This window comes from Vicia villosa, linkage group LG5 (assembly GCF_029867415.1).
Source record: "Vicia villosa cultivar HV-30 ecotype Madison, WI linkage group LG5, Vvil1.0, whole genome shotgun sequence".
NCBI lineage: Eukaryota > Viridiplantae > Streptophyta > Magnoliopsida > Fabales > Fabaceae > Vicia > Vicia villosa.
Window position 1 is genome coordinate 34,547,555 of NC_081184.1, and position 72,089 is coordinate 34,619,643.

A 72,089-nucleotide genomic window follows, 5' to 3' on the forward strand; every position below is an offset into this window, starting at 1 on the left:
TAACAACAAAGATGTTCCACTATATACAACCTTCAGTATAGGAATCATTTTAGTTGTGATTTGTGTTCTGAGTTACAAGGAATAATGGCAAGAATCCAGACTTGGTGTCCTTGAAAACTCGAGCTAGGAGTGGATTTCTAGACACGAACAACAGATATCTCCCAGGATTTACTGTTAACATTCCATTGCAATTTATGACATAGGTTTGATTTTTATCATATTATGGCTAAAAAGGGGGAGAGATACTGGTGCTGATTTTTCTACTGGAAGCAAATATGACCAATTCCTTGGTGTCTAGAAAGTTGAAGTTGCTGCTGACTGTTAAAAGAATAGTTTTAGCCAAAATAAGCCAAAGGGGGAGATTTTTGAGGCTTTGTCTGTTCTGTATTATTGTCTAATGTTTGGCTAAAACATATAATAGCAGCAAAATGTGTAATTGTGAATCTTGCAAATATATAAAGAACAAAACAGGTACAAGCAAGATGTTACATGGAATGTCATGACATCAACTCATGACATCGCGCCTGCAGAACTAGAAGAAAGATTCAGTTTGTACTCAACAGATACAGAATATTCTTTGAATATTTTGTAATCCTATGTGGCGCAAATTTAAAGGTCTAAAGAATATTTGAAGAATCAGATCACGAGATTTAAGATTCAGGAAGAATCAGATCAGAAGAGTGAAGATTCAGCAGTTTCTAATTTAGGAGATAAATTAGGAAACTCATGATTAGAAGACCTTATTTGTAGCAGAATATTTGTGCATATTTGTAACAGCAAGGAGTGCTGCGATTTGTAAGCCCAAGTCCAATTGGGATCAGGTTATAAATAGGAAAATTTGTAACCTAGTTTTGATATAGAAAACCTTGTTTATAAACAATATAGTCATTAGGGTTTCTATAGGTAGACCACCCAGGTTGTGGGATGGCTGCCTTGTCCTTCTCGAAACTTGTAGGTAAGAGAAGTGATTGTTCTCACTCGAAACCTGTAGGTAAGAGTTGAGTATTGTGTTATTGATCGAAGCTGTGAAGCAAGATCAAGTTATTGTGCATTGTTAATTGTATAAATAGTTGTTGCAGGGTTGTAACAGTTAGGTATCACTAGGGAGTGAGAAGAGGTTCTCTTGTCTTCGATGGAGTTCTGAGATAAAGGTTGCATTGGGTAGTGACTAGGTAAACCAGAGGTTGTTTATCCGTAAACCAGAGGTTTTTTGCATAAATTAGTACTACTACTAGTGAAATCTTCTTCCTAGCTTGGTAGCCCCCGGAGTAGGTAGTTAGACCGAACTGGGTTAACAATTAACTGTGTTATTTATCTTCTGCATTGTTTGTTCGGTTATAATGTTATGACATTGTTTATAACATCAGGTTCATAAGTGTTAGTTGTTCCTGAACAGAACCATATAAATGTTTTCATCTGGTCATGTCTACTGAACGTGTGTAATCCCATGTTTCATAGACTCCTGGTTTGGAGGAATTAATAAATGAGGGATCTTTCTATTCTGCCTTTGCTACATTAATAACAGATCAGGTGTCTTGACATCGTGAATGACATCCGAGTCTGTCATACCAGAATTTTCAGCCTGGCTTCGTGGAAGAACTCTTCCATCTTTGGATGAATTAATCAAAAGGGATAAGAAGAAGAAAGAGAAGAAGAAGAGAAAGGCTACTGGCGAAATTCCTGCTACAAAGAAAGCTAAGAAACAGAAGAAACCTTCAAGTATTACTATCTTTGACTCTGTACTTGTTAATAGTTCTGAACAAGTAACAACAGATGACCCTCCTTCTCTCAAAATTCCTAGAACGTCTGAACAATTTAAGAAGTTAATAGAAGATATTGATAGTGTAGACAACTCTAGTTTACACTCTGATTCTGACCTTCCCCCTCAGCAAAAACCACCATCTTCTGAAATTCCATCTTCCTCCACCGTCTCAAAAGGAAAACGCCCACTTCATTTTGAACCTATTTTGTGCCCCAAACCTCTAAATGTTATCTTCCCACCAATTCCATCGTAAAATATCTTCTCCACAAATCAATCTCAACCAACCTCCTCTATTCCTCAACCAATCTCACCAATTTCTGACCCTTCATCACCAACCACGTTATCTGACCCAATTGTTGTAGTCGTAGACTCTGACAACGAAGCAGAATCTTCACCTCCTCCATCCTCTTCAAACACTTCTTTCTTGTTTGATAGAGTTTTTGAACCATATTCCATCTCCAACCCAAAATCACCAATAACTATCTTTAGAACCAACCCTCCTAAACCTTCTGTTGATATTCGTTTTGAAATATTAAAATATAAGGTCAGAACAGGGTTAGAATATCTGAAGACTGCTTATGATTCCAAGTTGGATCATTTGCCTGCTGGAAAGCTATGGAAGGCTTTCTCTGAAGATGTGCAAGCAGAGTTTCTGGACCTCTAGAAGGATTGTCTTGATGCTGCTCCTAGTCCTGTTGGACTGGCTCTGGAGTATGGCAGTGGTAGGTACTATCATCCTATTTATGACTGGAAGCCTCTGGAAGAAGCTCCCTTTTATTGATGAAATGGAAGTGGATGATCCTTTGCCTCTGGTTGTCAGGACTCCTTATCCGTTTTCAGTTCTGACTGGAGACTTTAAGACTTTGTTTGACTGGTTCCAGGAGAACCCTCTTGAGGAGAATCCTAATATGGTGTATCCTGTTATTGAGTATCATGCTGAAGAGCAACCTGCTGAAGATATTCCTGATGAAGAGGAACCTATTGCTGATAATGAAATGATTCCAGCTTCTGATGTTCCTGCTTCTTCTGCTGGCCCTTCAACATCTGTTTTGATGGAAACTCTAAAGGAACTCCAACAGAATCAAGCTTCAGTGTTCAGTCGTCTGGACAAGCAATATGAAACCAACGCTGAATTCAGAACTTGGCAGAGAACTGAAGAATCTTCCAAGAAGCAAGCTGAAGACAGTGCTGAGATTAAGAACCTTCTGGCAGCTTTAGCCTCTAAGCTTAACCAGTCGTAGTCTGTGTCTTAGTTGTTTTTCTTGTTTCTTGCATCTGTTTTGTCTTTGCATCTGATTGTACTTTTCCCTTCTGATTATCAATGAAATTTTTTTCTTCACTCTGTGTATCTTTCATCTGAATCTTTTATGCTTTTTGATGTTATGACAAAAAGGGGGAGAAACGTGCTATTTGAATTGATTTATAATATCATTTGTTGGGCTTAAGTCTCAACATTCCTAACAATTATATTGCAAAGTTTTTTTTCTGTCTCTGATAGTTTTGCAGGAATGTGATACTCTAAACAAGCTCAAAAAGGGGAGAAGCGTATCTGGAGAAAATCTCTTAAAGAGTTGAAGCAAACAAGCTTAATGTTCTGATACAAGAAGTTTCAAGATCAGAAGCAAGTTATGTTCTTATACAAGCAAGTCTTTTTGATGCTTTGATAAAGCCAAGTGCTCTCAAAGAGAAATTCAAAGCTCTGAAGCTGTCCAAATGGAAGCTCTGAAGTAAAGCTCTGAATCATCTGAAGTTTAAAGTTCAACGTGAAAGTCTCTTCTGAAATGAAAAATACTCAGGGAAGTCTTTTATTTATAAACATTTCTAGTATTAATTTCAGGGGGAGATTGTTAATCTCAGGGGGAGACATATTCACACCCGCTGATAAATATGCTTTCATGCTATTTTTGTGTATTGTCTTTTTCATCTAATATTCTGGATACAAATTCATATCAATTTTGTATGTTTTTGTCATCATCAAAAAGGGGGAGATTGTTAGAACAAGAAATGTTTTGATCAATATTCTTAGTTTTGATGATAACATTATATATGAATTTTGTATAAGACAATGTGGTACTCTAATTCTTTACGTTTTCCATCTCAGGAAAAGTCTAAAAGAGTATGCACAAGATCAGCGTTCAAAAGCTCTGACCTAGAAGATCTGGATGGCTTCATCAGAACATGGTCTGGCATACATCAGAAGATGGTCTTGAAGAAATCAGAACAGGATCTGGAAAGCATCAGAAAATGGTAGTCAGAAGCAAGGCTCTGAAGATCTGATGGTATCATGCTCAAAAGCACTTCCAAAGTCTGATGACTGAAGTTGCATCTGCACCAAAGCTGAAGACTCTGATATTCAAACGTTATTCTAAAAGTCTGAGTCCAGAAGCAAGTACAAGATGAAAAGGCTATAACGTCAAATCTGTCTGACTGACAAAAGGAACGTTAGAAGCTACAAAAGGCAAAGTCAGCAAAAGCAGTTGAAGCATGGCCCGAGGTAGTTGTCAAAAGAGTGAAACATTAAATGCAGCATTGTACTATTCACGCAAAGCATTGAATGCTCTCAACGGTCACATTTTCTCACTGCCTATATATAGAAGTTCTGATGCCGAAGCAGCAACAACTCTCTCACGCTAAGTACCAAAACGCTGCCAAAAAGCTATCACGCAAAAACAAAGAAGAACTTCATCTTCAACCTCACAACATTGTAATATTTTAGTGAGTGTTAGAACTTAAACTTAAGAGAAAAATCACTTGGTGATTATAGCTTATTAAGAAGAAATTTAATCTCTTGTAATATTTGTTTTACATCGTTTGTAAAAGGAAGTTCCTAGAGTGATCAAGTTGTGATCTGTGTACTTTAGAAGACTTAGAAGTTATCTAAGTGGAGAACCATTGTAATCAAGATTGATTAGTGGATTAAATCCTCATTTGAGGTAAATCACCTTGTTAGGGGTGGACTGGAGTAGTTTTGTTAACAACGAACCAGGATAAAAATAATTGTGTGATTTATTTTTATCTACCATTTTTAAAAGAAACCCTTATTCAATTTCCCCCCCCCCCCCCTTCTAAGTGTTTTTCACTCCTTCACTAAGTACTAGGGGTGGCAAAATGGATGGACTGGATGGATATGGATCGGATGGTTAATGGATGGACCAAACCAATCCATTAATCCATTATCAATCTACTAAGCTCTCTTAATAAAAATTCAATCCAATCCATCCATTAAAGAACAAAATTCATCCAATTCATTCATTAACATATTTCTAATAGATGGATATCGATCCATCCAAAAAATAATTAAAAAATTTTTAATTTTTTTTAAATATCATAAAAAAATAATTTAAATATTCTAAAATATTTTTTAAATTTCATAAAAAAAATATTCTAAAATATTTTTTAAATTTCATAAAAAAAATATTCTAAAAATTTTTTTGTTTTTCCGAAAAAACTCGAATTTTCGTTTTTCAAGAAAAAAAACTCAACTTTTTTAATTTTTCCGAAAAAACTCGATTTGTCATTTTTCCCAAAAAAACTCAATTTTTTCGTTTTTCTGGAAAAAAAAAACTCGACAGTTTGGTTATTCCTAAAAAACTCAATTTTTTGTTTTTTCGAAAAACCTCATTTTTTTTCGTTTTTTTCGAAAAAACTAAATTTTTTGTAAAACCTAGATTCTTCGTTTTTCCGAAACTACTCGATTTATTCGTTTTTCCAAATAACTAGATATTTCATTTTTACAAAAAAAAAAAACTCGATGTTTCGTTTTTCCAAAAAAATCACAATTTTTTGTTTTTCCGAAAAAAAACTCGACTTTTTCGTTTTTCAGAAAAAACCCAATTTTTTGGTTTTTCAGAAAAAACTCGATTTTTTGTTGTTTCTAAAAACCTCGATTATTTCATTTTTCCAAAAAAACTTATTTTTTTTCGAAAAACCTAGATTCTTCGTTTTTTCCGAAAAAACTCGTTTATTTCATTTTTCTGAAAAAACATGATTTTTCGTTTTTCCAAAAAAAATTCGATTTTTTTGTTTTTCCGAAAAAAACTCGACTATTTCGTTTTGCAGAAAAAACTCAACTTTTTTGTTTTTCTGAAAAAACTCAATTTTTTAAATTTTTTTTTTAAAACTCGCTCTTTGTATTTCTGAAAAAACTAGATTTTTAAAAAAAAAACTCGATTTTTCTGAAAAAACTTCATGTTTTTGAAAAAAATCGATTTTTAAAAAAAAAAAACTCAACTATTTCGTTTTTATGAAAAAACTAGATTTTTTTCGTTTTTTTTGAAAAACCTTGCTTTATCATTTTTCCCTTTTCCGAAAAAAACTCTATTTTTTTTGTTTTTCCGAAAAAACTCGACTTTTCGTTTATCTGGAAAAAAAAACTTGATTTTTTAGTTTTTCCGAAAAAAAAAACTCCATTTTTTTCGTTTTTCCAAAAGAAACTCGACTTTTCATTTTTCAGAAAAAAAACTCGATTTTTTCGTTTTTATGAAAAAACTCGACTTTTTTATTTTTCAGAAAAAACTCGATTTTTTCGTTTTTCCGAAAAAAAAAACTCTATTTTTTTATTTTCAAATTTTATTGTATTTTTTAAAAAAAAATAATTTAATGGATTTGAAGTATAAAATAAAATAAATCTATTTGATTATCAAAATTTGTTGGATGGATTTGATCCATCCATATTTATAAGTTGATGGATTTAATTCATCCATTAACTTATTTTTTTTATGTGGTGGATGAATTAGATTGATTTTTTGGTGAATGGATTGGATGAATTTTAGGTTAATGGATCCAATTGTCACCCCTACTAAATACAATAACCAAAACACTGCCAACTATTTAAAATTTCATAAATTTCAAATGACTAACGCTAATAAATCTAAAAAAGTCACAGTCACAGTTGATTTTCGTGGAAGATGAACCACTTTGAAAATAAAATCTGAAAACTAACAGCAAATAATTATGCGAAGATGTAACGATGAAAATATCAATACGAATTCGAAGATGGAAATAACCTGTATTGCGTTTGAATTTGGAACGAAAAACAAAGTAACCTGAAGTTGCAGTTGTTGCTGGTATATGGAAGAAAAATATGAAGAATGAATCATTTGAATAAATATTTTGCTTATATAAAATGGAAAAGCGATATCCATGCTGTGAAAAATCTAAAGGTTGCATTATGTTTTCCGATGCAACTTTTCTTAAACTGCTTAAATTAAGTTAATTAAATACTTTTAGCAGTATATAACCTTATTATATTAAATAATACATTAATATATTCTTAACTATGAGTGAGTAAATAAGAAAAAGAATTATAGAATAAAAGCAAAACATGAGTGCCAAGTAAATGGCACTTATCTTTGTCTTCAGCCTTGTGTAGTACTAGTGTAGTGTATAGTTTAAGTTACAATAAATTTTAATTGATAAAGAGATGTCATTTTACATTAAAAGTCACATAGATATAATAATAGGAATGATTAGTCAAAATGTAAAAGAATCTTTACATAAATTAAAAATAAAAGTATTATGGGCTAAAATTAAAAAGAAATTTTTAAATGAATTAAAAATAAATGTTGATGTTTAAAAGGAGAAAAACATAGTTAACCCAAAATTTATAATTAAATTATATATTATTATTAAATTAAGTATAGATAAATAAAATATTTCGTTTTAAAAATAATTTCCTTTTTATTAACTTTTTTAGTTAAAAATATTCATCTTAGGATATAAATTGTTTGATCTGACTACTAAATGGCTGCCAAATTTGTGCTGTCAAGGATCCTAATCCGCAATTGCCTACCTTGACTACCCCTTGGGCCGGGGATCACTATAATATTATGTAAATAGGTAAATTGAGGGTAAATAACATGATAGACTTTAACTTAACATTGATTCTATGGTTACAGTGTAGAATATATAAATATGACATGATTAATTATCGATATTCTTGGATATTCTATATTCTGTAAATGTTTTTAACTTAACATTGATTCTGGTTGCAACGTAGAATATATGAATATAGCTTATGAAAACTATTAGTTTTATTTGATATTTTATTACAGAAATAGCTTACAAATACACATTTATATCATACAACAAAGTCTAATAAGTTTTAAGTCATCTTAAGACCTTGAGTTGTAAGACCGAATTCAAATGGAAACAAAGGATCATAATGAGAATCACCAACATTCATAGGTAACTGATCAACACTCTTAAACCATGTCCTTGCAAGTTTACCACTAAATCCATAATCACCAAACAAAACATCTGTAACACCGTAACCTTCACTCTCAGGAAGCCAAGCAGCAACAAGCCCTTCGATTATGTCAACATATGGTAACATAACCACAGGTCTACCAGTGATTAACACAACCACACATTTCACTCCGCCGCATACATTGTTTATTGTTTCTGCTCCATTACTAGATATCGTTAAATTTAAGCTGTCGCCATTTGTTTCTGCATATGGTGTCTCTCCGACTACCACAATCGCATATGAAAAATCATTTGATTTTACATATTCGAGAGATGGATTCTCTTGATATACTACCTCAGTGTCTTTGTCAACTGTGTTTTTTATCGCACTCAGAATCGTCGTACCACTAGTGATGTTATTGCCACTAAGTCCTTGCCATTGAATCGTCCATCCACCACATTGATAACCTAGATTATCAGCATGGCTTCCGGAAACAAGTATTTTCGAAGCCTTTTTCGGAAGAGGAAGCAATGGCTTATCAACATTTTCACCATTCTTTAATAGTACCAACGATTTCCTCACAGCTTCCCTAGCCAATTCTCTATGCTCCTGTCGAATTATGGTGCAAGTATAGTTTTATCATTTTGTAGGGACTAAAATCATATTTAACTCGAAAGTGATCAACTAACCTGGCTCCCGAGTTGGTCAGCAAGGCTGTAATCAGCCAATGGATTTTCAAATAGACCCATCACAAACTTGACTCTCAAAATTCTCTTTACTGCATCATCAATTCTTTTCATAGGCACAACATTGTTTTTCACTAGTAATGTTAAGCCATCTATGAATTCCGTGAAGTTATATGAAGTCATTACCTGCATCATTACAAGGTTAAGTATTAAAGACATATATTTCATGTAGAAAATCATGTGGTTCCTATGCAAAGAGCGCAAGTGGTTCATATGCAAAGAGTGTGATGATTCCTAAAAATTCTTGTCTTAGACCAGTTCATACAGAGTTTTTACTCTAGTTAAATGAGGCCTCCGCAAGTGGACGGTGGTATTGATCTCCCTAGGACTAGTTGGTCCTAGGGCCAGATACTGAGTTTTAAAAAGAAAAGAAATTTTGATTCTTAATGATAAAAATGCCTACTCAGTAGACTTGAAAAAAAAATCATAGCTTACCATGTCAATACCGGCATTAACTCCGGATTCAATTGAATATGTGTAGTTAGCATGAGGAGGTGAAGTTATCTTGTCAATTCCCTCCCAATCTGATATGACAAAACCCTGCAAAATAAACACAAAATTTTAAGCATATACTGATAAACAACAACATTTAATATATGAGAGAGATTTATGAAGAAAGGTATGTTACTCGAAAATGAAGTGTGTTCTTAAGAAATCGAGTGATTAAATCGTAATTCGTATGCATTTTTTTCCCGTTCCAGCTTGAGTAAGAAACCATGATGGTTGAAACACCCTTGATAATTGAGTTATAGTAAGCTGGCATATGAATGCTAAGCAATTCATGTATGGTTGTAACAGTATTGTTTTCATTGATTCCTTTTGTTGTTCCGCCATCACCAACATAGTGTTTTGCACAAGCTGCTACTTTCTTGTTTCCAGCAACATATGGAACACCCTTTTTTGAATTTGGAGGGAGGTCACCTTGCAATCCTGGAATGATCTCAGTCATAGCTTGAACAATTTTATGATCTTCGCTATAACTTTCATAACATCTACCCCATCTTGGATCTCTACAAACCTATACAAAACATATACATTATAAGATAGAACATAAGATAGGACCAGTGTAGTAAGATATTACGCAAAAGATTGTTTTCATTGCTAGCGTAGTTAAGATTGAGCTTTTTAAAGCAAAATCATAAATAAAAAAAACATGTTGAATATTTTTTTGGGCCTGTATTATGATTTTCATATTTTTGTGTATGTATGTATGCATGAAATTATCCTTTTTCCCTTCGGTAAGATATCCTACTTAACATCTCGTGCTTGACTACACTGTGTAGAAAAAGATTGTCAAATAGTGGTTATAACCACACTACAGTGTTATAACATAGGATAATTTAAACAAATGACTATCTATGTGCGATTGACAAATATGTAATTTTGATTATTTTAATTACCGCAATGCAAGGAGCAAAGACATATGGAATTCCAGTAGCTCTAGCTTCAAGAGCAGTTGCATCACCAATCCTCTTCACTAGTTGAGGATCCCTATTCAAAGAAAAAAATCATCAATAAGCATGAACAGGGACACATATACATTTTTTAAGAGGTGTTAGTGCTACCGAGAACAATACAAAATAAATATAAGCATAATGGTTATTTAATTACCTTGTAGCTCCTAGACCAACATTGTGTGGAAAAATAGTAGCATTATAAACATTGTTATGACCATGAACAGCATCAACACCATATATCATTGGAATTCCAAGCCTAGTTGATAATGCACCTTTTTGAAACTCATTCACCATATCAACCCAATCATTTGCAGTAGCCTTCGCCTTTGGAACACTTCCACCACCACTTAGAACACTCCCTACAATAATTTTTTCATGCAGTTATAGAAAATATTATAAACCTTGGCTTTGCAATTCACGATGAAGTTTAAATATTTTTTAAATCAAAAAACAAAAACTTACCAATGTAATACTTGTTCACCACATCAGCAGATGCAACCGTGCGTTCAATTTGAACCATTTGACCGATTTTTTCTTCCAAAGTCATTCTACCGACAAGGTCCTTAATCCGAGTATTCAATGGTTGCTTTGGATCTTTGTATTTCAAATACTCAGCTTCTGTAATAGCTATACAACACTGCAACAGCATAAGCACCGCCAAAAATATTTTACCTTTCTCCATTTCTTCCTCTCAAAAATACTTCACAATAAAAACCGCAACAACATTAGTTTTGAATTTATTAAGATTTTTTTAAATTTGATGATCAAATCAATTATGAACAATTTGTAAATATTCTTTTGAAATACACATTAGTAATGATCAGATTTTTCTTTGTTTTTTTGTTTGAAGAGTAGATAAGCTTACCTTTTATAAAGATTTTACAAATATACATTATTTAATTTATAATAAATTAATTACTATATTTAATAACCAACTAATCTCTCCAACTAAACACCTCAAAATCTAGATCATTCAATATTAACAAATTATCTACCTCCAACTTAACACCTCAAACAAATATTTTGAATCATTAAATCTTAACTAATTATAAATATAGATAATTTGTTAAGATCGAATGATACTGAATATTTTTTTTGAGAGGTTGAGTCGGAGAGATTAATTTGTTATTAAATATAGTACTTAATTAATTATAAAATAAAGGGTTAAATAAGTTTTTGGTCCCTCTAAATATAGCAGTTTTCAACTTTAGTCCCTCTAAACATTTTCTTCAAAGAATGGTCCTCCTAAAAATTTTAATTTTAACTTTTGATCCCTCTTACAATTTAGCGACGGTTTTTACAAATTAGTGACGATTTTAGCGGCGGTTTTAGCGACAGTTTTTTATTTAGCGACGGAATTAGATACCAGTTTAGCTACGATTTTGCCATGAGGGACCAAAAGTTAAAATTAAAATTTTTAAGAGCACCATTCTTTGAAGAAGATATTTAGAGGGACTAAAGTTGAAAATCGCTATATTTAAAGGGACCAAAAACATATTTAACCTTAAAATAAATAATGTGTATCGTAAAAACGGTATAAAAGGTAAGATAAGGGGTGGCAAAACGGGCCGCCCGCCCCGCCCGCTGCCCACCCCGCCTTATGCCTGCCAAAAAACGAGCGGGGCGGGCATGCCCGCCAAGTAAAATGGGCATCAAAATCATGCCCGCCCCGCCATGATGGCGGGTTGGCGGGCGGCGGGCTTACCCGCCTATTTTTATTTATATTTTTTTAATAGATTAATATGCTTTTTTTACCTTTTAATTAAACTTTTCACTTATTTTTTAAAACAATTTTTTTTAAAAGTAATTTTTTAACAAATTTACTCTAAAAAATATTACATATATTTATAAATAAATGTATAAAATAAACCATGAAAAATTGCAATTACTAGAATTAACTAAAAAAAGAGTGAGATTTGGAGGAGGAGCGGGTTTTGGCGAGCGGCGGGCTTTGGCGGGGCGGGTATGGCGGGCGGCGGGTTTTGGCGGGGCGGGCTTTGGCGAGCGGCGAGCCTAAAATCCCAACCCAACCCGCCAATTTTTGGCGGGTGCGCGGGCGGCCCGGCAGGCCCCGGCCCGTTTTGCCACCCCTAGGTAAGATTATCTACTCTTAAAATGTGTATTTGAAAAGAATATTTTAAAATTGTGAATAAATGATTTGATCATCAAATTTGAAATATCTAAATAAATTCAAAACTAACTTTGTTATAGGAAAATGTTATAACATACCCTTTCATTTGTTACAGGGGAATTCAAAAGATTTTTGTAATTACGTTAATGCATAGTCTTTAGTACTAGTAATTAACATTAACATTTATAATTAAAAGAATATATTTTTATTAATTATTTTTCAAATACAACTCAAACAAAATTATTTTCAATTTTTTCACTAAAACAACGTTAATGCAAAATTTTTCAATTTTATTTAAATTAAAGAATAAAATGCGCATAAAAATTTAAATAATATATATAGATAATAAATACAAAATAATTTAATTAAAAATAAAAAATATAAGAAATCATTCTAAAATTTAAAACAAATAAGATATCATACTAGAATATTAAGAAATCACTTTAAAATGCCTTGAAACAAGAAAATAAAATAATGTCTACTATAATAACTATAAATATCTTCGATCTCCATATGCTAGCATAATTTTCTTCATCTTTCTTGATAAGTATCCACAAATTATTTTATTTAGTCATTGCATAAAGACCAGTAAAATAGTATGAAGCATTATAATTATAATATCATGTTTGTACTATTATAATTCTATAATATTAATTTTTGCAAGTTTATTGATAGTGACCATATTCTCCATAATATTTACATGCCCTTCTTTTAACTAATTCCTTATCCATCGAAAATTCTAGACCACTTCTATATCTATCTTGTACACGGTTATTGTTAGAATATTTTCTCTTTCTACCTTTTGTTTGTGATACATGGGGGTCTTGGATATTAAAATTCAAAATATTATCATGTGTGTAATCTATATATATTGTTGTTACAAATCTTTAGGAGTGTCATTTACATTGGATAATTTTAATCTCATTGTTTCCAAAGTATTACAAATGCATTCAAACTCTATCATAATAAACTCATATGCTTCTTTTGATTGTTTAGCAAAATGTGAAAATTTGCTAAATTATTGATGCACGTGTGCACTTCTCAAAGTATTCACCTCATCATTATGAGAATCCATAACACTAACCTCCATGTATCTATTAGCTTCTTTTGTCCAGTGATGCAATATATATTGACTAGGAATTTTGTAACACCCCATACATAACTGACTAGTATATTATGCATGAAACATTAAAATTGATATTGAGTACATACAAAAGCTATAATTATAGAAAGATCCATATAAAATACAACATGAAATTCTACTAAGAAGCATAATACATGAGTCTTCAATGGATCTTGCACAACGGAATGTCAAAACCAACGAGGTCTTCGAGCCAACACCACTTCCAAGTCTTCAGTCCAAACCTGCTACTGACCAACCACTACTAAACTGCACCTGAAAAAAAATATAATTGGAATGGGGTGAGATTACTAAATCTCAGTGAGTCCTCCTATCCTATGGGTCCACTCGGTTCTACAGGGTACATGCATCAACAAAACCGAATCCACCATTGATCCGGGGTTTATCCTCGCATCCGGTACAAGTACGGAGAAAACAGTGACTCGTCCACCATTGGACTTGTCTCAAACAAATACACGTAGTATAGCAAACAAGTATGCAAACCCGCATCCACATACGGGGAATCCAGAAGTGTAAACAACCCCGGCTAGGATTATGGAATAAATGCATCCTCGATGAGTAACCTCCTGCCTATTTGTCAAGGGACTTGTACAAGCACACTCCAGGATGGTTAAACGAGTCCACACAAGCCTAAATGGCCGTGCGATGACCTGACCTAATTGGCGTCATTGTCCCGTTAACCTCCTTCACGCTAGTGAGGTACGCCGAGTACAGACCTCCACCTTGACGCCTGAGCCCATCGGGCGAAAGCCTAGTGTTAGTCTACGTGACTTCACTAGAGGTGAGTTACCTCATTATGCATTAGCCTACATGGCCACATAACCCCACCATACCGAGCACGCACGTGTGTTAATGCCAAGTGAGTAAAACCCCGTACGGAAACTCACAAGCACACTGCAACGGTAGCTCAGATGCACACCATATCGAACAATACACATGAACGGGTTATTCCATTGGACTACACGGTCCGGGAGGGCTCATAGACTACACGGTCAGATCAACGTCCCAATCTAGCCTGCCGGCCACTTCGATTCAAGCATACAAAAATATGACATAAAGTCAAGGTCACAAACAAGACAAACAATCCGATCGTTCAACCAAAACGACGGAATTTTCATACTTCCAGCATAGCATACAATAATATAGCGTAGCATTTGAAGAGAAAAAATCATTATAACAGCATATTATCCATATGTTATCCATGTCGCTCTTTACTAAAGGTACGTCTGATATGCCAAAAAATAATATTCAAACACCGAGGCTAATTTTCCTAGATAGTATATTTAATTAGCTTTCTAACGGTATATAGTACGCGTCAATCGGGCGTACGAAGCGGGAGATATGAATTTCCCAAATTACTGAATTTTTTCCTTCTGCGCCCAGTGTAACCGGTTACACCAGAACCCGTAACCGGTTACGGTCACGCAAAATGCCCAAATTCTCAGTTTTCAACAGCGTAACCGGTTACTGTAACCGATTACACTGTACCGGAATCATTTTTCTGCATTTTAAGGGTTCTATAACAGTCACAAATGCTCTATAGTGAATCCCCTGCACTACCAATACAGTCCCAACAACTTATATCACACATATATTCATAATCATCAACATGCAACATATACTCATCAATTAAGCAAGTTGATCACATGCAATATGGATTATCACTCAAACCCCAATTCCCAACATAAACCCTTGCATACAAATTCCCCAAGGTATCTAACTAAGGACTCACCTTGCATCAATGGAGGTTAAGATCATGTTCTTGCTGCCATTGAACTATCTTCTTGACACAAACTACACCTTCAAGTTCACCAAACCCGTAACCCCTCCTTCTTCACATTCAGCATACATGTCCCAACTTCAAACTCGTTTTTCTCCTTCAAGACAGAAGCTATAGATGCGAACCATAGGTGTAAATCGAAGAAAAATTCGTTAGCTTTCCAATGGGACCAGAATCGTTACGATCGGAGTTACGAGTTGAGAGATATACCTGATTTAGTGGAGCTGTATCAAGGGCTGCGAAAATGGAGATATGAAGATGATGAACTTCTTTCTTTCCATGTTCCTATGCTCTCTCTTCTTCAAAACTTATGATTTGGAATGGTTATCTCTACTAACCATACTTTAAGTCCATGCAAATATCATTTAAGGTCCAATGTGCCCTTTAACTAAGTGGTATTTACATAAATGCCACTTAGTTCAATTCCAACCAATTCCATTGCTTTCTCTTAAGACTTCTAATACAATTGTGCTTAGATGATATGGACTAAGACCAAAGTGCATTTTAATTATCAATTAACCAATTTAATGATAATTACCAGTGTCGGAGAGTCGGGGTATTACATTCTCCCCCCCTTAAATAGAAATCGTCCTCGAATTTTTTCCGTTCACCATGAAAACCCACTCTTCATATCTATCCAATCAAAGGGAAGAACGTTACTCACATTCCTCTTTAGATAATCTCTCTACTCTGTCTGATGGTCATTCCATACGAAGAAACATAATCTGCCAAAACACCTGCGTCCCACTATGCATGGTTAGAACCTTGACTCTCAAGCAACACGTCTATCCAGATACTTCGTCCTGACATATCTGGGGAAAGATCCTTCTAGGGTCCTTGACCTTCACTGCTCTGCACTGAATCTCCAGAACTTCAAAAACTCTAATAATCCACTCATGTCGGATATCCTTCGTTACTGATTCTTATAGTGTATAACCGTTATGTCTGTCATTCCAACAAATCTTGTTGCTCAACCGGTATAATAAATCCTTCAAAAACGTACTGCAACTCATGATAACTCTAGCATTTCTACACAACTTCTACCCAACCATACACCTTCATTCTCTTAGTGTGGCATCACCTCTGATAACTTGTGCGACTTAATGATATAAAAATCCTCCCATAGCCACACTCCATTCACACAGTCATCTAACGTATGTTCCACCTCTGAATCAGACACTGAACTGACTTCCTCAGCGGCTGCATCCTTCATTGCAATGCTTCTAACAGTCAGAGTGTAGCCACAATGCAAGAAATTGCACTTTGCACTTCGAACATCTCTCTTATAAACTCCTTAGCAGTTCTCAAACCAAAATGTCCATGCTTTACCAAGATTAACACTTCTCCACTCAGAGTATCTAGCAATACCTTACCAGACACATCACACATCGAGCCGATCCAAGATACAACCTGCATATTCCATCACCGATCGCCAATGGTACATGATAGCCACTCACCATGCTGACCAGAATATCATGACCGCACATGAGTCCCACCCTAGGCACTCATGCAAAATTTCCAACTTAACACTTCACGAAATAAGAACGTCTGCAAGGTATAATATAACTCTAACTCTAACTCTAACTCTAACTCTAACTCTAACTCGCGCGAGCACGATCATTCAGAGTCTCTATAAGCATAGTATCGGATCTTGATCCATCTCACCATCGCCTGTCTAGTTATTCCTCTACTATCGAGCGCGACGTATGGATCCTTATCCCACATACCTTATGAGAGTCTGGATCTGCATCTCACAAGTGCCAAATCAGAATTCTACCTTGAGCTTCAGATCACCTTTGTCCCACGCATGTCGGAAAAAGATGGCTCACGCATCTTTGTGCACGATAGCGATACTGTGGCATTACACCCGTCTGGTAGTACCAACATGGTGGTCTAACTCCGAGGCCATGTATCCAGGTAAACTACCTCAATGGCGTATAATGACCCCCACGAATATCCTATTGTCACAACCGACAAGTGTCTGAACAGGCTTCCAATAGGCTCATCGTTCCTCAAGTCCTTCGAATCACACTCCTCAGGATGCTAAAACCTGAGAGTGCTACACACCAAGGTTTACTTACTCGGAAAGCCAACACGGCAAGCACGAAGATATGAAGTTCAACTTTGGATCACCATGCAGTGCGCGTACCCACTCGTCCCACGCATGCATGAGATTCCAAGGATAATTCGGTGCAGATAGGAATACTATAGTTCCTAACATTCGACGCAACTGCGATCATCCTACTGACGTTCCAGATAGATCTTAGTTCCTACTCGCCTGAACACTCAACGCCAAGCGTAGTTCTATGGCTTCACTCGGGCTTAGACGAACAACAACTAACAAGAACTTAGGTCACTGCATTTCACGCTTCTACATCATTTCATATTCCATCTAGCGTAGTTCTAGAACTAAATATAAAATGATAAGAACAGAAATACATATCCTCTTCTATCGACAAGGTGTTCAAGCTTCGCCAATCTCAAGTTACCCCACTCATACATTCCACCAACATCTACTAGATAATTACTCTCTCTTAGGGTACTTCAAGTTGGATCAGGATCTAATACTCTACCCATCCAATCATTGTCCGTACTAGCGCAATCGGAAAGGTCAGACTCCCCTGTCCGCATTTCCAAAGGTCACTCTGTCCAATCAGCTCACCCGTCATGCTTAACACCGGCAGCATCATCAGTACTGAATCCTACTAATTCACAACTCAACACCTTCGGAGAATCTCACTTACAAGGCTCTTACTCAATCCCATTTGGATTTCCCTTGCTATTACCAAGACTTAGAGAAAGTTTCACTCCATCCAATCAAAATCCTGGGGGTTCAAGCTGTCTTCATCCACACCTTGACAGTTCGGGTATTACTCCTTTGCGTCAAACGCTCTCCTTAAGCTTGACGACTCCAATATCATCCACTTAAAACGTCCAACAATTCATTACTCATCTCACTCCAAAAACTTAGGTTCACAACCTTGCAGGTTTTACGAGTCCTCGTGGCGGCTCTGCCGTAATTCTACTGTCTCACACTCGGTCGATGAGTTGATCAAGTTCAACAACTGAGTGAGATTTCAGTAAAAATCAGGCTGGCAACGCACACTTGAGAGGAGGAAAGGAATTGCTAGTGATGTCTCATGGCTCGGCCGAGAATCGACCTGCTCTGATACCAACTGTAACACCCCATACATAACTGACTAGTATATTATGCATGAAACATTAAAATTGATATTGAGTACATACAAAAGCTATAATTATAGAAAGATCCATATAAAATACAACATGAAATTCTACTAAGAAGCATAATACATGAGTCTTCAATGGATCTTGCACAACGGAATGTCAAAACCAACGAGGTCTTCGAGCCAACACCACTTCCAAGTCTTCAGTCCAAACCTGCTACTGACCAACCACTACTAAACTGCACCTGAAAAAAAATATAATTGGAATGGGGTGAGATTACTAAATCTCAGTGAGTCCTCATATCCTATGGGTCCACTCGGTTCTACAGGGTACATGCATCAACAAATCCGAATCCACCATTGATCCGGGGTTTATCCTCGCATCCGGTACAAGTACGGAGAAAACAGTGACTCGTCCACCATTGGACTTGTCTCAAACAAATACACGTAGTATAGCAAACAAGTATGCAAACCCGCATCCACATACGGGGAATCCAGAAGTGTAAACAACCCCGGCTAGGATTATGGAATAAATGCATCCTCGATGAGTAACCTCCTGCCTATTTGTCAAGGGACTTGTACAAGCACACTCCAGGATGGTTAAACGAGTCCACACAAGCCTAAATGGTCGTGCGATGACCTGACCTAATTGGCGTCATTGTCCCGTTAACCTCCTTCACGCTAGTGAGTTACACCGAGTACAAACCGCCACCCTGACGCCTGAGCCCATCGAGCGAAAGCCTAGTGTTAGTCTACGTGACTTCACTAGAGGTGAGTTACCTCATTATGCATTAGCCTACATGGCCACATAACCCCACCATACCGAGCACGCACGTGTGTTAATGCCAGGTGTGTAAAACCCCGTGCGGAAACTCACGAGCACACTGCAACGGTAGCTCAGATGCACACCATATCGAACAATACACATGAACGGGTTATTCCATTGGACTACACGGTCCGGGAGGGCTCATAGACTACACGGTCAGAGCAACGTCCCAATCTAGCCTGCCAGCCACTTCGATTCAAGCATACAAAAATATGACATAAAGTCAAGGTCACAAACAAGACAAACAATCCGATCGTTCAACCAAAACGACGGAATTTTCATACTTCCAGCATAGCATACAATAACATAGCGTAGCATTTGAAGAGAAAAAATCATTATAACAGCATATTATCCATATGTTATCCATGTCGCTCTTTACTAAAGGTACGTCTGATATGCCAAAAAATAATATTCAAACACCGAGGCTAATTTTCCTAGATAGTATATTTAATTAGCTTTCTAACAGTATATAGTACGCGTCAATCGGGCGTACGAAGCGGGAGATATGAATTTCCCAAATTACTGAATTTTTTCCTTCTGCGCCCAGTGTAACCGGTTACACCAGAACCCGTAACCGGTTACGGTCACGCAAAATGCCCAAATTCTCAGTTTTCAACAGCGTAACCGGTTACTGTAATCGATTACACTGTACCGGAATCATTTTTCTGCATTTTAAGGGTTCTATAACAGTCCCAAATGCTCTATAGTGAATCCCCTGCACTACCAATACAGTCCCAACAATTTATATCACACATATATTCATAATCATCAACATGCAACATATACTCATCAATTAAGCAAGTTGATCACATGCAATATGGATTATCACTCAAACCCCAATTTCCAACATAAACCCTTGCATACAAATTCCCCAAGGTATCTAACTAAGGACTCACCTTGCATCAATGGAGGTTAAGATCATGTTCTTGCTGCCATTGAACTATCTTCTTGACACAAACTACACCTTCAAGTTCACCAAACCCGTAAGCCCTCCTTCTTCACATTCAGCATGCATGTCCCAACTTCAAACTCGTTTTTCTCCTTCAAGACAGAAGCTATAGATGCGAACCATAGGTGCAAATCAAAGAAAAATTTGTTAGCTTTCCAATGGGACCAGAATCGTTACGATCGGAGTTACGAGTTGAGAGATATACCTGATTTAGTGGAGCTGTATCAAGGGCTGCGAAAATGGAGATATGAAGATGATGAACTTCTTTCTTTCCATGTTCCTATGCTCTCTCTTCTTCAAAAATTCTGATTTGGAATGGTTATCTCTACTAACCATACTTTAAGTCCATGCAAATATCATTTAAGGTCCAATGTGCCCTTTAACTAAGTGGTATTTACATAAATGCCACTTAGTTCAATTCCAACCAATTCCATTCCTTTCTCTTAAGACTTCTAATACAATTGTGCTTAGATGATATGGACTAAGACCAAAGTGCATTTTAATTATCAATTAACCAATTTAATGATAATTACCGGTGTCGGAGAGTCGGGGTATTACAAATTTTAAGTATATTTTTAGCTTGAAAAATTGTCAAAATGTGTGTGCATAATATTCCCTTAAATTAAAAAAGTTGACAACTACAAGTAGCATCCTTTGAGTCTAAATTTATATCAACGATGAATTTGCTACAATCTTTAAAACAATTAGATATTTGATACATATATTGTGATCCATTTTTTTCAATCTTATGTTTTGTAAATTGGTTAACAAGTGCAAGCTCATGTTAAAATTTTCCAAACTTATTTCTAGTATAAATCGAAGCACCTGAGAAAAAAGAGAACATCGTATCCATTAATCTTTGGTAAGTAGCCCCCTGCATTTTTCAAGCCAAATGGAATCACATTATAATAATATTTACTTCAATTTGAGAAGAATGCGGTCTTGGGGGCATCCAACGAATTCATCTGTATCTCGTTATAGCCGGAATAAGCATCCAGAAAACTGAGCAAATAAAATCAGATGAGTCGTAAATGATTCAGTTGATGTGAGGTAACGGATAAGGATCCTTTGGACAAGCCTTATTTAAGTAAGTGAAATCCACGCACATGCGTTTAACACCCTAATTGTCCAACGATAAAATTAATAAAATGAGAGTAATTTATTTCTTAAAATTAAACACAACAATTAGGATGCTACACTTTGCAACTTATTAAAACCTGCTCAAATATGCGTAAACAAATACATAACACATCATTTGGATGAACCAATGACAATTCAACATAGTTCTCAAATTTAATTTCATTAACGCAACTGAAAGAAACGTATTCTTTATTCAAAATTCTCAATCAACATAAAATAACATTTATTCGATTAAAAAGGGAGTTCTTAATACTCCAACACATCAACAAAATAAAATGTCAACATAGCATAACAAGAAAGCATTCATACCTCTGGTGTTACGTATCAGAGCACTGATGCCAACTCATAAAAATATGAAGAGCATTCTAGACTCCGCATCCTCGAACTACTCCTGACTATCTGCACGATGCCGTATAAAGCATCATTCCAACAGAAGGGTGAGATATCACAACAATATAATAGATTATATAATAATAAGTATTCAATAGATATATCATGCAGATCAATTCTTCAATTATTATGCTATGAGACCGACACGGACTCAGTGCATGTGGTACCAACAGGGCATAAGCCCTCTCTATATATGCCAAATGGGGCAGCTACATGGCATAAGCCCTCAACAATTTGCCAATCTAGGCCAACAACGGGGCATAAGCCCTTAACAATGTGTGCATGCAACACTATCATGCAACATCATAATTATGCAATTACAGAGCATAAGCCCTTAACGTTTCGTCATTCCAGGCCAATGATATCAACATTATAATATATAATATAATGTAATTTATTCACGCTTCATTCAAATAATACCATTGTTTCAAGCACAACAACATTCATCATATTCCATACTGCATTGACAAACAAGGCATAAGCCTTCAACAGAAAAATAATCATTTAGTGCTATCAAAATTATTAGCATATTAAAGAGAATATTTTTAGCTTTTCGACGGTCCAAACGGTGCGTCAAACGAACATCCGAGTAAAAAAATTATTAATTTTTAAAGTTTTACAAAAATCCTTTAGCATAGTGGTAACCGGTTACCTAAATCCTGGTGGTTACTAAATACTCCAATAGTCAACACACGCAAAAAACTCAATAGTAACCGATTACCCGAATCTTGGTAACCAGTTACTTCATCCAAAACAGACCAAAATATACATTTTTCACGTATGGTAACCGGTTACCCCAATTCTGGTACCCGGGTACCGTTGTAGCAGAGGTCAAAAATCTGTAAATTTTTCTACCACGAATTCCATCTTTTTGACACCCAAATTTACCAAATGAAATTCAAAAAGATATCTTTTGGTTTTATCAAATATGAACATATTCTACATCGTATACTAACTCAAATTACTACATCAAATTTGTCAATTCCGATCAGATATAAGGACCAATTCATGAACAACCTACACCAAAACCTAACATTCCATATCCTTACATACCCACTATTATACCATCTATTAGAGAGTCGGAACTCCACTCTTACCTTATATTGAAGATGCTCTAAACTCCAACAATGAGTTCTCTCTCTCTCTCTTGCTTGTTCTCCCTTCCTTACTTCAACTTCTCAGAGCATGATCGATCCAAAGAAAAATGTTACGATTGACTCTCTCATCCCCTTTTTGACTAAAATAACCCTTAGACCCCTAAAGCATACTTCCAATCTTACCTCCATTAAACCTCTTGCAAAGACCATCATGTCCTCATTATTTTCCTCATAATATCCTATTTAAATAATTACTATATTTCTATATAATTATATTCTAAACCAATAATTTCCACTACAATATTTTAATCATACTAATTCTCTAAAAATTCTTATTCAACACTATCCCGCATAAAACATATACAAATCAACAATTGCATCAATTAAATCACAAACAACCGATTAAAATAACAAATAAAATATTTGAGGTGTTACAATGCGCCACTTCCCAGATTTTTTCTTTACCATGACGATGTTGGATAATTAAGTCGGATACTTTATCTCTCAGATGAATTTGACTTTTAATAATTTTCCCACCTCTTCGATTACTGTCCTACTTTTCTCGTCGCCATTGTTAGAACAAGATTGAGAATCTATGTTCATAATCTAGTTTTGATGATAAAAAGCATATATTTTGTGAGTAACAATTTTATTACTAATGGTTTCATTTAGTGTGTAGATATTATGTTATAAATCTTATACAGGATTCATCAGAAAACGAGTGCAACAACTACATCCAGAAGATTGACGAAGCTAAACATCATTCATCGGATGTTCTGATTAAGAAAACGTCAAACAAGCCAAAGACCACAGATCATAAGTAAGAGAAGCAACAATCAGAGACAAGACCACTCAAAAGAACAAGCAATATCAATGCTTACATACAACAAGCACATAATCAGAAAGTACATCAGAAGCCTCAAGGAAAATGAACAAGAAAGATCAGCTGCAAGAAGCTTTACAACATCAGAAGATCACACATGCAGAAAGATCAGAAGATCTGAAGTTACAAGTTCTGAAGCTACAACGAAGTGGCATGCAAGATACAAACATCAACATAAGTCACGTACAAGCCATTGAAGAATCTACAGCTCAGCATACAGAATTGAATAAAATACAAAGAGCCTAGAAACAAAGGGAGAGCCGTTAGAAACACCATCACGTGCAAAAAGGTTACAACATTTAAAAGGAACAACTCCCAAGGTTAAAAGAAGAAGCAAGCTGCATGCAACACATTGAAGAAAGAAAAACCAGAGTAGCACGCCACAAACTGACATCAGGATAAGGTTCTATCATGGACACATGCAGCCTATCAATACGAAGCATTCAAATCCATACTCAACCAGATTGCAATGGCTACATTCCAATGGTAACCACTCATCAAGCTATAAGTAGAAACAATCTTCAAACTTGATGAGTATGGAATGACCACAGGATATGGAATCCATCCATCTTGCACAGAGTGAAAAGTCAATCTATCCAGAATGGAGAGTGAGTGATCATTCATCCCTTAAATGGATTTGTTGGAGATGATATCCAGTAAGGATCATCCATGGAGATAAGAAGAAAGTGTGCAACCAAAGATATATTCTGCACAAAAGAAGAAGAAATAATCTGCAGAATACATCTTTGTATTTGTAGATGAAGCATCTGAGCATGAACACTTAATTGAAGAAATATGAAAATATGCATCAGAAGATACAAGAGGCAACACATACTCAATATGTGATAATCCTTTATGTTGTCATACACAAATCACATGCCTAAAACAAGTAAAGAAGAAATCTCTGCTGTTTAGCAGCATTCTCCATTGGAGTCATCATAAGTTCACTAATACTTGATCAACTCATACATTGTTCACATTGAATGACTTGAGAAACTGAATACATTGAGTTGTTGCTCGAAGAAGTGTTTCATGTTTGCTTATGATCATAAAATGTGGTATCAACTGTTACATGCTTCATGATCAGTATTCCAGAAGAAGACAAGCATTGGAAGAAGCAATTCAACATAGAGTTGTTGCTCTAAATCTGCTTGAAGAGGAAATGAAGATGGCCTTACAAGAAGGAATTAATTTCAAGACTAAAGCTCTAATATCCTTACTCTGATAAGAAAGATCGAGCTGAAAAGAAGCAATTAGTACTTGAGTTTTTGCTCTAAATCTGCTTTCAGATGATGAAGATCAAATTAGAAGCAATCAACATAAGAGTTGCTGCTCTAAATCTGCTTAAGAAGATTTGAAGATAAATATCAGCTTTAAGAAGCACTTACCATTTGGAAGTTGATGCTCATATTCTGCTTATCAACAAACATGCAAGGATCTCATTCAGAAGTTGAAGACAAGAAGACTACAAGACATTTTGTTTCTTGTATTTAAATGTAAAACGCGTATAGTTGTTGCTCGTAGTGTGTTATATCTTAGGGAACTTCTGATATACTGTTTAGGCTCCAGAAGTGACTTCTAGTCAGTGAGTCATAAACATATGTATTGAGAATAGGAGACCATCTACTTGAATAAGAAGCACATCTGTAAATCTCCAGAAGATGCCTTGAGCGACCAATTTAGGTCAGAAGCATGAGATGACAGTGGCTAAGGTCATTGTGGAAATATCTTGGAGACCGAGTGAGGGTCAAGAGTCCAGGAGTTAATGGATGTTATATCTCGTGGAGACCACTAAACAGTCCATTGCAGCAAGTCACAACAGGTAGTTGTGCAGGGAGTAAGTCAAAACGCGTTGTTGTACAGGTTACTAGATTGATGAATGTTATATCCATAAGGGATCACTGAACGGTTCAGTCGTCTAGAGGTTAGTCACTCGCGGGTAGCTTGTGCAGGGTTAGTCACAGCAGTTGGATGTGCAGGATAGTTAGTCACGACGGAGGATCGTGCAGTTGTAATCATGATTTGGTTATAGTGGATTAAGACCTCTGTTAAGAGGAAAATCACCTGAAGAAGGTGGACTGAAGGTAGCCTTATTCAATAGGAGAACCAGGATAAAAATGAATGTGTCTTTTACTTTCTGCACTATTAGTTTTAACTTAGATTTATCAAGAAAAAGCTCCTCGGAACTGTACTGAGCAAGTCAGAAGTTCTGATGACATACAGAAGTTAAAATAAACTTCTTATTGGTTATGTAGTTCTACATCCTCATGCTTCTGCAACATCAAAAGCATAATCTAATAGATGATAAAACGAAAGAAAGAAAAGATGTTAAACAAAAGAAGGAAGGGAAAATTTTAGTTGATAAAGAACACATTTCAATCCCCCTTTCTTGTGTTTTTCTCCACCTTCAGCCATCCTTTTACTTTATTTAGGACACCGGTTTCAGAGTTGGTTCTAAGAAAATTTGATGACATACCACCTCCAAGTCAATCTCAGGCATATCAGAGGGGGTCAATGTGAAGAGATCTATATTGTCCCTCAATATTTTGATGATGACGACACCTTCTCTTGGGACAAGTTTGAGCCGATCTGGGTGGTCTAAAAGTCTTTGGAGCCGATCTGCACCTTTTTTTACTCTTCTGTGCGAGTTAGGATATCTTTTGCCGGATCCTCTTGCGGGTTAAGGTCAACGAGGTTCACCTTGAGGGAGGTTTCAATCAACGAAGAATCTTGCTGGACTTTTTTCTTTAACTTCAGGTTGTCTTTGTATCACTTTCTTTCCAGCCCTTTATCACACCCATTCGCTCATCATCTAAAGGACACTTTAGGTTGAGATAGAGATTTGAAACACTGCTTCAAGAGCGTTAAACGCCGGTCTCCAATTAATAATGTTATAAGGGGAAGATGTGTTCACAATCAAATACCTCACCTTGATGCCCTTTGCATTTTTGCCACTACCAAAGATAGTCAAGATAGGAAGATGACCTAGAAAATGTACCTGTTTATTAGAGAAACCTACTAGTGTGCCTTTGAAAGGCAGCAAATTAGTAAGTATTTTACACAGTCAAAGTGACCTAAAAATACTGATAAAATCATAAAATGACTTATCTTAAAACAAACACTTAAGCATCTAGATGACACGGACAAAGTGACCTAAAAATATATAAAAATTAGAGAAAAATGTTTCAAATAATGATTATCATATAAATATTAATTTAATTTATCAGATTGTAGTAGTTGTCAGAATATACACATATAAAATTGATTATGGTGTAGTACACTTCACACAAACATAAAATCGATTAAATTAATATTGATGATGTTGTAATATGGTTGTAGGCCCACACACTCTAATATGCCGCCCGACTCCGCCCTGTTTAGAACCCGTGTGTCCAATTATAAAATATTTATAATTTATTCCCGTTTATAAAAATAAGAGTGAAGACCCATTTTGATCCCTCACAAATATTACACGAGTCAAATTAGTCCTTCATAATAAAATACACCCAATTTAATCTCTTATAAAATTTAACCGGATCATATAAGTCCTTCTGTTAATATTTTTTTCAAACTGGTTTTTTCCTAGTTTTAAACCGTGACTGGATTGCCACGTTGGATTTTATTTTATTTTCATTTTTTTAATTTTTATTTTTAATTTCATTTTTAAACAATTATAAATTAATAATATAAAAAATCCAAAATTGTTTCTTATAAGGAGTTGAACTCCGGCCCATGTGGTTAATCTTAAACAATTTTAAATTTAAAATAAAAAATACAAAATTTGTATCAATATGGTCTCGAACCTAAGTCTCTTCAAATTAAATGACAGCCAATTTAATAAAATAGAAATTGATTTGTCTATTTATAAATGATAGTCACTTTACTAACAATAGAATTTGATTTGTCTAGTTGTTATTGATAGTCACTTTACTAACCGTAGAAATTGATTTGTCTAGTTGTAAATGATAATCACCTTATTAACAATAGAAATTGATTTATCTAGTTGTAAATGATAGTCACTTTACTAACAATCGAAATTGATTTGTCTTGTTGTAAATAATAGTCACTTTACTAACAATAGAAATTGATTTTTCTAGTTGTAAATGATAGTCACTTTATTAACGATAAAAATTGATTTGTCTAGTTGTAAAGTGAAAATCATTTAACTTGAAGGGACTTCGATTTGAGACCTCATATATAAAAATTTATGTATAAAATTTGTTAATATTAGTAGAAATCATGAAAATTACTTATTTAAAACTTATTTTATAAGAAATAGTTTTGGCTTTTTTGATACTATTCATTGATAATTGTTTAAAAATGAAAATAAAAATAAAAATTAATTTAGTATTTAAAAAATGAAAAATAAAAAAATCCAACGTGTCAGTCCAGCCGCGGTTTAAAAGTACGAAAAAAACCAGTTTAGAAGTAGGAAAAAACCGATTTGAGAAAAATATTAGCAGAAGGACTAATATGATCCGATTAAATTTTGTAAGGGATTAAGTTGGGACAATTTTTGTGTGAGGGACTAATATGATCCGATTAAATTTGACTCGTGTAATATTTGTGAGGGACCAAAATGGATCTTCACTCTAAAAATAATTGTATCAATATTATATTTTTCTATTCTAAATCGTCTTGTAATAAATTAAGAATAAATTGTATAATTTATTTGTTTAAATTTAAAATTTTAATAAATTTTTACGAATGAATACAAAAATTATTAGTAGCCAAAACTAAGATTAAAATAATTTAATAATTAATAATCAACTAATATTAATTGAGATATGAGATATGGGTTGTTTATTTATTTTGAATATGTGGAATGCAAAAAGTTTCTATGGAGAATTACGTATAATTGATTACATTCACTATTGAGTAAAGATTTTAGCAACAAAAAATTAAATATGGTGAGAGAAACGATATAAAATTAAATATGGTGAGAGAAACGATATAAAGATTCAAAGAAATCAATACGTTGAAATATTAATCTATTACTGTCAGAATTCAAATGAAATAGCAACTACATTAGTTAACTTGTTCATAATATTTTCCATTATAAGTAAAAACAAATTTTAAAAAACAAAATCAACTTGAATTTCACTAATTATTTTTTTTTTAATAGACACGATCAAAATAGATTTTTTAAATTAATTTAACTTATAGAAACCGAATCAAATCTCAAAAGTATTTAAAAATTTAAAATAAAAAATTAGCAAATTAGTCAATTTTATTTTCTTTTTAATTGATTTTCTATTGAAATATCAAGACCTTTGTTTTTTTTTTTTGTGCTTTTCAACGTTAAGTTTTACTCCCTTTATAAAAAAAATTTCATTCTTTTACAACATTGATTATTATTAATACATATTAATAACATAAAATGAAATAGAATTACATTAGTATATTATTATATTATTATTAATACATATTAATCACATAAATTTAAATAGAATTACATTAATATATCATTACTAATACATAAATTTAAATTTAAATTAATTAAATCATTTCTAAATTTAAATATAGTTATAATTAGCATTTATTATAATAAAACTTATTTAAAAACTTAGTAAAAACATAAATAATAATGTGAATATATTTGAATTGACAATCATAATAATATTTGTAGAATTTAAATAATTAGAAGTTAAATAATCATACTAAATACAGTAATCAAAACACTGCCAACTATTTAAAATTTCAAATTAAACATCCCTAGCAAAGAAATTCTACCAGCTTCAAATACATTAAATCTTTCAATTATTTTCAATTATTTAGTTCAATCTTTACTTTCTTGGTTGGTTTGATTCTTGAGAATTGAGTGGCTACAAAAAAATAAATAATTATAAATGAAATTGGGAATTTTAGAAGAATAACTAAAAAAATTCTTAAACGAAAATGACATAAATAGAGAACATTATATCAAAATTGGGAATTTGAGTAGATATGACTTTTTATCATAAAAAATAATGAATCCAATTTCAGAAATGGAAACAAATAAAATAATTGAAAACATATCTATTATCTTTAATATATTAAAACAGGATACATGTTTAGACGCCAACTTTAGACCAAAATCTCGCCTAAACACGTGTATCGCACGGGGTAAAGTACTAGTTAATTATGAGAAGAATAACAAAAAAAAAAACTAATCATTTTTTTAACAGAGAATATGAACCGAGTGTAGAATCGATAGCAATACATTTGCTTGAACAATCGAAAAGGAAGGAAAACGATATTGATGGAGTCTGCTGAATGAATGCAATATATGGTGGATTAATAGAAAAGTAAACTATGAATTGAACTTAGAATAAAGTCACTTTTTTTTCAATATTTGGGAAGATACAAAGCCTGTGTATAATGAGGGAATTATATTTGGTTGAAACAAAATATGGTGAGCCACCTATAACCATAATCTTATAAAAGTGACCATATAGAACAGACAAAAATTATTGAATCTGAAATCGAATATAAATTAGTATGAAACACGTAAAGATTATTTCAGAAAAATCTTAAAAATTATTTGTCACTTTCGAATGAAACATGGCGAGCCACCTGTAACCCTAATCAAATAACAATAAACATATAACAAAGACGGAAATTTTTTATTCCAATATCGAAATAGAAATTAGTATGGAAATTGTAAATGATATAATATCAAATGACTAACGCTAATAAATCCAGAAAGGTCAGAGTCATAGTTGATTTTCGTGGAAGATGAACCGTTTTGAAAACAAAATCTGAAAACCGAAAGCAAATAATTATGCGAACAAAGATGGAACGATGAAAATATCAATACGAATTCGAAGATGGAAATAACTTGTTATGTGTTTGAATCTGGAACAAAAAACAAAGTAAACTGAAGTTGCAGTTGTTACTGGTATATGGAAGAAAAATATGAAAAATGAATAATTTGAATAAATATTTTGCTTATATAAAATGGAAAAGAGATATCAATGCTGAGAAAAATCTAAAGGTGGCATCATGTTTTCCGATGCAACTTTTCTCTACCTTTGTGTATAGCCGTTGAATTAGAATAGGCTCAAAGATAGTATTTATTAGACAAATGCAATAATTAGGTAGTCGAAATTACATCTAGGGGTACAAAATAAGACTCTTAAATATTGGAGCAAGTCAAAAATTTGCTGTGCACATCAATGGTGAAAAGTGAATTTGGAGAAGATGAAGTGGTATAGAGTAAATTCAGAGAGAGAGAGAGTATTGAGGAGAAAAGAGTTTATTCACTACTAGTATGACATTAAAAACTCAAACAGACATTACAATGAGTATTTATAATTCTCTTGGGTAAGGTTTATGATAAAAAGTTTGTGGTTAAAAATAATAAAGTGAATAGTAGGGTAAAAAAGAAAATCTTAAACCTACTTAATTTTTAGGAAAAGGGGACTCGTTTTGGGTACCCAAATGCCTGAATTAGAGTCAACGTAGTTCGAAAGTTTGGTTGGTGTTTTTTATAGGGTTGTGTAAATGCTTTTGAACTATCCATTGTAATTTGTATGGGTTTGAAAAAGGCGTAGTCATAGACGCAGTTCGCAGTTTAATTCAAAAGTAGATCCACAATCCTTTATTGAAAAAGTCTTGAGTTTTTGTTAAGTCGGTAGAAAAAGTTTGATTGTTGGTTAGCTATTTTAGATTAATTTTGAATCGTTGAAGAAGATGATGTCTTCATCAGAATTAAGTCGCTCTAAGCAATTGATGCTCTGTTTGGTAAAACTAGCTGATAGCTGATAGCTGATAGCTGGTAGCTTTTAACTTGTAGCTGATAGCTTTTAGCTGGTAGCTGGTAGCTGATAGCTGGTAAGCTAATGTGAGTGTTTGGTAAATTAGTTGTTTCATTAGCTGATAGATACAAAATGACATTAATGACATTTTAATTAATGAGGGTAATAATATATTTTAGTTAAAATAATAAGGGTATTAATGGAAGAAAAACTCACAAGCTAAAAGCTACAAGCTCAAAAGCTACTTCAATTAGCTTTTGAAAAAAAAGCTAAAAGCTAGTAAAAAAGCTACAAGCTAAAAGATAAAATAGAGTTACCAAACAGAGCTTTTTTATTAATACGAGTTGAAAAGCTAAAAAGCTAAAAGCTCTTTTTTTGGTCTTACCAAACAGACTCTGAGTCTTGATAAAGAATTTCGATCTTTATCAGAATTAATTCACTCGAGGCGGCGTTTGATTATTGCTCTAGGCATAAACCAAATTTCGCATGAATTTTAATTGTGTTTTAAGTAATTGATTGGTGCGACATCGGAAGTCGATCAATTCGGAAGTTTAATTATTTTGATTATAAAATTACTTAGCTAAAGATTAACTAAATTTTGTATTTTTTATTAATTAAAGGAATTAAAGGGATATTTTTTGGTAATATTGAGTAAGTGAAGTAAATGGATATTTTTATATTTTTTTGACTTTTTATAATGCCTATTTTTATATTCTTTTCCTGTTAGCATTCAAACTCTGTCATTTATTTTTCCAGCTTTGCACATAATCCAAATACAAACAACATGCATTCTTTTCAACAAAACTATTTAAGAAATAAACACAAGGTATAAAGATGGAAGAACGGAAGTTACCGACGGATGGCGTTAGGATTCGAAGAGACGGTGGTTGCGAGATTTCAGCTGTTGGAGGTGAACTCACTGCGACTTCCAATAGCTTTGCGGTGGTGCTGCGGTGTGGACGACGTGACCGGCGTGGAGCTTCGACGGATCTGCTGCAAGGAAAGAGGCCGCACGGTTGCGGGATGTCTTGGTTTCAGTTTGGATCGGATCACGTCGGTCTTGCCCGAATCGGAACAGGTTGGAAAGGGTTTGATTGGTTTAGAAGTTTGTTGAAGGTTTTTGTTTTCACCGTGGATTTCTTGATCCTCCATCTTAGTAATGCTATTCTGTTTTTATAGTGAAAAAAAAAATCTTTGAGGCTTTAATTTTAGTTTATTCATATTGATGAGAGATGATTTGTTGCAAGTTTTGTTTTTGGAATGACTTTTAACTGTTATAATAGTAAATAGTAAAGACTCTATTTTTTAGAATTTTTCTTATAAGGAAAAGTGATATGGCAATTGTGACAATATGGTAAATAAATAATAACATAATAAATTTGATAATAATAATGGTTATGATAATATAATAATTATATGATAATATAAAATTTTATAATAATAAGAAAGTGAAATAATAAAAATAAAAAATAAAAAACTATTAGTAAAAGTGACACGAAAAACAAAAATGGAGCAAAATGCAAAAATACGAGAGAGATGAGATTCGAACTCGGAATCTTCCGCACTTATAAATCTTTAAACATTGTCTCTTGCCAATTGTATTATTCAATTTATTCAAAATAAATATACACTTGAAAATATACGAAGGTCAAACCAATATTAGTTATTTTTGAAAAAATATATAATTTAAAATAAACTATTTTTTATAAAAATAAGCGAAATTTAATTAATGTGAAAATGTTAGTATAAACCCAACATTTTGTAAAACCCAAATTTAGAAACAATTCTACGGTTAGAAATAGAGCGGGTAAATTTGGGGTATGACACACACCACCTTAAGTCAAGTGCTCAACATTCTTCACGCCCAATCTCCTCAATAGCTTCTTGAAAACTTCATTCGATGCTGCTTTCGTCAACAAGTCCACAACTTGTTCTTCACTTCTGCAGTATCCTAACCTCAGCTGACCTGCACTTACCAAGTCCCTTAAGTAGTGAAAACGCATCTCAATATGCTTGCTTCTCCTATGTTCAATGGGATTTTTAGCAAGATTTATGGCTGAAATGTTATCAACCAACAATGTGACAGCACTATCAAAGTTGCTGCCCAGCTCCATCAGTAGGTTCCTAAGCCACACCGCTCGGCACACATATAAATGACGCAGGGATATACTCGGCCTCACAAGACGAGAATGCAAATACCGGTTCCTTTTTAGAACACCAAGATATTGGTGCTCCGCTAAACATAAAGACATATCCTGCCGTAGACTTTCTATCATCTTTATCTCCGCACCAACTAGAATCGGTATAACCAAGTAATTCGCATTTACCACCATTATCCGTTGCGGGAAAGAGAATTCCACAACCAAGAGTTCCTTTAATGTATCGAAGGACCCTCTTAATTGCATTCAAGTGTGATACTTTAGGCTTCTCCATGAACCTACTAGTAATACCGACACTAAACGCCAAATCTGGCCGTGTATCGCACAAGTACCTTAATAATCCAATTAACCTTCTATATTGTGTTAGATCCATATCTTTTTCATCCTCACTCTTGGACAATTGTAACCTTGCTTCAGCCGGTGTTAAGGCCGCATTACAATGCTCCATATCAAATATTTTCAAGATGTCTAACGCATACTTCCTTTGATGCATAAGCAACCCCACTTTTGACTCGTGGAACTCTATGCCAAGAAAGTACTTCAATACACTAAGGTCACTCATCTCAAACTCTTCCATAATCTCACTTTTGAACTTTGAGATGTTTGATTCATTGCTGCCCGTGATCAACAAGTCATCAACATAGAGGCAAAGTATGATAACATATTTGCTCGCATCCGATTTCACATAAACACCATGTACGGATACACACTTCTTAAAGCCTATATCGAGTAAGAAATCATCAATGTATTTTTTCCAAGCTCTAGGAGCTTGTTTCAAACCATAAAGCGTTTTCTTCAATTTGTAAACTCTATCCTCTTGATTCTTCACAACAAAACCGGGAGGTTGTCCCACATACACTTGTTAGAACATGAAATGTTCTAATCAATATTTCTAGTTTTGATGATAACATTATATATGAATTTTGTATAAGACAATGTGGTACTCTAATTATTCACGTTTTCCATTTCAGGAAACGTCTAAAAGTGTATGCACAAAATCAACATTCCGAAGCTCTGACCCAGAAGATCTGGATGGCTTCATCAGAACATGGTCTGGAAGACATCAGAAGATGGTCTTGAGAAAATCAGAACATGATCTAGAAAGCATCAGAAGATGGCAGTCAAAAGCAAGGCTCTGAAGATCTAATGGTATCACGCTACAAAGCACTTCCAATGACTGATGACTGAAATTACATCTGCACCAACGCTGAAGACTCTGATATTCAAACGTTATTCTAATAGTCTGAGTCCAGAAGCAAGTACAAGATGAAAAGGCTACAACGTCAAATCTGTCTGACTGACAAAAGGAACGTTAGAAGCTACAAAAGGAAAAGTCAGCAAAAGTAGTTGAAGCATGGCTCGAGGTAGTTGACAAAAGAGTGAAACACTAAATGCAGCAGTGTACTATTCACGCAAAGCATTAAATGCTCCTCAACAGTCACATTTCTCACTGCCTATATAAGAGAAGTTCTGATGTTGAAGCAAAACACAACGCTCACTCTAAGTAACCTTACACTATCAAATTATCTTCAAACATTGTCACACAAAAACAGCAAAGAAACTTCATCTTCAACCTAACAAATATTGTAATATCTTAGTGAGTGTTAGAACTTAATCTTGAGAGAAAAATCACTTGGTGATTATAGCTTATTAAGAAGCACATTAAACTCTTGTAATATTGTTTACCTTTGTAAAAGGAATTTCCTAGAGTGATCAAGTTGTGATATGTATACTTTAGAAGAATTAGAAGTTGTCTAAGTGGAAAACCATTGTAATCAAGATTGATTAGTGGATTAAATCCTCAGTTGAGGTAAATCACTCTGTCAGGGGTGGACTGGAGTAGTTTGGTTAACAACGAACCAAGATAAAAATAACTGTGTGATTATTTTTTATCCGTCATTTTTAGAAACAACCCTTGTTCATCCCCCCCCCCTTTCTAAGTGTTTTTCACTCCTTCGCCAATTCTAGGTGCAAACACTTAACAGTGTTAGAGAAAAGATTCAGGAAGAAAAACACGCTATGACAAATTCTACTCCAACACCAACTGTTACTGAACAAAGCAACAATGGTAACTCTAGATTTAATGGATTCAATAGACCACCAGTCTTTGATGGTGAGAAATTTGAATATTGGAAAGATGGACTGGAAAGTTACTTTCTATGTCAAGATGGTGATTTATGGGATCTAGTGTTGGATGGTTACAAACATCCAGTATCTACTCAAGGAGTCAAGCTCACTAGACAGGCTATGAGAGGTGATCAAAAGAAAGAGCACAAAAATCACCACAAAGCAAGAACTATATTGTTAAATTCCATCTCACATGCAGAGTATGAGAAGATCACAAATAGAGAAACTACTCATGACATCTTTTAATCTCTGAAGATGAATCGTGTAACGCCCGTTTTTAGTTTGCGTGTTTTATTTAATTATGTCATGCTATGATATGTGTTTTGATTTACTAAATTATGTGTTAATTAAGTACTTGTGCGATATTGGCGTTATTTGTGGGGTTTTATGGTAAATAATATAAGTTAATAAATTAGGAGAGTTATTAGGCTTAAGGTAGCATTAGTAAGTGTATGGTGTGATTTAAGTCCCATTAGTAATGAGAAAGATAGTAAGTTAAACAAAACAAGGGTTTTAGGGGTTTTAGACTTAGAAGCTCATTTTGACAAAGTTGTGAAAGAGGAGAAGAGAAGAGTGAAGAGAAAGGGACGAATCTCAATATTGAAGCTAGAGTTGTCTTCAATCCAAACCTAAGGTAAGGGTGGGATTCTTTCATGCTAAAGGGATGTATGATGATGTTTTGGGAGGGATTTGATTGTATGTTTGTATCCATAGAAGTTGTGTGTAGAGATGTTAGGGTTTATGAACAAATGCATGATTTATGATTTGAAATGTGTTTTAATTGATGTTTGATGATGTTATGATGTTAGAATATCCATAATATGTGTTATATTTGTGTTTATAACATGTATTCTAGTGTTGTTCGTGATGGTTGGTGTTTTCCAACTTGATTGGGTTGAGTTTATGAGATTTGGGATGGGATTCGTATGCTGTTTTCTGTGTTTGGGATTTTCTGAAAACCTCCAGTTCGCGCCGCGAACTGCTTGGCAGAAACTTAGGAATATTTGATTCACTCAGTTCGCGCCGCGAACTTTGTTGGCACCGCGAACACTGTTTTACAGAACTTTTTCCAAACTTTGAAATGATGTAACTTTTGAACCGTAACTCCTTTTTAAGTGCCTTTTGGACCTACGTCAAGCCCTAATTGATGCCTTTCTATTGAACATGTTTAGTATAACTTTGAAATATCTTGGAATCTTTCTTGAATTGGATTTTGTTGACATTGGATATCCGCAATTCATTATGTCGTTTAAGTTGATCATGTCGTTTACGTAGATTATGTTGTTGGAGTTAATTATGTCGTTAAGTGTGATTGTGAATGTGCATCATTGAGTCATATTCATTGCATTGTTTGAGACGGCCCTAGTGGCAAATGTTTGAGACGGCCCTTGTGGCGGATGTTTGAGACGACCCAATGGCACCACATGCATTTGCATTGTTCGAGTTGCATAAGTAAAGTCGTATGATGATTCGTGTTTGAATATTTGTGTGTGCATAACATGAATGTTATCTTGTTTCAATTTGATGGTGATTTCGTTGATCATATGTGATAATTGACTATGTATGCCTTAATTGAGATTGATATCATTATTGTCGGTAAGATGTTGAATGATGTGAATAGTAGTAAGTGATATATGTTGAGAAGTGGTGACCGATGTATGATTATTTCTCCGCTTTGAATATTATCATACACTTCTTTATAATGAATGACATATCACCCTTTTTGTTTGAATGTTACCCTCCGTTGGTAACGTGCAGGTAATGACGCGGAGTAGTCGTGTACCTATAGCTCGAGTCGGTGTGTGTCGATGCTCTGATACGTAGCACTCGGGGAACGTTGGATTACTTGTTTACGTTTTGTTTCTTGTGTTTATCCTTGTTAACTTTGTCCTTATGTTATGCTGAGACTTGTTAGATGTATCGTGTCGTGTTTGGCCGTGATATTATGAGTTGTATTGTTGTTCACGTATGATTTTCCGCTGCGATGCAAGTATTTGATTGGTTGACAACGATTAATGATTCGATATTGTTCTCCTACATGTGTGTTATGTATCTAAGTAATTGAGCATGATATACGTATGTGATTTTGTTGTTTAAGATGTGACGCTCTGAATCGTTATGTTCTATTCGCTTGGAATTTTGTACTCTGATATTCCTGTTGATTGCGGGGTAGATTTGGGGTGTTACATTAGTGGTATCAGAGCAGGTCGGTCTTGTCCGGCCATGTGTCGTGTCGTAGTGTAGTCTAACAAGCGTATACTTTTGTTTGTGCTGATTGCTTTTGTGTTGTAGTGAAGACTTGTGATGGCTGGGAGGAATGACGCTACGATAGCTGCTGCTTTGGAAGCAATGGCTCAAGCTTTGGAGAACCAACCGAATGGTGGAGAGAATGCTGCTACTCAGAGTTTGGCTACCTTCGAAAGAGAGAACCCTCCTGTGTTTAAGGGAACTTATGATCCTGATGGCGCATTGACAAGGCTTAAGGAGATTGAGAGGATTTTCCGTGTCATGGACTGCACTCCAGAACAGAAGATTCGGTATGGGACTCATATGCTAGCAGTTGAGGCGGATGATTGGTAGCTAGAGACCCTTAGGAGATTGGAAGTGAGTGGTGAGGAGATCTCTTGGATTTTGTTTCGCATGGAGTTCTTGAGGAAGTATTTTCCTGAAGATGTCCGTGGCAAGAAGGAAATTGAATTCCTTGAGCTAAGTCAAGAGAACAAATCTGTTGTGGAGTATGCTGCTAAGTTTGGTGAGTTGGCAAAGTTTTACCAACACTATGATGGGCCGAATGGTGAGTGTAGCAACCTGCCCTAAAAATTAAGACTTAGAGTCGCCACCTATTCTGAAGGGCGAATAGGAAACCCTATGCAGTTAAGAGATCAGGGTAAGTTATTATAATCAGGTCAAGGGAAGGTGTTAGGCACCCTCAACCCTTTCCTATTGGCTTTGAATCTAGGGTAACAGTTTTATGGCTAAAATATTTGGGTTCTATAACTAAGGAAGTGAATAGGGGAAAATTGAGATTTTAGGGTGGGGGACTCGCCTTGGTTATCCAAGTGCCTACGTATCTCCTTAGGGAGAATCAGAGTCAACATAGTTCGGGCACAGGGTTGTACGCCTTAGAATTAGAGTTTGAATGTGTTGAGGGTATTTTGAATTACCGTTTCGCAGTTTTGAAAAGGTATTTTGAATTACCTTCGTAGTTTCGCAGTATCGAAGAGATGAAAATATGTGGTTTTTGGTTTGATGTGTTTTAAGTGTTTGGGCATACAATCCTGATTTAATATGTCACCATTAGTTGCAATAATCAATAGGTTTGATTACCACGGCTAACGGATTGAAGGGAGGATTGCTAACCACTATAATCGATGGATTCGATTACCATGAATAGCAAATGAATATGTATTTTAAATTATCGTTACTCATAATTGATTGATTCGATTACAAATAATAAAAAAATTTAATAAAGGGAAAACGCTAATCATTATAACCAATAGCTTTGGTTAAAACCATTTAGCGAAATAATGTTATTTTAACTTATATTTAATTAAAGAATTAAATAATTAATTGATTATTACCCACCGCGATCAATTGATTTAATCGAAGCAAATAATAAATTAAATCGTTTGGCTCAATACCTAAGCCGGTTTGAAGACCCTAATCCTAATACTTTGACCACTGGCCAATGGGATGGGGCAAACCCTAATACATGATAACCTTTCTAGGGTTTCAGTGATTTTTATAATTAAATTAATTAAATAATTGAGTCGAATAATCGGGGAAGAAAATCGAGATAATCCTAATTAATTATAATTCTAATCCTAATTTATATTACTATTAATTTAATTTCTAACCAAGTTATATACATACAAAAATATTGAATTTAATTATATGATCATACACATAACATGATAAAAATAAAAGAATAATAAAACCTGGGCATGTTATCCCGTGCGGTTGCTTATGGATGGTGCGTGGTACTCCTACGCTTCCAGCAACGTTAGATCAAACAGGCAGGCAATCTGATGGTTGGCAGATGAGGTGCATCGTAAGGGCTCGCATGGGGGGAAGCGTGGGATCTGGTGGTGCTTCAAACCAAGGAATTGATAAAAAATACATTTTGCCTTCAGCTAGACTTGAACACAGGTTTTGGGGATAACCTGGCAAAACCTTGAACCGCCTGCGCTACACTATTATGATGACATTTGTACAACTCCAAATAAATAAATAATCAACAATGTATTAAATGGACAATTCAAATACGAAGTCAAACGTGGGCCCCTCTTTGCTTTGCGTGCAGCCAATGGAATGCGGAGAGAGATGAGTGAATCGCTGACCAACCAATCATACCATCCCACGCGTGGTCAAACTTTCCCACCTACTATTCATCATCTTCCCCATGAGAATAGCTACGAATTAGCTTCAGTACCAGCCACGGTCCAGCTGCGACTTCTCGTAGCAATTTCCTGAAATATCAAAACTCATATAAAAGGGTTAAACATAATAAGAAAAGAGCCCAGATCCACTAAAAAGGGTCCTCTGAATTTAATGGTGCCTTCGTCTTTCCCTAAAACGCACGGTAAGAGCCAATACGAGGAGATAGCAAGCTTGTGCCCTAACAATGGCACTTCACTATTCATGTGCTAAAACTCACCACTAACGGTTCAAAACAATCCTAAACAATATGATTAGCAAGTATACATGTATAGAATCAATTTGAATGCCTTAGATTAAGAACCTGAGATCCATGAATGTCATGAACATGTGAGAGCCATGGGGGATGCTCCAGACCCTTCTGAGTTCGTACAAGGATTGGAGATGGTTCCTGGGAGTTTAAAGAACGTGAAGGAGTGCTTGGTTTTGGTTAAAACCTTCTGGAACCGAATCTTGGCCGTGCCCTAATATGGATGAATTTTCTCTTTTCCAAACCCTATTCTTTTGGCATCCAAAAAACCCCCTCTCAATGTCTGAACGTGTTTGTATATATATGGGAGTCTTTTAGGGTTCTTATGGGCTTGGTCTCCTTGTATTTGAAGAACAAATAACTTTTGTTGAAAAAAATCCAATATTTTCTTTCTAAATTTGAAAGAAACCCTTCATAGCACATGACCACTTTTTTGGACATCCAAGGGGTATTTCTTAGGTCTTTGAATGGACCCATGCAACTTGATTTCATTACTTGATGTTTTACATAATTTATTTAGTATTTAAGTGAACAAAAATTCAAATAAATATAAGTAAATATGATTTAAAAAACGATGATGGATTTAAGGGTCAAATTATGGATCATGGTCATGTTTTAAGTCAGAATCTTAGGCCCATTAATCCAAAAATGCAACATTGTGCAATTAGGTTTTCATGTATTTCTTGAAATTTTGCCAACTTGCGCGCCTCGTATCTCCCTCCCTTTTAATCATATGAATGCATTCTAAGACTTTTTAGAAAGCTCAAAGGGTCCTCTAAATGACCTCTTTGATTTCATCTTAATTGAAGCTTCCATGCTCGAGTTATGAGCTTTGACCTAAAAGATGTTTTTGTTGACCTTTTTCGAGGACCTGTAATATATTGCACCATATCTTCCAAATGAATCATTTCTGGCCTTGGCTTGTGAGAGGAAAAGTTGTAGAGAACTAAATTTCCTTCAAAATAGGCTTTGGTTGGGAAATTTTTGATGCTCCATGTGAAAGTTATGACCAGTCAAAGTTGCGTTGACTTTCTCCTTTAAAAACCCTAATTTGAACCTTTGCATTTATTCATTTCTGAGTTTTTATTGATGGATCATGATCACCCTTTGATCAACTGATGGATACACCCTCACATACTTGATGTTGACCAAAAATCTCGAAGTTTGACTGTATTTTGACTATAGTTGACTTCTAGGTCAAACTAATCGATTGTGGATCACCTGAGCATTTGAATGAGAAATCCTTGGGGTTGAAGCTTGATAATTGACATGGAAATACCTTGAGACACCTTGATATCCATTTGATGCTTTAGAAATTCAAAATCCTTTGATAAAATGCAAACCCTAGTTTTGGAGACCCTGGATTAGGAGAGTATTCATTGAGCCAACCCTTGAGCCTTGAATCCTTGATGATGAAATGAGATGGGTAAATTTTGGGGTATGACAGCTGCCCCTGTTCAATCTTCTTAAACTTGAAAAATTAGATAGGCACGTCTGCCTATCGTGATCTAAAGGTAGAAGATGATTGGACACTGAGAATGCCCCGAAATTTGCATTTGTTGGGAAGAAGTTAAGTGGGAGATGGGCTTTAAAGATGCCATCCAAGCTGAATACCATTCTTTCTCTCTCTTCTCATTTTTTTCTTCTGTGAAGCAGACGCTCTTTTTTTTTTGAAGGAGATACGCATTTAGATCGTAGCGTGGCCTAAAAAGGCAACCTTGACTTTATGCAATGTTTATGATGCATGCGATGGGTGATGTAGTGAGCTTCTCAAAATATATGAGAGCAGTGTATATATATGCAATATGTATGAATGAGGCGCGTTAGTTGAATGATGCATGATTGTTAATTAAAGTATGTTAGTAACTCTGAAAAGAAAGATAACACCTTTGATTGTTGTTGATGATGTTTTGAAAGATATCACTGCCGAGAGACTAACGTGATAAGAAACCCAATTGAGAAACCCTTTTGTAGATCCTTGTTGTACAATTCTTTGTAAAACCCTATTTTCCTGGAAAAGCTCCTAGAAAGGATGGAATACGTCTTAGAGAATTACTGCCTGGAAAGGCTCCTGCACCAATAGGATTACTTGTCATAGTTCTGACAAGCTTTCCTGCACCATTTGGATCATCTGCCCTTGTTCGGACAAATTTCACCTACACCATTTGGATCATTCGCCCTGGTTCGGACAAATTTCTCCTACAGCATTTGGGTCATTTGCCCTGGTTCGGACAAATTTCACCTACACCATTTGGATCATTTGCCCTAGTTCGGACAAGTTCACCTACACCATTTGGATCATTTGCCCTGGTTCGGACAAATTTCACCTGCACCATTAGGATTATTTGTCTTGGTTCGGACAAATTTCACCTGCTCCATTTAGGATTACTTGTCATAGTTCTAACAAGCTCACCTGCACCATTAGGAATCACTTGCCCTTGTTCGGACGAGCTTACCTGCACCATTAGGGATTATTTGCTATAGTTCTAGCAAACTTACCTGTATCGAAGGAATTACCTGCCATGGTTATGACAAGCGTACCTGCATAAGATGATCCATTTGCTATAGTTCTAGCAAACTTACTTGTATCAAAGGAAACGCCCGCCATGGAAAAGATTCACCTGTTTGGAGACTCACGACACGAGGGTCGGAGAAGATAGCATGTCAAATATTCACGACTCGAGGGTCGGAAAGAAAACGATATTTTTTAGAAACTCACGACTCGAGGGTTGGACATTCACGACTCGAGGGTCGGAAAACACCTCAATCACAACATGAGGGTTGGAAACTTGCGACCCGTGGGTCGGAAAATACACCTATCACAACACGAGGGTTGGAAACTGGGCTTTTGTAGTATGTAAATGCACTAGATGATATGCGTATGCTAATGTGTATGTATATGTTTTATGAGTGAAATGAACAGAAAGGTTGCCATCATCGGTAAGGTTACCGGGGTACGTCAATCAGGTGATTGGAAATAAACAAACAATAAGGTTATTGTCATCGATAAGGTTACCGGGAAGCAGGTGGATAATGTGATTTAGCACCAGAGTAATGGCTCAGATGTTTTGATGTATGGGATAATGCTTATGCTCATGCATATGTTGATTGATGTAACGAGTGGAATGAAATAATGTCTTCTATAAGACTACCTGAAAAGGTTTCTGGAATGGATATGAACATTTGTCCTAAAGAAGACTACCTAAAAAGGTTCTTTGTAAAAGACACAATTTGTCTTAAAGAAGACTACCTGAAAAGGTTCTTAGTGAAGGATAAGGAATGTATTAAAGAAGACTGCCTGGAAAGGCTAAAAGATACGTCTTAAAAGACTACCTAAAAAGGTCCTTGGATGTCTTAGAAAAGGGCCACCTAAAAAGGTTCTTAGAATGTCTTAAAGAAGACTACCTAGAGAGGTTCCCGAAAAGGATGACAAATTGTCTTAAAGAAGATTACCTAAAAAGGTACTTAGAAAAAGGAATGTCTTAAAGAAGACTACCTAAAAAGGTACTTAGAAAAAGGAATGTCTTGAAGAAGACTACCTGAAAAGGTACTTAGAAAAAGAAGTGTCTTGAAGAAGACTACCTGAAAAGGTTCTTGGAAATGACGCCAAATTGTTTTGAAAAAGACTACCTGAAAAGGTACTTAGAACAAGAATGTCTCGAAGAAGACTACCTGAAAAGGTACTTAGAAAAAGAATGTCTTGAAGAAGACTACCTCAAAAGGTACTTAGAAAAAGAATGTTCTGAAGAGGACTACCTAAAAAGGTTTTTGGAAATGACGATGATTGTCTTAGAGAAGACTACCTAGAAAGGTTTTTAGAAAAGAATGTCTTGAAAAAGACTACCTGAAGAGGTTCCTAGAAAGGGTGACAATTCGTCTTGAATAAGACTGCTTGAGGAAACTCCTAGAAAGGATCGTGAGATTTGTCTTAAAGAAGACTACATAAAAAAGTTACGGTGTAATGTATCAACCAATGTATGTAATACATGATGCTCTAATGATAGGTTGTTGATAACCAAAGCGTATATAGCTCGCTGGAGTTGCAGGTTTGTTTGATAAGGTGGGGTGTGATGCTTGCGCGATTCCCCGATACCTGTTTTTGAAGATCGTAGTTAGGAGAAAGATCTGTAAAGTGTGGGAACACCTTTTTATTTTGTTGTGCACCTTGCTCCAGTTTGCCTTTTTGAAATACTCCACGCCTTTAGCCACGCCTTTAACCCTTTTAAGGTTCTCTTTATGGATTTGATATCCAATGCCCCAATGCTTAGTGGGAAAAGATGCATATGATCTCCAAGTTATGAGGAAAGTGCCCCGGGAAATAACTCCGTCATCTGCTTCGACGTTTATATTGAAGGGTATGCTCTTGATCCCCAGGTTATGGAAGGTTATCCATAGTGTTCTATCCTTTGAATTTGAATTCTACCCATGTTTGACATGCCCCTGATTGAGATTGCTTTTGAGGTGTGCCCCAAGTCGATTGGACCTTAGGAAGAACGCCCCCAGTTAATAGGATTTTTGCTTGTATGCCCCTGTAACCCTTGAAATTTTGCCTCTGTTTAGGAGAACCCCCTAGATGTGGTTCCCCCCATTCCATATTCTTTATTAGAAATGATTGCCTTTGATTAACCCATTTCGAGATCTCCTCGATGCTAAGTGTATATTCGTGGATGACGTTGTACCCTTTGAGAAGTAACTCCAATGCGATGCGTATGCAAGTTTTGAAATCGAAGTCCGTTATGAATTAGGACTGGATGTTTTAGAAATGAATGCTTGAAGAAGCGTAGTGGTTAGAAATAGTTTTAACAAACATAGGAGTCAGTATAACAAAATCCTACTTAGTATGCTTTCGTAGTTAACCTTGCCTCAATTAGGACTTTTGAATGTTGTAATTTGGCCTGGTTCACAGTTTTAAGAAACAATGGATATAGGGCTCAAAATTTATTTATCCCACCCCTTTCTCCTTGATGTTCTCCAGATCCAAAAAATTCTCCTAATCCAATGAATATGATTTGTTTGGTGAGAGAATCGTTTTAGTTTTGATGTTGAGCAGAAGCCTTAGTAGAGATCCAAGCATTAATGTGAAGCTTTGATGGTTTAGCAGTCGCAATATTATCCTTTGTATTTCGCCTTTGTTTTGTTTTTATCTCTTATTTTGCATGAACCAATTCTTTTGGATTTGATTCGTCGGGATGCCCTAATTTTTGCCTAAGTCGTTTTTGTTTTTTTTTCTTTTGACTTAGCGGGCATTTTTTTCTCCTTTTTTTTAATACTCCTTTGAGATTTGATCCTTGGATATTGGATGTTGTGACTGCCATGACTTTGATTTGCAAGATTCTTCTTTGATACGTCCTCGATCTTGAATGATATATTAAGGAGGAAGATGTTGTGAATGTTACCTCCATTGTTTCCTCAATCTTGGATGCATGCAAGGAAGAAGATATGCTTGCACCTTTGCTTGATCCTTATGCTTGAACCCTTTACTTGGATTAACTGATTCTCTTGACAACCAAAATACACCATTGAATTAATTGAAATCTACCCCTCCCCTTGGTTAAAATCAAGGTTTTTTTTGAAAAGTAGAAATAAACTCCAACTCCTGATTCGAGGGGGGTAACGAGGGATTAACATCCTTATATCTCCACTGTTTGGGAATTGAAGCAATGCCTATACATCCTCGGCTCGGTCTTACCTTGAAAGCATATGTTTAGCTGGACTTAGTTATGTGTATTCGTCATTCTCCCTTAAGTTTGTTAACGATCCTAAATCTGGGATTGAAAATAGAAGTGCGCGAATGAAGCGAATGAATTGATTCCAAAACCTGCATGGTCATCCCATTGCTAATCCGAAGGTACAACTTTTATCTTGAGTGGCACTTAGCGATTGTAGGGGTTGAAATTCTGACATGATAAACACCTATTGATCCTAGGGACAATCTCCTTTGTAGATCCATTGACCTTGTCTCACTCCTTAGTTCTTAGACTTGTAGAAGTAAAGGGTAACCACGAATTCTCCTGGGACACGTCAAACCTGTCGGGAATAAATTATTAGCGGTGGGTTTTCGTCGTATCGGAACTTCATGAGTTTCCTTTGACTGAACCTCTTTTGCTCTTCCTAAGGATAGTGTTGCACCGTTCGTAACCCCCGGAGTTTGTAGATTGATAGAGAAAACGCCTATGACCCTTTTGCCCCTTGGTGTGGAGTTAACACAGGTCGCCTTCCCTCCATCGTAGTTATGCATCTTTGTTTAGGATTTTGCCCCAGTTGGACTAACCCTTGCCCCCAAGTTATCGAAGAGCGTCCTTGTAAGCTTTGCTATGTTCATAGATGAACCCCTTATGACTAGATACCCCTTGAGTGTATCTATGAGGGAACTTCGTTGTTGAACTAATCCTTGCTCGTCAATAACCTTTGTTGTCTTTACAATCCTGTTACGAAAAGGTATGAACACGTGGTTGGCATAGTGGAAGACATCCTCTTTTTTTCTTAGCAAGACCAAGATCTTTTATTCTCCTTTCTCCATAGTGGTGATCTCTTTGCGAGTTGTAGGAAACCGGCTAGCACGGAAAGTGAGGATGCGGGCGAAGATGCAAATGTAAATGTACGAATGCATGAAAATGCAAGCGCATGAGTATGCGAAAGACTCCTCGTATCATAACTCCTTGTATGCAATGCAGACGGGTGACATGTAATCCTATGGATAGCCTTAGAGGCGACATTAGACCCTATTGAAATTCTTGAGAGATAGATGTTACGACACGCCAATGGAAATCCCTTAGATTAAGGAATATGCAGAAGGTAGCGGCTGGTAACCGTTCAAGACAGTCACCAAGTCTCATGGCCATCGAGAGGCCAATCAATGTGTACCAATGAAGTTGTCCCTCGCGGGAAGGTTCTCTATACGGAACACAGCCTATCTAAGGACGATATCGGATGAAGGGAAATCCCTACAGGCTAGGGATGAAAGATGTATAGATGGAAATCCAAACCCTACAAGTTAGAGGGTGCATGGAAACAAGCATAGAGTGACCGTTTAGGACACTCACTAGATCTCATAGCCATCGAGAGGCCAATCGAACGCATGCTAATGAAGTTGTCCTTCGTATGAGGGATGTGATTTTTTGGAATTAGAGTCCCTATAGGCTAGGGAATGCGTAGAGGTAGGCACGAGGTGACCGTTCAAGACAATCACTAGATCGCATGGCCATCGCGAGGCCAATCGACGTGCGTAAACGAAGATGTCCCTCGTGGGAAGGACGCGTAGTCGTAGATACAAGGATATAAAAATAAAATGTTAGAATAAGATTTGTTCTGATCAATATTCTTAGTTTTAATGATAACAAGAATATGAATTTTGTATGAGATAATGTGGTACTCTAATACTATGCAATTTCCGTTTCAGAACTCTCAATCTAGCAGTTAGCGTTTGAAATCTTGAGAACATCTTCTCAATATCTTCATCATCCTCCATCTTGAAGGCTTCATACTTCTGGATTAGAGAAAGAGCTTTAGTCTCCTTGAATTTTGTTCTGATCAATATTCTTAGTTTTAATGATAACAAGAATATGAATTTTGTATGAGATAATGTGGTACTCTAATACTATGCAATTTCCGTTTCAGGAATTATACTTCCTTTGCTTGCTCTTCCAGAGTTGGTTTACCCTTCTGGAGATCATGGACAGTTCATCTTCTTCTTCTGATTCTGATTCCTCAGAATCTACTTCTTCAGCCTTTGTATGAAAATCACATAAATTTGAACCTGTTGATGATATGAAAATCACATACAAGCCTTTGTATGATCAGTTCAAATATGGCCATGCACATGATATTAGGCTCACTTCACATGCACATAGTTTTAACACTGTACACACTAAGAAGCATGTGACACAACCTAAGAAGTATCATGTTGTCAAACCTAAAGAATATCATGTTGTTCCTCCTGTTAACTATTATGCTAAACCCAAGTTCAATAAGAACTTGAGGAGAACTAACAAGAAAGGACCCAAGAAATTGTGGGTACCTAAGGAGAAGATAATTTCTGTTGCAGATATCCTTAGCTGCAAAGAGGACAAAGCACAAAATGTCATGGTACCTGGACTCTGGGTGCTCACGACACATGACGGGAAGAAGGTCTACATTCCAAGACCTGGTGCTTAAACCTGGTGGAGAAGTCAAGTTTGGAGGAGATCAGAAGGGCAAGATTATCGGCTATGGAACCATAAGTTTTGGTAACTCTCCTTCCATAACTAATGTACTTCTTGTAGAAGGATTAACGCATAAATTATTGTCCATAAGTCAATTAAGTGACAATGGTTATGATATAATCTTCAATCAAAATTCTTGCAAGGCTATAAGTCAGAAGGATGACTCAATCCTATTTATAGGCAAGAGAAAGAACAACATTTATAAGATTGATCTTTCAGATCTTGAGAAGTAGAAGGTGACTTGCCTTATGTCTGTTTCTGAAGAGCAATGGGTCTGGCACAAAAGATTAGGACATGCTAGTTTGAGAAAGATTTCTCAGATTAACAAACTAAATCTGGTCAGAGGTCTCCCAAATCTGAAATACAAATCAGATGCTCTTTGTGAAGCATGCCAGAAGGGCAAGTTCTCAAAACCTGCATTCAAATCTAAGAATGTTGTCTCTTCCTCAAGGCCGTTAGAACTTCTGCATATTGATCTGTTTGGACCAGTCAAAACAACATCTATCAGAGGGAAGAAATATGGATTAGTCATCGTAGATGATTATAGCCGCTGGACATGGGTAAAGTTCTTAAAACACAAGGATGAGTCTCATTCAGTGTTCTTTGAATTCTGCACTCAGATCCAATCTGAGAAGGAGTGTCAAATCATAAAGGTCAGAAGTGATCATGGTGGAGAATTTGAGAACAGATTCTTTGAGGAGTTCTTCAAAGAAAATGGTATTGCCCATGATTTCTCTTGTCTTAGAACTCCACAGCAAAATGGAGTTGTAGAGCGAAAGAATAGGACTCTGCAAGAAATGGCCAAAACCATGATCAATGAGACCAATATGGCTAAGCACTTCTAGGCAGAAGCAATAAACACTGCATGTTATATTCAGAATAGAATCTCTATAAGACCTATTCTAAATAAGACTCCTTATGAATTGTGGAAGAACAGAAAGCCCAACATTTCATATTTTCATCCTTTTGGATGTGTGTGTTTTATTTTGAATACTAAAGATCATCTTGGTAAGTTTGATTCTAAGGCACAAAAATGTTTTCTTCTTGGATATTTTGAACGCTCTAAAGGCTACAGAGTATACAATACTGAAACATTGGTTGTAGAAGAATCAATCAATATCAGGTTTGATGATAAGCTTGGTCTTGAAAAACCAAAGCAGTTTGAGAATTTTGCAGATATAGATATTGTCATATCAGAAGCTGCAGAACCAAGAAGCAAAGCTCCAGAAGCTGAAAGTCATAGAAGCAATGGATCAGAAGATCAAGTTGCTGAATCTTTAGAGAATCTCAGGATTTCTAAAGAGCCAACAGTCAGAAGATCATCTAGACTTTCATCAGCTCACTTAGAAGATGTGATCCTTGGAAAGAAGGATGATCCTATCAGAACTAGATCTTTTCTAAAGAATGACTATCAGAAGCTGTGATCAGAATCAGAAGGTGTAAAGTCTTGTCAGAACAACACAGCTGTCATCAATTAGTTTCTGATCGTGAACACATGTCTGTACGGTCAGTATTAAGCGTGTAGAATCTGATGGGACGCCGTCCTAGGTAACTGTGTTAAATCATTTCATTTACCACGTTCTCTCATCTAACGTCACTCATCATTTAATGCAATTGATTTCTTTTGATTCTGTAACTGTTCATTCTCAAAGCTTTATTGCATTCTTTTTCAAATCCGTCTCTATAAATACATTTCAAATCATAACGTTTATCTTTTTCGCTCCCTTTCTCTCTTTCTTCTTGCATGCACTTTTGTAATCTTTTGAGTCTCTTCTCTAACCCTAAGCGCAAACCCAGAAATTGTTCTTCTAATTTCTGTTCTGATTCAATGGTTGCCTCATCATCTCACAATGTTGGCTCATCTGTTCCTCTTCATCTTCAAGAAGAAGAAAATCAGCAAATCACTCCGGTCGTTGCCTGCTCCATTCCGAAGGAGGACTTGGAAGTTATTTGTGATTTCATGGTAGATTTTGATAGCATCGAAGAACATGAATTTCATCTTAAAGAAGATATCATATTTCAAGGATGGACTTCACTGTTTGCTGAGTTCTATGGACCGGTCTACCCAGATCTCGTCAAGGAATTTTGGGTGCATGCAGTTGTTGCCCCTAAATCCATCTTGTCCTTCGTCCATGGGAAGTTTGTTGTTGTAACCGAGAACATCCTAAGAATGATGTTTGATCTGAGAAACCTTGAGGGGGCTTTTGAAATTGATCAAAGGGCTGATTGGGGAGTTGTGCTATCTACCCTCTACTCAAATGTAACTAAGACAAAGAATGTCAAGGACATGAGACACCTCTACAAAATCTGGACCAAGATTCTTCTTAGGTGTTTCTATCACAAAAAAGGAACACATGTTGTTGACTTCATCAACAATGAGCAGAAATACATTCTGTATTGCATTGCTACTAAGAAAAAGGTTGATGTTATCTACATAATCTTCAATCACTTGTGGCATGCTGTGAGGGATTCCAGAAATGCCTTCAGAGTGAAAAACTGTATTATTATTCCTTTCGGAAGAATCATTACAAACCTTCTGGTTCACACCAAGGTTGTTGAGAATCTGGAAACTGAAGGTATTATCAAAGACCTTGTTGTCACCACTGGGAGTTGCTTGAATGCTCTCACTTTAAGGAAGATGAAGGTGGTTGATACTATCACCAAAACCCCTCAACCTCTTGCTGGAACAAGAAGCAGAAGAGAACCTGTTCTAGCTGACTTTGAAACCTTCTTCAGAAATGAGATACCTGGAGTCAGAACTAGGCATCTGAAATCACTAGAAGAAGATGAAGGAGTCAAAGGTCAAGAAAATGGTGCTTCTGCTAAAGTAGGCCGCAAGAAAACTTCTAGGGCTGCTGCCTCAAAAGATGTTTTAGAAGCTGCCTCAGAAGATGTTTCAGAAGCTGCCCCTCAAGCTGCTGAAAAGAAGGAGAGAAGTGAAGGATAGAAAAACACTTAGAAAGGGGGGGTTTGAATAAGTGTAGCTTTAAAAACTAGACAGATAAAAATAAATTGCACAGTTATTTTTATCCTGGTTCGTTGTTAACTAAACTACTCCAGTCCACCCCCGCAGAGATGATTTACCTCAACTGAGGATTTAATCCACTAATCGCACGGATTACAATGGTTCTCCACTTAGTCAGCAACTAAGTCTTCCAGAGTCTACTGATCACACACTGATCACTCCAGGAACAACTGCTTAGATACCCTCTAAGACTTTTCTAGAGTATACTGATCCACACGATCACTCTAGTTACAACCTGCTTAGATCACTTCTAAGACTTCCTAGAGTATTCTGATCCACACGATCACTCTAGTTCCTTACAACTTAATGTAATCAATTCTAAGAGTATTACAATTGCTTCTTAAAAGCGATAATCACAAACTGTGATATTTCTCTTAACGTTTAAGCTTAATCTCACTAATATATTACAAAAGCAATGTAGTGAGCTTTGATGAAGATGAAGATTCTGAGTTTAGATTTGAACAGCGTTTCAGCAAGTTTGATATGAGTTGTTTTGGTGCAGAATCGTTAACCTTGCTTCTCATCAGAACTTCATATTTATAGGCGTTGGAGAAGATGACCGTTGAGTGCATTTAATGCTTTGCGTGTTCCGTACAGCATCGCATTTAATGTTATACGCTTTTGTCAACTACCTCGAGCCTTGTTCACGCTGTGTCTACTGACGTAGCCTAGAATAGCTTTCAACGTTCCTTTTGTCAGTCAGCGTAGCTTGCCACTTGTACTTCCTTCTGATCTGATGTTTGTGAATACAACGTTTGAATATCATCAGAGTCAAACAGCTTGGTGCATAGCATCTTCTGATCTTCTGACCTTGAAGTGCTTCTGAGCGTGATACCATCAGAACTTCAGTGCTTCTGTTCTCTTGTTCTTCTGATGCTTCCATAGACCCATGTTCTGATTCTGCTTCGACCATCTTCTGATGTCTTGCCAGACCATGTTCTGATGTTGCATGCTGAACCATTTGAGACAAAGCTTCTGAGCGCTGAATTATGCATACTCTTTATATATATTTCCTGAAAAGGAAATTGCATTGGATTAGAGTACCATATTATCTTAAGCAAAATTCATATTATTGTTATCATCAAAACTAAGATAATTGATCAGAACAAATCTTGTTCTAACAATCTCCCCCTTTTTGATGATGACAAAAACATATATAAATGATATGAATTTGCGATCAGAAAGAATAGACGGCAAAAGACAAATTACACAGCTATAGCATAAGCATATGAATATGTCTCCCCCTGAGATTAACAATCTCCCCCTGAGATAAATAATCTCCCCCTGAAATAAATACTCGAAGAACTTTAATAAAAGACTTCCCTGATTATTTCGGTAGAGACGATCATATAAGCTTCTGCCTTTAGAGAATTCATAGCTTCTGACTTCTGCTTCCATAGGACAGCTTCAGAACTAGAATTTCCTTAGATCCCTAGAACACTCACAGCTTCTGATTCCTGCTTCCATCTAGGACAGCTTCAGAACTTGAATTTCTTTGATCTTCTGAACATTCACAGCTTCTGATTTCTGCTTCCATTCAGGACAGCTTCAGAACTTGAATTTCTTTGATCTTCTGAACATTCACAGCTTCTGATTTCTGCTTCCATTTAGGACAGCTTCAGAACTTGAGTTTTCTGGATCTTTAGAACATTCACAGCTTTGAATTTCTGCTTCCCTCGGATAGCTTCAGAGCTTGAATTTCTACCAACATCACTTCATGCTAGATTTGTATCAGAACATTGTTGAATGTACCAGAGCATCATCAGAGCATCTCTACATCCTGAAATGTTACAGAACAAAAACTAAACGACAAAAGTCAGCATGAACGAGTTAGAACATAGAATATATGTTTGAACACATTATATGTATCAGAGCCATATAGGCTAAAATAATGTATCAGAGCAAATAGAATTTTGTCAAAACAAATAGACAAATATGGATCAAATTCTATTATCAGTGCTTCTGATTCATTCTTCTTTCTTGCTTCTGATCTCTGAAGCTTGACAGCACTCGACTTGCTTCAGTTTCCATGGTTTTGCTTCTTGTTTGCTTTGAAGATTCTCTTCACTTCTTTATACCTGCAAAACACTTAAACCATATAGAACTTGCAGTTCTTGTTAGTGAATGTGTGGGAGCTTTACCCAGCAACTGATAGATTAATCAAATCATTTATCATTTATCTTCTCCCCCTTTTTGTCATAACATCAAAAAGCAATATTTCAAAAGATTCAGATGCGTAAAACGACAAATAGAATCACTGGAATGTAAAAGCAAAGAACACATTTCATTGAAAAAAAAAGATTACAAGAAGGGGATGCAGGAAAACAGATGCAACAAGGAGAGGAAACTACAAAGACCAAAAGACTAAGATCCTAGCCTACGCAAAATCCGCGCCAGAACATCATGAATCCCGTCGGTGCTTGTAGCTTGCCTTGTCATGAAGGAGCGAAACTCAGCATTGGCTGCTTCTTGCGCGTCCAAACGAGAAGCCAGTATAGCTTGGTTCTGATGAAGAGTTTCCAAGGTCTCCATCAGAGCTGAGGTTTCACCAGAAGAAGAGGCACCAGAATTTCTGCCAAGAGGAACAGCAATCTCAGCAGGGTGATCTTCTGGGAGATCTACAGCTTGTGCATCTTCCATTTCCTCATCTGAGTCTGACTCAGAAGTAGCCTTAGCATATTCTGGTTCAGGCAGCTCAGAAGTTCCATCTTCCAATGCTTGAAGAATAGCTGCTAGGTTTGTTGGAGGAGTAGGACCAGCAACTTCAGCACGATAAACCACTACTGGAAAGACCATGTGAGGTGCTTTTTCAGAAGGGTTCATTCTGAACCAGTTGAACAGCCACTGAAAATCTCCAGTCAGCACAGGAAACCATGGTCTCCACACCACGATGTCTCTGCAGAGATTTTCTTCCAACTCATCTGCTGGTATCTTCCTTTCAAGAACACTTCTGTTCCTGATGAGATGGTGATGGCTGCTTTCACCAACTTCCAACCGAAGACCACGAGTACCAGGAGCTTCAGACATAATCCTTCTCTGAGTGTCTGTAGCCTTAGCCAGAAAATCCTGACGAAAGGTATTCCAAAGGTTGTTTGTAGCATACTCATCCAGATGATTAAGGTGAGCAGCACCCAGAATCTCCAACCAGCCATTTACATCAGCGTGTAAAAGCTCCAGATATGTTTGAGAGGTAGGGGTTGGAGGGTTGACAGTGAACCTGGAGTCGGGAAGCACAATACTGTAGGGATTAGGTGTTCTGGTGGGAAAAGGGTGTGAGAGAGATGAAGAAATATCTGATGGAAGGGTTGAAGGAGAAGAGATATCAGATGGTGAAGAAGGTGGTTCCGAGAGGATGAATGAGGAGGAAGAGGTGGTGGAGGTCTTTGAAGAGGGAGGTGATTGGGGGGAACCGTCAAGGGGTTGATACACTTTGAGAGGGTCATAGGAGATCCTCACTCTTTTTGGTTTGGTTTCTGGTTCAGCAGTTGCCTTTCTCTTTTGTTTCCGATCATTATCTTGATTTGACGATGGATCCATGATGAATTTGTAGATATTGGAAACTGCTAGGGTTTATGATATGAAAGCAAAGAGAGAGAACGAAAAAGAAAACTGAATGCATAGTGAGAGAAATATGAGAGGGAAAAGAAACGTTTGAAGAGTATTTAAAAGAAAATAAGATGAAACGAATGATGAATAGCATTTAATGTTACGTGACGTGAGGAGAGGTAATAAAGACGAATGAGGTGACTAGCACAGTTACCTATGGTCGGCGTCCCTTCAACTGCACGCACGTTTATCCATGAATAGTAACGACAGGTTTACCATCCCGAGATAAAACGTAACAGCTGTTTTTGCTTTAAAAGAGGTTCTGAATCAACTTAGACAATGAAACGTTAGTAATAACCGAATCATAATTTCTAAAAGATTTCAATCAGAACTTCTGATAAAAAATAATCCATTTTCATTTCAGAAGATACTCATACATAAGAACTTCTCATCTTCTCATTCTGGGCATAAATCCATACTGATGTTCTTCAGAATGAACTTAAACCTATCTTCAGCCAGGGGTTTTGTAAAGATATCAGCCCATTGATGGTCTGTATCAACAAAGTTTAAAGATATAACACCCTTCTGAACATAGTCCCTTATGAAATGATGTTTAATCTCAATATGTTTAGCCTTTGAATGAAGAATAGGATTCTTAGATAAACATATAGCAGAAGTATTATCACAGAATATAGGAATGTTACTCTCAAATATCTGATAATCTTCTAACTGACTCTTCATCCAGAGCATCTGTGTACTACAACCAGCAGCAGCGACATATTCTGCTTCTGTTGTTGATAGAGCAATAGTTGCTTGCTTCTTGCTATACCAAGAGATCAAATGACTTCCAAGAAATTGGCAACTTCCTGAAGTACTTTTTCTTTCAATTCTGTCTCCAGCATAGTCAGCATCGCAGAATCCTACTAAGTTGTATTCTTTAGATTTTCTGTAAACTAAACCAACATTAGTAGTACCTTTCAGATACCTTAGAATTCTCTTAACAGCAGTTAAATGAGATTCTCTAGGATCTGATTGGAATCTAGCACACAAACAAACACTGAACAGAATGTCAGGTCTAGAAGCAGTCAGATATAGAAGAGAGCCAATCATACCTCTGTATAACTTCTGATCTACCTTCTTACTTACCTCATCCTTACCTAGGATGCATGTTGGATGCATAGGAGTTTTGGCTTCTTTGCAGTCTAGAAGATTAAACTTCTTCAGAAGTTCCTTCACATACTTGGTTTGGTGAACATACGTTCCTTCTGATGTTTGATTTATTTGTATTCCAAGGAAATACTTGAGTTCTCCCATCATGCTCATTTCAAACTCAGCCTGCATAGACTCAGCAAACTCCTTTCCAAGTGTAGCATTAGATGTTCCAAAAATAATATCATCTACATATATTTGACAAATTAAAATATCCCTTTTAAAGGTTTTACAAAAGAGAGTAGTGTCCACTTTTCCTCTAGTGAAACCATTATCCAGAAGGAAAGAACTTAAGCGTTCATACCAAGCTCTGGGAGCCTGTTTCAATCCATACAATGATTTCTTAAGTTTAAAAACATGATTAGGAGACATAGAGTCTTCAAAACCAGGAGGTTGATGGACATAAACTTCTTCATCTATATAACCATTTAAGAAGGCACTCTTAACATCCATCTGATAAAGAGTGATGTTATGTTGAGTGGCAAATGAAATTAATAGACGAATAGATTCTAACCTGGCCACTGGTGCAAAGGTTTCTGTATAATCAATCCCTTCTTGCTGACTATAACCCTGAGCCACCAGTCTGGCTTTGTTCCTTACCACTTCACCTTTCTCACTGAGCTTGTTTCTGAAGACCCATTTTGTACCAATTATATTGAATCCATCTGGTCTAGGAACAAGATCCCAAACATCATTCCTTGTAAACTGATTCAGTTCTTCTTGCATAGCAATTATCCAGTCTGGATCTTCTAGAGCATGATCAACAGAAGTTGGCTCGATCAAAGATACAAGACCTAATTGACAGTCTGCATTGTTCTTAAGGAATGCTCTTGTTCTGATTGGATCATCCTTCTTTCCAAGAATGACATCTTCTGAATGACCAGAGATGAGTCTGGATGATCTTCTGACAGATGGTTCTTTAGAAATGCTTAGATCCTCCAGAGAAGCTGATACTTGATCTTCAGATTCTTTGCTTCTGAGAAGCTCTGCTTCTGATGCGTTGCTTCTTGGCTCAACAACTTCTGATATATCAATATCACAATCTGCAAAATTATCAAACTGCTTTGGTTTTTCAGAACCAAGCTTATCATCAAACCTGATATTGATTGATTCTTCTACAATCAATGTTTCAGTATTGTATACTCTGTAGCCTTTTGAGCGTTCAGAATATCCAAGAAGGAAACATTTTTGTGATTTGGAATCAAACTTACCAAGATGATCTTTAGTGTTCAGAATAAAGCATACACATCCAAAAGGATGGAAATATGAAATGTTGGGCTTTCTATTCTTCCACAATTCATAAGGAGTCTTATTTAGAATAGGTCTGATAGAGATTCTATTCTGAATATAGCATGCAGTGTTTATTGCTTCTGCCCAGAAATGCTTAGCCATATTGGTTTCATTGATCATGGTTCTGGCCATTTCTTGCAGAGTCCTATTCTTTCGTTCTACAACCCCATTTTGCTGTGGAGTTCTAGGACAAGAGAAATCATGGGCAATACCATTTTCTTTGAAGAATTCTTCAAAGGATCTGTTCTCAAATTCACCACCATGATCACTTCTGACCTTTATGATTTTACACTCTTTTTCAGATTGAATCTGAATGCAGAAATCAAAGAACACTGAATGAGTCTCATCCTTGTGTTTCAAGAATTTTACCCATGTCCAGCGGCTATAATCATCTACGATGACTAATCCATATTTCTTCCCTCTGACAGATGCTGTTTTGACTGGGCCAAACAGATCAATGTGCAAGAGTTCTAATGGCCTTGAGGTAGAAACAACATTCTTGGACTTGAATGCAGGTTTGGAGAACTTGCCCTTCTGACATGCTTCACAAAGAGCATCTGATTTGAATTTCAGATTAGGGAGTCCTCTGACAAGATTCAGTTTGTTAATCTGAGAAATCTTTCTCAAACTAGCATGACCTAATCTTCTGTGCCAGACCCACTGCTCTTCAGAAACAGACATAAGACAAGTCACCTTCTGACTCATAAGATCTTGCAAATCTGTCTTATAAATGTTGTTCTTCCTCTTGCCTGTAAATAGGATTGAGCCATCCTTCTGATTTACAGCCTTGCAAGACTCTTGATTAAAGATTATATCATAACCATTGTCACTCAATTGACTGATAGATAAGAGGTTATGTGTTAAACCTTCTACAAGAAGTACATTAGAAATGGAAGGAGAGTTACCAGACTTTATAGTTCCAGAGCCAATTATCTTGCCCTTCTGATCTCCTCCAAACTTGACTTCTCCTCCAGACTTAAGCACCAGGTCTTGGAACATAGACCTTCTTCCTGTCATGTGTCGTGAGCATCCAGAGTCCAGGTACCATGACATGTTGTGCTTTGTCCTTTTTGCAGTCAAGGATATCTGCAATAGGAATAATCTTATCCTTAGGTACCCACATTTTCTTGGGTCCTTTCTTGTTAGATTTTCTCAAGTTCTGATTGAACTTAGGTTTAACATTGTAAGCAATAGGAGGAACAGCATGATAATTTTTAATGTGAGTTTCATGATATTTCCTAGGTTGTGTCACATGCTTTTTGGTGTGTGCAATGTGAAAACTTTGAGCATGTGAAGTGTGCCTAATATCATGGGAGTGGCCATACTTGAACTGATCATACAATGGCTTGTATGTGAATTTCATTTCATCAACAGGTTCAAGTTTGTATGGGGTTTCACCCTCAAAACCAATGCCAACTCTTTTGTTTCCAGACACAGCATATATCATAGAAGCTAGCTGACTTCTGCCAATACTTCTAGATAAGAACTTCCTGAAACTTAAATCATATTCTTTCAGAATATGGTTTAGACTAGGAGTGGATTTTTCTGAATTAGAAGGAGATCCAACATTATTGGATAATTTTAAAAGTTTTTCTTTTAATTCAGAATTTTCCAACTCAAGCTTCTTTGTTTCAAATTCAAACAGCTTTTTCAGCTTTTTGTATTTGAGACTAATCTGAGACTTGAGTTCCAGAAGTTCAGTTAGACCGGAAACTAACTCATCTCTAGTAAGTTCAGAAAATACCTCTTCAGAATCTGATTCTGATGTAGATTCTGATCCGTCATCTTCTGTCGCCATCAGCGCACAGTTAGCCTGCTCATCTTCAGAGTCTGAATCATCTTCTGACTCATCCCAGGTTGCCATAAGACCTTTCTTCTTATGAAACTTCTTCTTGGGATTTTCCTTTTGAAGATTTGGACATTCGTTCTTGTAGTGTCCAGGCTCATTGCATTCATAGCACATGACCTTCTTCTTGTCAAATCTTCTGTCATCAGAAGATTCTCCACGTTCAAATTTCTTTGAACTTCTGAAGCCTCTGAACTTCCTTTGCTTGGTCTTCCAGAGTTGATTTAGCCTTCTGGAGATTAAGGACAGTTCATCTTCTTCTTCAGATTCTGATTCTTCAGGATCTTCTTCTCTAGCCTGAAAAGCGTTAGTGCATTTCTTGATATTGGATTTTAATGCAATAGACTTACCTTTCTTTTGAGGCTCATTTGCGTCCAGCTCTATTTCATGACTTCTCAAGGCACTGATGAGCTCTTCCAGAGAAACTTCATTCAGATTCTTTGCAATCTTGAATGCAGTCACCATAGGACCCCATCTTCTGGGTAAGCTTCTGATGATCTTCTTTACATGATCAGCCTTGGTGTATCCCTTGTCAAGAACTCTCAATCCAGCAGTAAGAGTTTGAAATCTTGAAAACATCTTTTCAATGTCTTCATCATCCTCCATCTTGAAGGCTTCATACTTCTGGATTAAAGCTAGAGCTTTAGTCTCCTTGACTTGAGCGTTTCCTTCATGAGTCATTTTCAAGGACTCATATATGTCATAGGCCGTTTCCCTGTTAGATATCTTCTCATACTCAGCATGAGAAATAGCATTCAGCAAAACAGTTCTGCATTTATGATGATTCCTGAAAAGCTTTTTCTGATCATCATTCATTTCTTGCCTTGTCAGCTTTACGCCTCTGGCATTTACTGGATGTTTGTAACCATCCATCAGAAGATCCCATAGATCACCATCTAGACCAAGAAAGTAACTTTCCAGTTTATCTTTCCAGTATTCAAAGTTTTCACCATCAAATACCGGCGGTCTAGTATAACCATTGTTACCGTTGTATTGCTCAGCAGAGCCAGATGTAGATGCAGGTGTAGACTTTTCACTTTCATCAACCATCTTTTACTGAAGCGTTTTTCTCTTCCTGAATCTTTTCTAAACACGGTTAAGTGCTTGCACCTTAGAACCGGCGCTCTGATGCCAATTGAAGGATAGAAAAACACTTAGAAAGGGGGGGTTTGAATAAGTGTAGCTTTAAAAACTAGACAGATAAAAATAAATTGCACAGTTATTTTTATCCTGGTTCGTTGTTAACTAAACTACTCCAGTCCACCCCCGCAGAGATGATTTACCTCAACTGAGGATTTAATCCACTAATCGCACGGATTACAATGGTTCTCCACTTAGTCAGCAACTAAGTCTTCCAGAGTCTACTGATCACACACTGATCACTCCAGGAACAACTGCTTAGATACCCTCTAAGACTTTTCTAGAGTATACTGATCCACACGATCACTCTAGTTACAACCTGCTTAGATCACTTCTAAGACTTCCTAGAGTATTCTGATCCACACGATCACTCTAGTTCCTTACAACTTAATGTAATCAATTCTAAGAGTATTACAATTGCTTCTTAAAAGCGATAATCACAAACTGTGATATTTCTCTTAACGTTTAAGCTTAATCTCACTAATATATTACAAAAGCAATGTAGTGAGCTTTGATGAAGATGAAGATTCTGAGTTTAGATTTGAACAGCGTTTCAGCAAGTTTGATATGAGTTGTTTTGGTGCAGAATCGTTAACCTTGCTTCTCATCAGAACTTCATATTTATAGGCGTTGGAGAAGATGACCGTTGAGTGCATTTAATGCTTTGCGTGTTCCGTACAGCATCGCATTTAATGTTATACGCTTTTGTCAACTACCTCGAGCCTTGTTCACGCTGTGTCTACTGACGTAGCCTAGAATAGCTTTCAACGTTCCTTTTGTCAGTCAGCGTAGCTTGCCACTTGTACTTCCTTCTGATCTGATGTTTGTGAATACAACGTTTGAATATCATCAGAGTCAAACAGCTTGGTGCATAGCATCTTCTGATCTTCTGACCTTGAAGTGCTTCTGAGCGTGATACCATCAGAACTTCAGTGCTTCTGTTCTCTTGTTCTTCTGAGGCTTCCATAGACCCATGTTCTGATTCTGCTTCGACCATCTTCTGATGTCTTGCCAGACCATGTTCTGATGTTGCATGCTGAACCATTTGAGACAAAGCTTCTGAGCGCTGAATTATGCATACTCTTTATATATATTTCCTGAAAAGGAAATTGCATTGGATTAGAGTACCATATTATCTTAGGCAAAATTCATATTATTGTTATCATCAAAACTAAGATAATTGATCAGAACAAATCTTGTTCTAACAAGAAGGACCAAAAGAAAATTTGATCTTCCTTCTGTTAATCAGGTGAAGGTAGTTCAGAATATTGCTGCTACTACCGTTAAAGAGGTTGTTCCAGAAGAAGTCATTGCAGAAGTTGTTAAGGCTGTCTCAGTTGAATTTGAGAAAAATAAGAAGGAGGCTGCTGAGAAGAAGAAGAAGAAGAAGAAGACAAATAAAAATGCTGAAAATGTGATAGTTGTTGAGAAGAAGAAAATAAGAAAGAGAAAGCTGATTTTAAATAACTCCGATGAAGAAGTTGTTCAAGAAGCTGTGAATCAGCAGGAAGAAATCTTACCAAGACCAACAAATCAAGCAGTTGAAGGTCAGAACGTTGTTGTAAATAAGAAGGAAGCTCTGGAATCTGCCAGAAGGAGAGAAATCTCTCGTGGTAAAAAGATTGCTGAAGAGCAGAAGAGTAAGAAGTAGAAGAAACATGAGGCTGTGTTCACAGCTGTTCAGAAGGTATCCAAAGGTATACGTCTCTATGAACCTGATTCTATTCCTGCTTTACATTCAGAAGTTGCACCAATAGCGGTTGCCCTAACCCCTGAACCAGTTAAAGCCCCATCAGAATCACCCATCAAAGTTCATGTTCTTACACCTCCCACTTCTCCTGTAACCAAAGTTCTTACTCCTCCTCCTTCACCCATTCTAGATGCTCCCATTCCTTCTCCTCCACCCTCAAATAACCTTGCTTCTGACCAAGTTCTTGATAATCCTGTTCTGGATATACCTCCTCTACAAACTCTCTTTCCACCACACACAAATTTATCCATCTCTCAACCTCCTCCCTATGCCAACTATGAACCAATTCCTTCCACATCTCTAAACAACCCTGGTGTTTCTGATCTTCCAGACTTTGCATCACATGAGCAATTGCTCCATGATTGTAACTACATTCCCAAGCCTCGTCCAGAAGCTGAAATGGTAGTGTTAGATTCTGACAATGAAGCAGAATCTTCTTATAGGTTGGATAGAGAGCCTCAACCCTATTCTATCCCTAACCCTGTCTCTTCAAGAACCAAAATAAAATTCCGCCGTTTATACCCTATTGGTGTAATTTTTGAAATGGTAAAGAGGAATCTCAGAAGAATCTTAGATACTATCAGAATTGCTGAATGTTCTGGCCTAAATGACGTTGCCATGCACAAGTTCTGGAGAATCTTACGCAGAAAAGAAGATGCTTGTTTCATAGAACTTCAGGAAGCTTGTGTAGAAGCTGCTCCACGGCCTCGTGGAATTCTGAGAAGTTATGAAGATTTCTGGTTTGCTCGTCTCGGAGGGAGATATATCTTTGAAGAAAAGAATTTTGTGGATGAATTAGAAGAAGCAAGAATTGCTGCTGCAATGGAAGCAAATCCTTGCAGGGAAATTGTGGTATGGAAGCCTCAATACCGTGTTCTGCTGGGAGATTTCAAGACTCTCTTTGACTTTCTGAGGGAAAATCCTTATGTGGAAGACCCAAGCTTGGTCATTCCAGAAGTTGTTGACCCACCAGAAGTTGAAGGACCTTCTGCCCCTAGGAATCTTGCTGCCATTCTTCAGGCACTTGAAGATGGAGATTTTGAGGTTCCAGCTGCAGAATATGGAGATGCTTTTATGTAAGAAGCAGATGCTGAGGATCATGTTGCTAATCTATTCCTGTTGAGGAAAATCAAGCAAATGATCTAACTATGGAAGCTGCAGATCACAATGCCATTCCTGTGGATAGAAGATGTGAAGCTTCTTCTGATGAACCTTCCCGTCTTGCAAGGACTCTGGAAGTAATTCAGAAGAACCAGGAAGAGAAGAGATCTATCAATGCGGAATTTCGAGCTTTCATGGAAAGGCAGAATGAGAGCAACAGTGGGATTCATGAGATGCTGGCCAAGATCATGTCAAAGCTAGGGTCATCTTAGATTGAGTCTTAGTTGTTTTTCTTTTTTGCTTTGCTGCATCTATTTTGTGCATCTTCTTTTGCTATCCTCTTGTACTTCTGTACTTCTGTTTGTTTGAGCGTAAATGAAAATTATCCTTTTCTTCCATCTATTTATTTTATTTTTCATCTGAATCTTTTAAAGTTTTTTGATGTTATGACAAAAAGGGGGAGAAATATGTGATAAATGATTTGATTTAATTTTATCAGTTACTGGGAGAAAGGCTCCACATTTCTAACAGAACTTGCAAAGTTCTATGCTTTTGAGTGTTGTCTTGCAGGAATTGAAGATCCTCTTTAAAGCTCAACATAAGAAGCAAAGAGATGAGGAAAAGCAATTCTATACGGAATCAAGCTCTTGGAAATTGAAGCAAGCTGAGTGCTAGAAAGCTTCAAGATCAGAAGCAAGAAGGAAGAATGTTCAGATAATCTGATGATAGAATATACTTTCATTTCTATTCCTTATATGTTCTGATGCATGTTTTAAGTTACAAAATATGCTCTGAAACATTATGTCTTTTTGCTTTTATACATATTATATGTTCTGAAACATATTATATGTTCTGATTCATTCATGCTGACTTTTGTCGTTTAGTTTTGTTCTGTAACATTTCATGATGTAGTGATGCTCTGATGATGCTCTGGTACATTCAACAATGTTCTGATACAATCTAGCATGCAATGATTCAAGAATAGATTCAAGCTCTGAAGCTGTCCAATGGAAGCAAGAATCAGAAACTGTGAATACTCTGAAGATCTAGGAAATTCAAGTTTTGAAGTTGTCCTATGGAAGCAAGAATCAGAAGCTGTGAATACTCTGAAGATCTAAGCATAAGTGAACGTCTCTACTGAAATACTCAGGGAAGTCTTTTATTTATAAAATTCTTCTAGTATTAATTTCAGGGGGAGATTATTCATCTCAGGGGTAGATTGTTAATCTCAGGGTGAGACATATTCACATGTTGTCTATATGCTTATGCTATATCTGTGTAATTGTCTTTAGCCATCTGTCCTTTCTGATCGCAAATTCATATCATTTATGTATATTTTTGTCATCATCAAAAAGGGGGAGATTGTTAGAACAAGATTTGTTCTGATCAATATTCTTAGTTTTGATGATAACAAGGATATGAATTTTGTATGAGATAATGTGGTACTCTAATACTATGCAATTTCCGTTTCAGGAATTATACAAAGAGTATGCACAAAATCAGCTCAAGAAGCACTGACTGAGAAGGTTCAGCATGCAACATCAGAACATGGTCTGGCAAGACATCAGAAGATGGTCAAGCAGAATCAGAACATGGGTCTATGGAAGCATCAGAAGAACTTGAGTTCAGAAGCAGAAGCACTGAAGTTCTCAAGGTATCACGCTCATAAGCACTTCAAGGTCAGAAGACAAGAAGATGCTCTGCACCAAGCTGTTTGACTCTGATGATATTCAAACGTTGTATACACAAACATCAGATCAGAAGCAAGTACAAGATGGCAGGCTACTCTGACTGACAAAAGGAACGTTAGAAGCTATTAAAGGCAACGTCAGTAGACACAGCAGAAACAAGGCTCGAGGTAGTTGACAAAAGAGTGAAACATTAAATGCAATGCTGTACGGATTACGCAAAGCATTAAATGCTCCCAACGGTCATCTTCTCAAGTGCCTATAAATATGAAGTTCTGATGAGAAGCTACATTACGAATCTTGATACGAAACTTGTGCATAATACAAAAACACTGTTAAATTCAAAAGCTCTCAAACTTCATCATCAAGCTCACTACATTGCTATTGTAATATATTAGTGAGATTAAGCTTAAACTTTAAGAGAAATATCACAATTGTGATTATAGCTTTTCAGAAGCATTGTAATACTCTTAGGATTTGTTTACATTAATTTGTAAAGGACTAGAGTGATCAGGTTGTTGATCAGTATACTCTAGCAAGTCTTAGCAGTTGTCTAAGCAGATTGTTCCTAGAGTGATCAGGTTGTTGATCAGTAGACTCTAGCAAGTCTTAGCAGTTGTCTAAGCAGTTTGTTCCTAGAGTGATCAGGTTGTGATTAGGATACTCTAGAAGACTTAGAGAGTCTCTAAGTGGAAAACCATTGTAATCAAGTGTGATTAGTGGATTAAATCCTCATGTGAGGTAAATCACTCCAAGGGGGTGGACTGGAGTAGTTTAGTTAACAACGAACCAGGATAAAAATCATTGTGCAAATTGTTTTTATCTTACAAGTTTTAAAGCTACACTTATTCAAACCCCCCCTTTCTAAGTGTTTTTCTATCCTTCATAAAATCCCTATATGTTAGGGAATGCATATATGGTGATGTCCTTCGTGGGAAAGACGTGGTCTTAGAAATTATAGTCCCTACAGGCTAGGGACCACGTAGGGATACCTGCAAAATTGAAACGCATACATTCGTGGCATATAAATCGCAAATATATATCAAGCACAAAAGTCTTAGGTTCATAGGTTCGACGTAGCGGCTTTAGGGAGCCTACCCTTTCCATGGGAGTGTTCTAGAAGGTCTCATGGGGTTGTTCGTAGCCTCCAAGACTTTTTGTCTATTTGGATTTTAGAACAACTCATTTTATCCATGAGGTTCGAATTTTTGGGGGAGGTTCTCAGAGAGATCAGCCAAATACCAAGTTCTACCCTCAACAAGGTCAAGCCTCGTATTGGACATTTCCGGATATTCAACCCACTCTGAGTGGAATTATCAATAAGACTCGTAGGCAATTCAAGTCCCCCCTGGTCTTAAAGATAACTCCCACACTTAGGTTTAACAACAATTTATATAACCCAACAGATACAATAGAAATAGAAAATATTCACTTAAATAAATATTTAATTAAATTGCAGTAATGAAATTACAAAGGAAAGTAAATAAATAAATAAAATTTAAATATTTAAACTAACCTCGAAATCCGACCGCTTAGAATGAAAAGCAGTTATTTAAATAAACAGGTATTTATTTAAACTACTATGAATAAATAGCATTGCGGTAATGGAATTGCAAAGGAAGTAAATAAATAAAATTTAAATATTTTTAAAAACTAACCTTGAACTCCGACAATTTGCAAATTTTAAAAAATACAATACACAACAAAATATTTAAATAAACAGGTATTATTTAAATAAACAGGTATTTATTTAATTGATGTAAAAGGTGAAATTATAAATAAATAAATAAAATAGAAATTTTAAATATTTATATATAAAAAAAATAAACCCTAATTTTGGCAAATTAGCCAAACCCTAAAAAAGTTTGCCAAAAACCTAAACCCTGCCAAAACCTATAGGGGCATAATAATTCACCATTATAGTGTGTCCCCAGCAGAGTCGCCAACTGTAGCAACCTGCCCTAAAAATTAAGACTTAGAGTCGCCACCTATTCTGAAGGGCGAATATGAAACCCTACGCAGTTAAGAGATCGGGGTAAGTTATTATAATCAGGTTGAGGGAAGGTGTTAGGCACCCTCAACCCTTTCCTATTGGCTTTGAATCTAGGGTAACAGTTTTATGGCTAAAATATTTGGGTTCTATAGCTAAGGAAGTGAATAGGGGAAAATTGAGATTTTAGGGTGGGGGACTCGCCTTGGTTATCCAAGTGCCTACGTATCTCCTTAGGGAGAATCAGAGTCAACGTAGTTCGGGCACAGGGTTGTACGCCTTAGAATTAGAGTTTGAATGTGTTGATGGTATTTTGAAATACCGTTTCGCAGTTTTGAAAAGGTATTTTGAATTACCTTCGTAGTTTCGCAGTATCAAAGAGATGAAAATCCGTGGTTTGTGGTTTGATGTGTTTTAAGTGTTTGGGCGTACAACCCTGATTTAATATGTCACCATTAGTTGCAATAATCAATAGGTTTGATTACCACGGCTAACGGATTGAAGGGAGGATTGCTAACCACTATAATCGATGGATTCGATTACCACGAATAGCAAATGAATATGTATTTTAAATTATCGTTACTCCTCATAATCGATTGATTCGATTACACATAATAACAAATTTTAATAAAGGGAAAACGCTAATCATTATAACCAATAGCTTTGGTTAAAACCATTTAGCGATTAATGTTATTTTAACTTATATTTAATTAAAGAATTAATTGATTATTACCCACCGCGATCAATTGATTTAATCGAAGCGAATAATAAATTAAATCGTTTGGCTAAATACCTAAGCCGGTTGGAAGACCCTAATCCTAATACTTTGGCCACTGGCCAATGGGATGGGGCAAACCCTAATACATGATAACCTTTCTAGGGTTTTAGTGATTTTTATAATTAAATTAATTAAATAATTGAGTCGAATAATCGGGGAAGAAAATCGAGATAATCCTAATTAATTATAATTCTAATCCTAATTTATATTACTATTAATTTAATTTCAAACCAAGTTATATACATACAAAAATATTGAATTTAATTATATGATCATACACATAATATGATAAAAATAAAAGAATAATAAAACCTGGGCATGTTATCCCGTGCGGTTGCTTATGGATGGTGCGTGGTACTCCTACGCTTCCAGTAACGTTAGATCAAACAGGCAGGCAATCTGATGGTTGGCAGATGAGGTGCATCGTAAGGGCTCGCATGGGGGGAAGCGTGGGATCTGGTGGTGCTTCAAACCAAGGAATTGATAAAAAAAATACATTTTGCCTTCAGCTAAACTTGAACACAGGTTTTGGGGATAACCTGGCAAAACCTTGAACCGCCTGCGCTACACTATTATGATGACATTTGTACAACTCCAAATAAATAAATAATCAACAATGTATTAAATGGACAATTCAAATACGAAGTCAAACGTGGGCCCCTCTTTGCTTTGCGTGCAGCCAATGGAATGCGGAGAGAGATGAGTGAATCGCTGACCAACCAATCATACCATCCCACGCGTGGTCAAACTTTCCCACCTACTATTCATCATCTTCCCCATGAGAATAGCTACGAATTAGCTTCAGTACCAGCCACGGTTCAGCTGCGACTTCTCGTAGCAATTTCCTGAAATATCAAAACTCATATAAAAGCGTTAAACATAATAAGAAAAGAGCCCAGATCCACTAAAAAGGGTCCTTTGAGTTTAATGGTGCCTTTGTCTTTCCCTAAAACGCACGGTAAGAGCCAATACGAGGAGATAGCAAGCTTGTGCCCTAACAATGGCACTTCACTATTCATGCGGTAAAACTCACCACTAACGGTTCAAAACAATCTTAAACAATATGATTAGCAAGTATACATGCATAGAATCAATTTGAATGCCTTAGATTAAGAACCTGAGATCCATGAATGTCATGAACACGTGAGAGCCATGGGGTATGCTTCAGACCCTTCTGAGTTCGTACAAGGATTGGAGATGGTTCCTGGGAGTTTAAAGAACGTGAAGGAGTGCTTGGTTTTGGTTAAAACCTTCTGGAACCGAATCTTGGCCGTGCCCTAATATGGATGAATTTTCTCTTTTCCAAACCCTATTCTTTTGGCAGCCAAAAAACCCCCTCTCAATGTCTGAACGTGTTTGTATATATATGGGAGTCTTTTAGGGTTCTTATGGGCTTGGTCTCCTTGTATTTGAAGAGCAAATAACTTTTGTTGAAAAAAATCCAATATTTTCTTTCTAAATTTGAAAGAAACCCTTCATAGCACATGACCACTTTTTTGGACATCCATGGGGTATTTCTTGGGCCTTTGAATGGACCCATGCAACTTGATTTCATTACTTGATGTTTTACATAATTTATTTAGTATTTAAGTGAACAAAAATTCAAATAAATATAAATAAATATGATAAAAAACGATGATGGATTTAAGGGTCAAATTATGGATCATGGTCATGTTTTAAGTCAGAATCTTAGGCCCATTAATCCAAAAATGCAACATTGTGCAATTAGGTTTTCATGTATTTCTTGAAATTTTGCCAACTTGCGTGCCTCGTATCTCCCTCCCTTTTAATCATATGAATGCATTCTAAGACTTTTTAGAAAGCTCAAAGAGTCCTCTAAATGACCTCTTTGATTTTATCTCAATTGAAGCTTCCATGCTCGAGTTATGAGCTTTGACCTAAAAGATTTTTTTCTTGACCTTTTTCGAGGACCTGTAATATATTGCACCATATCTTCCAAATGAATCATTTCTGGCATTGGCTTGTGAGAGGCAAAGTTGTAGAGAATTAAATTTCCTTCAAAATAGACTTTGGTTGGGAAATTTTTGATGCTCCATGTGAAAGTTATGACCAGTCAAAGTTGAGTTGACTTTCTCCTTTAAAAACCCTAATTTGAACCTTTGCATATGTTCATTTTTTAGTTTTTATTGATGGATCATGATCACCCTTTGATCAACTGATGGATACACCCTCACATATCGATTGTGGATCACCTGAGCATTTGAATGAGAAATCCTTGGGGTTGAAGCTTGATAACTGACATGGAAATACCTTGAGACACCTTGAGATCCATTTGATGCTTTAGAAATTCAAAATCCTTTGATAAAATGCAAACCCTAGTTTTGGAGACCCTGGATTAGGAGAGTATTCATTGAGCCAACCCTTGAGCCTTGAATCCTTGATGATGAAATGAGATGGGTAAATTTTGGGGTATGACAGTGAGTTTTCCAAGTGCATTAAGTTTGAGAATGAGTTGCGTCGGGAGATTAAGAAAGCAATTAGTTACCAGAAGATTCGTATCTTTGCTGATTTGGTTGATTGTTGTCGGATCTATGAAGAAGACAACAATGCTCATTATCGTGTGATAACTGAGAAGAGGGGAAAGGGTTATCAAAGTCGTGGTAAGCCTTATGAAGCTTCGAGTGGAAAGGGCAAGCAGAAAGAGGTTGAGCGGAAGAGAACTAGTGGGGGAGATGCTCCTGCTGGTATTGTGTGCTTCAAGTGTGGCAAGGTTGGTCACAAGAGCACGTCGTGTAACGTTGATGCTAGAAGATGCTACCATTGTGGGAAGTTTGGTCATGCGTCGTCTGAATGTACGCATAAGGATATGGTGTGTTTCAACTGTGGTGAAGAAGGCCATATTGGAAGCAAGTGTCAAAAGCCCAAGAAGGAACAATCTAGTGGGAAGGTGTTCGCCTTGTCGGGAACTTAGACCACTAGTGAGGATTCACTCATCAGAGGTACATGTTTCATTAATAGCATTCCTTTGATTACTATTATTGATACCGGTGCTACACATTGCTTTATATCTGCTGATTGTGTTGATAGATTGGGTCTAGTGTTATCTGCTATGAATAGAGAAATGGTTGTCGATACTCCGGCTAAGGGATCGGTGACTACTTCTCTTGGGTGTCTTAAGTTTCCCATGTCAATAATGTGTATTTTGATTATTGATTTTGATTAAAACTCTCTCTCAAATCAAATCTTTGAATATTTTCTCAATTATTTGATTTACATTGTATTTTTAATGAACTAAATTCAATAAAAAATCAAATATTAATAAAAAAACCGTGGCATTCATATTTGAGACTCTTGGATACTTGGGAAACAAGTTTGGACCATAAAAAGTTGGGCCTCTTTGCAAAGAAATCCATTTTTAGGCCCTTTATTTCACATTTTTTCCTTCAAAATTGTCCAACTTTGACAAGGCATATCTCCTTCATTTTTTAAAGTATGGAGGAGTTCTAGGACGTTTTGGAAACCTCAAGATATCCTCTATAAGCCACTTTGGAAGCTTTTTTCCATTTGAGGATTTTATCTTGATGATATTGGCCTTGACAAAAAACTGCTTTTGGTTGACTTTCAAAAAGGACCCATAATCTTTTGATCCATATCTCTCAAATGAAGCATTTTTGGACTTGGCTTGTGAGAGACAAATATGTAGAGAATTCAATTTCCTTCAAATTGAGCTTTGGATGGAAACTTTCTGATGTTCCATATGAAAGTTATGGCTGGTCAAAGTTCAGTTGACTTTAGGTCAAAAAACCCTAATTTAGAAACTTTAGGCTTTGTTGATTTCTGAACTGTCCTTGATGAATCATGATCAATCCTTGATCAAATGATGAATGATACTTCAAAATAAAGGTGTTGACAAAAAATCAGGAATTTTGACTGTACTTTGACCACAGTTGACTTTTAGGTCAAACTGGTCGATTGTTGACTTTCTGAGCAATTGGCTGGGCAATCCTTGGAATTGAAGCCTGAATTTTGTCATGGAGATAGTTTGAAACATAATAAGTCATCTGAAATCTATTGGGGACCTTGGTTTATTAATTTTCTTCAGAGAAATTAAAACCCTAGTTTAGGAGGTCATTGCTTAGGAGAGTGTATCCTTGAGTTTTGAACTTTGGTATGAGATT

The 72,089-nt window shown here is 36.2% G+C and overlaps 2 protein-coding genes across 2 annotated transcripts; both read right to left on the reverse strand.

The window, feature by feature from the left end:
• Positions 1-7,865: 7,865 nt before the first annotated feature.
• On the reverse strand, positions 7,866-10,834 carry LOC131604497 (uncharacterized). The gene is made up of 7 exons (XM_058876933.1): positions 10,615-10,834; positions 10,307-10,511; positions 10,096-10,186; positions 9,324-9,713; positions 9,131-9,235; positions 8,639-8,821; positions 7,866-8,558 (listed from the first exon to the last, which is right to left on the reverse strand). The coding sequence occupies exons 1-7, from the start codon at positions 10,832-10,834 to the stop codon at positions 7,866-7,868; spliced, it is 1,887 nt and encodes a 628-aa protein (XP_058732916.1).
• A 22,703-nt stretch (positions 10,835-33,537) lies between these two features.
• On the reverse strand, positions 33,538-34,149 carry LOC131604498 (secreted RxLR effector protein 161-like). Its single transcript, XM_058876934.1, has one exon. It carries the CDS (start codon positions 34,147-34,149, stop codon positions 33,538-33,540), a length of 612 nt encoding a protein of 203 aa, XP_058732917.1.
• Between the last annotated feature and the right edge of the window lie 37,940 nt (positions 34,150-72,089).

Coding starts and splice junctions, on each gene's coding strand:
- LOC131604497 (XM_058876933.1), bottom strand. CDS start 10,834: ATGGAGAAAGGTAAAATATTTTTGGCGGTGCTTATGCTGTTGCAGTGT. Junction 10,187..10,306: donor GTTGGTCTAGGAGCTACAAG/GTAATTAAATAA, acceptor TTCTTTGAATAG/GGATCCTCAACTAGTGAAGA. Junction 9,236..9,323: donor AGAACACACTTCATTTTCGA/GTAACATACCTT, acceptor TTTATTTTGCAG/GGTTTTGTCATATCAGATTG.
- LOC131604498 (XM_058876934.1), bottom strand. CDS start 34,149: ATGGAAGAGTTTGAGATGAGTGACCTTAGTGTATTGAAGTACTTTCTT.